We start from the raw sequence: 72,089 nt of genomic DNA, 5'->3' as shown, positions 1-72,089 counted from the left end.
AAGAGAAACTTAAGTAATGTTGTTGTTGTTGTTCAATTAATTAACATCATGCCTTTGGAGTTATACAAACGGAAGATTTTATGAAACAATTTCAGAACCAGGTTACAAAACAGCCATTTTTGTTTGTTTTAAACACGATTTTTATATTTCATGGCTGGGAGTTTCATAATAACTGTCCTTATTCTAAACAGCTGTAGTATCTGCCAACATCAGTATACAAATGATTTGAAGACATATTCACTTAGGGGAGAAAACAAATGTTCATTTAACATATAGTTTGCAAACGGAAGTCTATGTCCGCTTCATATATATTAAAACATATTTATTATCCTTGCCATTTTGTCACACACAAACACTCTGCCTTGACTTGATGTAATATTTTCAAAAAATATAAGAAATGTTCAGATTCTCTAAAACAGATATGTTTTCTTGTATAAACTTCTTGAGGTAACTATTTTTCGCTGCTTAAATTGTCTTACCGTATACGATTTGATACTAACTCTCAAATTGGATGGCTTGCATGAATAAAAATATGTTTGTTAATCTATTCAGTTTAAATACATATTAATATGAAATACACAAAGAAAAATGGTGAAGAATTATCAATGTTTAGTGTATATTGCTTTGTGTCTTTGCGTAAACTTGCAGTTGGGACGTCCATTTCCAAAACATATTTGAAATATCACTCAACAATGAGAGAAAAAATAAACATATATTTTATGTTAAACTAAGTTTGTTAATATGCTGACACATCCGCTGTGCATCACTGACAGTTCGAAGATAACTTTTCAATCATAAATCAAAATTTATCATGTGAATAAAATTGTATATGTTTTATCGCATTTCCTGATTATGATTCAATATTACAAAATATATATTTATTTCAATAAAGTAACACTTTTTGCTTTTTTAAATTGTATTTTGTTGAAGATGCGTTTTGGTGTACTTTCATAAATATACAATAAACAAGAAATATGGATATATAATCAGCATTCAGTTCAGATTTCAAACTTATAAATGGACAAGCTAATCTATTCCTTCTATGCTTTATGACACTATTTTTATCCTTACTTTCCGTTTTACAGAAAACGATTAATGTTGAAATTGATTGTATTCAACTATTTAGTCCCGATTTAGATTCTGGTCTTCCTAGACATTGGACATATCACAACATTATTTACATTATAACATAAAAGAGTTACTATGAGTTATATTTGCCTTCTTAGAAAGTGATTTCAAGTACATTTTTAGTGAATAATCCTAAAATTATTCCAAAAACCGTAAAAAACCAAAACTGAATTGAATATGAATTGACTTAATATATACCCCGTAATTTTGAAAAGTAATGGTGGTTCTTAGTTTTTAATCTTAAAATCTCTGGTAAAGCAATATTGCAATAGAAAAGATTTTTTTACAGCAACTGATATAAAATTGTATATATTTAAAAAGTAGTATACATATATATATTGCATAAAATTAAGTTTGAAGAAAAATATATTGTTCTTTAAAGTTACCGTTTTTAGTTTATTAATTATCATTTATATTCTTGTCTTGTGCTGTATCTGTCTTTGATACCTAAAACATTTATAACAAATGGATATATATTTTTTATGTTGCAAACTGCTGCCTTTAAAATATAGTTTTCCTCCTCTAAAGAAAGCAGTTTTATCATATAGATGTTAAAATTATTACATATAATTTTAAGATAAAACATAGCATTGACCGGTGCTGATTTCAGCATGTTTAGAATGTTTTAAAGGCGGTCAAATCGATTATCTCATAACATTTCACAATGCAAGACAATCTGATTGTTTCATTAATATTTTTTCATTAATCAGCATAAACATGTTCAAAGTGAAAATAATGTTGATTTTTAGTGACTTTAATATTTCCCTTTTCCTTCTAGTTCACAAGATTATAAGAAATTAGTCAACATTCATATACCATATGTATGCTAAACAGATGCCATTATCATAATTATTTTTTGTATATCTGTCAGATAAGTGTATCAATATTTGAAAATAATGGTTTTTAAATTCAATAAAGATCCTGGATTGCACGCCACAAATCTTGGATTTTTAATGCATTTTCTATTTTTCATTTTGTATTTATTGATAAACATAAAATGTCTATTTTAACATGTTACGTGTTATTACTTTAATGTCTGCCATTGAACTGTCTCTTTCTAAATTATCAGCTATTTAATTGTTGAAACGAAACTTAAGCTTGAATCATGACATGGAAAAGTAATAAATGCTTTTGTACAAGTAAATGAAGAAAATGTTCCTTTTTGGAAAATCTATTAAAAAGGAAATTGCACGAAATTGTAGACTTTGTTTTCTGAAATTGCAGATGCTCTAATTTTGAAATAAACTATTTCTGACTATGTATATGCACTACGGATCTATTGCAAACGGTACGAAAGAATGTAGCACTCTAAACGTACCGTCTATAATAATTGATACTTATATTTTGTAGCGTTGTGCTATGTATTGTGATACTTGGTTCTTACTATATCCTGACAATAAGTGTTTGTGATTCCTGTTATATACTGACACATACCTGCATTATTCCGTGTTTATAAATGTCAAGCGTCAACGAAGTGACTGAGTTAAGGTCAAGAAGGCGTAATGCAGCGTCATTTAGAGGAATGTCAAACATTACGCTTGACGACGCCACGTTTTTGCGTTCTAAACGTTGACAGTAAACAAGTTCTATGCTTAAGATTACATTTCGTTTACCGTCATAATTAAACAATAAAATATCTACTTATAAAAGGAGTGGATTTAACTACTGTCTACTATAAATATATTTTGCATGTATATTCTTTTCCATCAAAGCTAGAATGAACGCTTTCAAGCAAAAAAAAAATATTTATTTATGATTGGAGTAAAAATATGGCTGAAATTTTGTCAACATTTGACCTATTCATAAATAACCCTTCCATCTTTTTTATCAGTATGTTTTGATTTCATCAAATTTGAATAACGTGAATATTATAGCTACATACAGCCGCTAAATTACTGTCATTTTCAACTTTAGCTCAAAACAAAACCGGGTGATATGAATGAACTGAAGTATAAAATATAAAAATTCGGTGCAGTTTTCAAGATTTAACGCAAAAATTTAGAACCCAGCTGTCCTGAAACATGCCCGCCCTGTCTGTCTTATAACGGCACTATCAACAAAAAGAAAAAAAAGCGGTAAAAATCATATTTGATTGCTCCTTGTTTCATGCATAAAATAATACAAACATCTTTTTAAAACAGGACGAAAATATTGGGTCGCACTACAAGTTATTTCAACATTGGCATGTTCAGCCATTCCCACAACGTTATCTTTCATCTTGATAGATGAACATTTTAAACCATGATTAACACAAATATGCAATTCAAATTGTAAAATGATTTTACTTTTTAAACTTCAAATACAATTGACCCTGTGAATTACAATTATTTTGGCCATCTTCTCAGTTAAATTACAATTAATTACTTGGTTTCGGGGACAAATAATTAATTAATTACAATTATTCAGGACAAGTTGTCAGTTATAATTAATTTTCACCAAATCCTGCCTTAAAAATGTTCATTTGTGTCTTTTGGTAAAAAATAACGTTTCAATGCAGTACAGTTCATGGTGTTCCTAAACAAACCAGACTAATAGTGTATTTCCTACAAGCTGGCCTGTGTATATGAATTGGAATCATTCTTCAGTTACAACTCATATAAATCATTTAATAAAGTACTCACTAAATATTTTTGATAAGTCCGTGTTTTATCATTAATCGTACATAGTATATAGTATATAATACTGGACATATACTTGGACATATATCTTTTTCAATAGATTAAAAAAAGGTCAGTGCCAGTTACCATCAGATATATTTTTTCATCAATGCAATATTTTTAAAGAAAAATAATGCAAATGACAGCTTTTGTGTAGCAACTACAATTAAAGTTATTACACACCAGAAAATATATGCACCTGAAGATTGTAGAGATGAAAGAATACAAGAGATATTGACACCTAGTTATTAACATGTCAAAAGGTATAAACTATAAATACTTTACAGTGTGAAATTTCACCCCAGCGCTAACAACAGATCAGGCACAATAATTAGGAAAAATTATATTTAATTGACAATAATTGGTCAAATCTGAGTCTGTAATTAATTAATTACAATTGTTTTAAATGACTTTTGTCGCAATTAATAATAACTTTCAATTATTTCAAATTGTTAATTAATTATAATTGATTAAATATTGATTATAATTAGGCACAACCCTGGTGAAAACAGTCTCTTGTCTAATTCACCCAGTCAAAAATTACTCCTAACTCTCATGTTGACCGAATGACACACTGGATGGGGGTTTGTCGCAGTTGTAAGTTAATATGGAAAACGAGTATGTGCTTGTAAAAAATTGTTGAAAACCGGCGTAATATTAAAACAGAATATTCCTTGCTAATTCTGATTTTTAAGTTGGTCGAAATATGACCAGTCAAAACGACATGACGTTAACCTCAGACGTTAAAATGTAAGGACATGATTTAAATAAGAAATTGCACTTACCCATCTGATAACCATTGGGTTGGGTTTTACGCCGGTTCTCACTTGCCGGCGGTCTGTTTACATAGTCTAGAAAAATGACATCTTTCCAACTTCATGGAGCACTATAGCTAGTGTTGTGCAGCTGAAAATCAGTATAATTATTTGATAAAAAATATTCTGAATAAAAAAATATACGATGAAGATTCAATACAGAATTTGAGTATTTTTATTAGTTAAAAAAAAACAAATCTAGAATAGGAACTGTATTTTATTCATTTGGACATAATAATTAGTGCTGTAGCGCTTTAATACCTATAAAACTACCGTTATTTTCGACATTACACGAAAAGTGTATTTAACTATTTATGAAATAGTTGAAATGGGTTTAAACAAAATATAAAAAGAAATATTTAATAATGCTACAAGTTGTAAAATAAAGGCTGCAAATAAACCCTTCAAACATAACATGTGAACGTTTTAACTGTGTTCGAAGGCAGGGAATTTTATGATCTTATTTTATAAAAATATAAAACGAAGTCGGAGACCCTCGTATGTTTTTCGCTCATTTTATTGTAATATTTTTGTGATAATTTTATTTTTAAAATATATGGGACGGTTTTTACACAATACTAAGTCATTCCGCTCGAAAATAACAATTTCGTAGAAAGAGTTCGGCCTGATCTTCGCATAAAGTAAGCATTTCTTCGGCGAAAAGTCGGAAACATGATTGAAAATTACAACATCGTATAGGTTTCCACGGGCCTGTTATATTAAATTAAAAATAATTATTTTTTTAATTGACTGGACTAAATTAGTCGCCGTAAAAATGCAACGTCACAACTATTGATGGCTGGGCTAAAACGTGATTTGAGTAACAAGTGTGCATTTGATATTACTATCAACTGTATATCGGGTGAAGATCAACTTTTGCTCTTATCTAAACATGTTATCAAGCATGCAACTTGTTTTTGAAATCCCCGCGCATAACACCTTCCTTACATACAGAGTTACCACATAATATAGGTGATCACAATATCCCCTTGATTGATATTATTGTTATTATTATTATTATTATTATTATACCAGATTCATATAGCGCCCTTTTAATGACCAATTTCACGTTCAAAGGCGCTTTACATAGTTCAAATGCAGCCACACAGGGCGCATAATTCATCCTCTACTAGTACAGACACAGAGCGATCTGACCAGAGGGACAGAGTGAGACAAAGCCCCCACGACAGAGAGATCAGAAATCAGATACAGGCTTGTCCGGCTAACTTAACATAGCTCGTTGCGAATAGACAGCCTGGCTCTTTAACACTGAAAAGCGTTTCTGAAAATTCCCGAGTAGCTGCCGGGATCGAACTCCGACCTCAGGATTGGATGGCCAGTGTGAAAACCACTGAACTATCCGTCCACCTATTGAACCATCACATTTATTGACATATACTTTGAAACTTTTATAAGTGATGATGTACATTGTAATTGGAATATTAAAAAGCATTGTTTCACAACAGCAATGCACATTCATCACAATATGCTTCAAAAATGCTAACTTTAAACAGAAATATGCAGCTGTATTAAACGCCGTCGCTTGTTTAAACGTTTCTAATGATTTAAATATTACAAACGCTATCGTGTCTGTAATTAATGATAACAACCTTGTTAATAAACGGAAAGGAAACTAGAGGTTAATAAAAGAAAAATATATGAAAATCGGACTTCATACGAAATGAATGACAAATATGCGTACTTCATATATTTGCTTTTCATATTCTGTCGTTAATTTCGCTTTAACTCAAAGAAACAAGTCATGCCTTACGCATAAACATATATTCATTTCAGGCTGCGATTTTAGGAACCCAAATTACTTGTTAAGAGAAGCTGATTTTGCGATATAAAAATGTCAAATTTTAAAATCATGCATATTTTGCTGAATTTCCTAATTTGAATATGTGATCTTGGCAGCTTCATTTGTATTGCTGGTCATCACATAATTTTTGGTATACTTTCAATTTAGTTATGATCAGTCATAAAATAAAAAAGGTGTGTATCTTAAGCAATATTATTTCATTCTTTATTTTTCAATTAAGATTTTAATTGAAGACACAATCATAGTTTGCTTTAATATACGTAACACTGCGTGAGAGGCACCAAATTCGGAAAGTTGCGCAGATGCCAAAATAAAGTATAACAAGGTATGCGTTAGCGTCTATAATCATTAACCCTTCCAAGCAATATATCTAAACAAATTATTCTTATTCTTTTACTGTTTGTAATTAAAAAGCGCTGATTTTATCTATTTTCCTAATAATAATGTTTTACGTATTTATTCCAGTAGCAAATTACAATGACTTCCCGCCGTTACATGACTGAAATACTGTTGAAAAACGGCGTTAAACCCAAAACAAACAAATACAATGACTTAGCATAATCTCACATGTGTAAGAGCCGTAAATTCAAGGCGAAAGAGAGATAACTATTTCATTGTTTGAAACCCTAGATGCTATTTCGTTACCATGACCTTAAAAGAATAAAGCGTTTTATTCTTTCATAGGACACCTAGCTAAATACCATCATGTATTGACGACTGCCTCATTTAGTGATTATATAATATCATATATTTGATTGTTGGCAGACTGTTGGCAACTTTCATAGCTATACTTCGACTGTCTCTTAATCTGCTATTGTTTTTCTAGTATTTTGTGTACTTTCTAAAAATGATGAGTGATACAATATATTTAATCGCAGTAAATTGAATGACGTATAAGTGCATTCATCTACACAATGTATTCAAAAAGCCAGTTTGTAGGTGATTTTGTTGGTTTATCCGTAAAACTTAATCGCCATTTTTCAGGATTGTATAGTAAAGTGTGAAATCTTGGAAGATTAGGGAACATCTAAATACTCACCAGTCGTTATTATTCCATCATTGTGTATACTTCAAATTAAATTGAAAGTTAATTCCAATTTGAATCTTTTTTCTTACTCTCGTTACATGTAATTCCAAAAGCACAACCACGTCTTCGAAATTTTATATAAATTGCTATTAAAATCGAACAGAAAGTGGTATATTCTGACTAATAAGGGCAGTCTCCTGCCTTTGGAACTTTGGAGATTGAAAAGCACAAATTATGTTTGATAATAACCTCTTTTACATTTAACACCATGAATTTTAATACACGCATCACATTGAAATATTTTAAAATGGCATCTCCCATATAGACTCCATCAGCTCAATAACATCAGGTGGATAATTGCTTTTGTTCTGTGTGTCAATCAATATACACAATAGAATGTTTTGTCTTAACATTGATTTACTGTTTCTTAGAAATGAAAAGACAAAATCATGTTAAAGCTCACATGGGGTGAATAAAATATATTTACCCTTCGATTCAAACTTACAAATAAAAGTGACCACAACTGCATGTTTCCTAAGACATATAATATTCATATGTGCTACTAAAATCATTTAACTGTGACCTTATCTTGATACTGACAGGGGTAACTCTTATCAATGCTGTCGTGTTACTTTGAAAAATGGGGGGGGGATCAAAGTGAAGAATTATGCAAGTTTGACCGGTTTTGCACATTTTTACACTGTCCTGTACTCCTTGCTCCAGTCTTGTTCCAAAGTTACGAGACTATGTAAATAAATGTAAATCTGCTAGACTAAGTATGTATCTGAAAACTTAATAATGTGTCTATTGGAGTCGATCAACTGCCAGAGACAATCAACAGGATGTGTAAAACCAATACAAAACGACTGAACATCGGTTATGTCTCAAAATAGTCAGGCCATGGTGTTATTTCAGGAAATGTTTCATATTAGTGCTGAATACATCAGCAAAACTACCATTATACTGAACCATAACAGCTCTACATCATAAATGATATAAAAGTAGAAACCTTAAATACTTTTTTGCAAAATTTTCGTTAGATAATTATATATTTTTAAACAAATCAGAATGAATGATGGCCAGATGAACTTAAATACTTATTTAAACTATGAAAGGTATGACCCAGATGAAAAGTTTGGTGGTAATTTTTTGAGATTCCATATGAAATAGCGGAACAAAATAGGGTTGGTAGAACGCCTCGGATAGATCACTATTCTAATTATACATGCATATACAGCTCAAAACTGCAACTTGAATCTTATAATGTTTTTGATATTCTTAAAATTCCTCTCATGTTACATATCCACTTACATAAAATGCCCATAGATGTGGCACACTGTTTGTTGGGCAAAAGGAACGACCTAAGACCAGATGTCGTGAACACTATTACAAATTCGTAATAATAATAAATTTTGAAATTTTTTATACCATCATTTTGGTAAAACCGGGCATTCTTTTTAAGATGTTTCTGTTCAACTCGTTGAACAATTGAAATATGAAGTTAAAACAATTTCTGATTTCAAGGCTAACGTTAGACTTTATTCGATTCCTTAACTACACAAAGGGTGATATAAAGCTTGATTTATTGCAAATTCAACATTATGCACTGCACAAAATGACATTTTGTCTAACTGCTATAAAAGACCACGTGCTGAAGTATTGCTCTAAAGTATATGAGAACTCGGGGTTTAATCTGATATGGTCTCTCAAGAATTCTTGAGATGTTATCAAAAAAAAGCTATTAAACAAACAATATAAATATTCAGCTATAAGTTTTTATGATTTTACTACTTTTTACACTAACCACATAATCTCATAAAGGAACAAATGGTAACTTTAATTGAGAAAACATTTGCAAGAGAAAACGTTAATTAATTGGCGTGTAATGAAGCTAGAGCATTTTTTCTAACAGTACATCGACTAAATACACCCTATGGACTTGTGACCAGGTTTGTAAAACTCTAAAGCCTCTGTTAGATAATATATTTCAATTAGGCAAATAAACCTATAGAAAAATAATTGTTTATTTTCTATACTCTTATGAACGAGGTTTCATGCTTAGTTTGTCCACTAAGACAGATTTTGACATTACTGAAGCTTCTAAAGGCAAATAGAGGTAACTTGGTGATTTTTTTTAAATATCGACAACCTATATTTTTCAGGTATGGTGAAAAATATTTATCCAAAAGAAGTGCAGCTAAACAAGACTTCTATCTCAGATTAAGATGCGGCATTTTTGGTCTTGCGTTCAGCCTATTTGAATTGCAATTTTACATTTAAAAAGAAACTATTTCAATTATGAAATTGTCAACTTCCACTATCTTGATGGGGATGTCCCTAGAGCGACGTCATACAGTATCACTAAATTTTACTTCATATCCTCCAAACTTCTGAAGAAATATAATACAGTGTATGTGGTAACAATTTTAATGCTATAAAATGATAGGTTACATAATACTGAACTAATCAATTTCAATATGCAGGATTGTTCATCTGATATAAAGGATACCTAAAAAGCAAACGGAATAGCATCAAAATATTTATACGGTACATTTCGGATAATATTTTTTAGTTTTGTATTCATCCCTTTATTACACAGAAACAAAATAAAAACAGTAGTTTTGTACTGCGCAATCTAGATTGTGCTTTGCCAACATTTATGTTTTTCCTCATAATCCTGACGTAAAAGATTATCGATTAAAGTGAACTCAAGTCTTGATTACAAATTTCTTAGTTTCTGAGTCATTTTACAACGGAAAGCCCTTATACAGGACAAGCTTGAGATATACCTGACTTGTACTGTAATAGACGTTTATGTAGCTGCGAATATTTTCTGTTTTATCATACTCCCGTTGTTCTTTGGTACACTATGAATGACAGGGTTTGTTTTCCATTTATTTTTAGGGGAATTGTAATTTACCGTGTAATGACTTTCCTTCTTCTTTTCTTGTCATTTAACCTGTTTCATCGTGCCTTTCTTGGTCTTTTCTTCTACCAGACCTTTATTCTCTTGAACTAAACCGGGATTAAGAGTAAAGATTAATGCGCGGCCGTAAACCTGTTTGATTTAATTGTTGTATCTTGACACTGACCATTCCAATGCGACTACCATTCTTTATGTCTTGTTTCTAGGTGTTGTATAGCCGGTTGTTTTATTTTGTTATTTTTTGTTAATAACATTTTGTTCTAAATTTATTTTCAATAAGATACACATCCATACTACCAGCTACGCAGGATTTCGTTAAGGGTAGGTGGCGTTCTTGGAACTAGTCCGTTCTAACTGGATCTGTGTCCATGTGTTAAGAAAAAACACTAACTGCGCTAAGTTTTCTGACAGTTTACTGTAAGTGTAATCAAGCTTATTTTATACAGATGAAATTAAATATAAGTAACGAAAGTTTGAAAAAGGGTATATAGAAGGGAATATACCTGCAAAGTTATTGAAGAGCACAACAATAACATATTATTTCTTGGTTCAACTTCAAGTGAAAGAGAAATACGGGAGAGATACTAATTTCCGGCTTTGAAATGCCTAAGATATGTTTCTATACAATACTACAGGTCAGAAATTTTCGAACATTTTGTATCATCACATTGTGTGAAATATATCTCAAATTTACCTGATAACGTAACAGTGTTAAAAGTACTTTGGACTCACTGCGGCGACTAAAGAGCGTCGGATCCTGACAATTCAACCTCCTAGTTTTTTCAGATCTCTCTCTTCAGATATACTCTTATATTCTTAGGTACATTTTTGTGTTACTTACTCTCTTTTTAAGTAACTTCAGCTAAAGCAGAAATGTAATCAATTGAAAACAAAAGTGAAACATGTGTCGCTCCTGATAACATCAAGATTTAATGAATAAGCCTGTGTGTAAATCAATAGCAAGCTAAAAGTTAAACCAATCTTTACACATCAATTAACGACCTTAAGGTTATGTTGTATCTGAGGGAGACTGAGATTTCTCAAACTCTGTGTGTTGCTGTACTGCTATTTTACAACAACATTTTAAACGAACTACAGGGTGAAAGGGGGATTGTTTGGTTAGTCTTTAAGTAAGAAAATAAAACTTTGATGTTTTTTGTTTATTATAGACAAAACGACACAACTTTTGTCATATGACAAATTATCCAGCGTTTGATAGTGGAGAAAGACTCCATGCGCCTATTCAAGCATAGCTTCAAGCAAGGGCGGATAACGAGGTAGAACCACTAAACTTCCGTAAGCCATTTATATGACTTCCTTACATAAAAATGTATACATCCCAAGTGAGGTTTGAGCAAACCAGTAGTGAAGAGCAAAGGATTTGTAGTCGTCAGCAAACCTAACCATAAGTCAAGGCGACATTTGATTTGTCATTTATTTCTTTTTGATGTTCGTCAGGTTTTATGCTACTAGACACATTCGCTACAAATAGTACAGTAGAAAAGATACATGAATTTGTAACCGCTTAACTTGTCTTTAATTTGACAAAATCACTGTTTACAATGACGTCTAGCAATAAGACATTAATGTTTTTTTTCATGTTCTATAATGGCAATTAACCCTAAAAGAATGATTTTGTTCAAGTTCTTCACTCGGTATTAGGAATGAACTGGTGTCAAACTTTGAGATAAAGACACACAACTTAAGCTTTTATCAACTTTGCATGGATGTTAAATAAAATAAAATAAGACCTCAGGCAAGATTCTTGAAAGAATTGAATGAAACAAAGCAATATTACAGAAGTATCCTTGATTTAGTCGCTTAATGAGATGTGATGAAAAGCACAAAGGGCTTGAACGGAATTTTATCTTAAATAACATTGAATAGACCTCATGATTTCGAGCGGCAGTGTATACGCTATACTAAAAATACAAATAGTTTTATATGTGATATGTAATAACCATATAATTAAACCTTACATGGTAAAGTATTTTGGATCATTGCTTGAAATATCTTGCTAATTCTTTTCAGCCGAATGTTATTTCAGTATCACCTGCAATGACTTTTCTTGAAATACTATGTAAGACCACGTGTATGTCTTATATCAGCTTCTTACTATTATCGTGTTATCCTTCAAGATATATTTGTCTAATTTGCAAAATATGCCACAGACCTGTCGCACTATTCCGTAGTTATTCAAGTCATGTATTTCTATAACTATTATTCTTCTGAACCATTTTTTGTTCTTTGTTTTATCAATTTTATTTTTATTATCAATTTTGATGCGTTATTTTTGTGGCTTCTTTCTATTTTGTTTCATTTGTAGTACTAAGGTTCATTTTCTACCAAAGGTACATTCGTTGTATGCTTGTGTTTGTTTTGCTGTGATGATGCTTCACCATTTCTTTTGGTCTATTACATGCATCCACTGCATAGATCCATTCAAAACAAATTCAGGTTCTGCATAATAAAGATGACAGCATACCTTAGCGTTATTTTGAGCACTTTATATTTGTGGTCTGACTGGGATATTGCCCTATATAAAACAAATAATTATTTATTACATTAAACAATTTGTTGGTTATTTACTGTCAGTGCAATATCTATATTTCAATCCTACAATATTTTAATTGTATATGAAATATCATTTATGTTTCACTTAACATTTTGCCATATCAGAAAGAATGAACATGAAGTACTCGTTCATATATTTCTGTCAACAGATATGAAAGCATGCCACATCAATTTTCCAGTATATAATTCATATTGAATTGCTGCATTTTTTTCTTGTAAATAAAATATAAAAATGGCGGGATTTTTTCTAAAAATATGTCATATGTTTCTATATCAATAGACCGTAAATGATATTATATATATTTGCGAGGTGCTCTATGGGTTACACCTTTTTTAAATGAAACAAAATGAGCTTAATCTTTTTAATAAATCCGGTTAATGATATTTGCATCACAGTCGTCAATAGATTTGTTTTATCCAAATCTGTAAGTGTAGTCAGTCAAGTGCTGAATAGAAATAAATGCTGTTTGGATGCCTTCGATATGATACTTCGTAACAATGACACTACTGAAAACAGACACGACAGGACAGTCTCAATCAAAACCTGAAACTTGTTCATGTATATCGTGTTAAACGACATATTTCAACATTTACTATTTTGAAAATGCGGGACCTAGGCCGATGTAATGTTTGTGCATAAGATGCACGTACTTCTGTTTGTTCCAATACTCAGATCATTGGGACCTTGAAAGAATATATGACTGTACGTGTATGACACAGTTTGCAAGATTTGAAAGTAGCATTTGATAGCAGTGTAATCTTCCAGTGCAAGAACTAGCAGGTCATCCCAAGCAAATCATATCTTTAGTGTCGATATCATGTTTTGAAGAATCTACATCACTTAGCGAGAAATGAATTATTATAATGCATGAAACATTAGAATATAGTAGTCTCTAAGCAAATGTTTAGTAAATCAGTAAATCACATGCCCAGCCTTGTGGTGTTTGTGCCCTTGACCGTGCTAAATCGATGACTATTTTATATTTTGTCTTTGTTTCTTTTGTATCTACTTTATGCATTTGAGTCGTAATATCCTTTCATAAATACATATACATGCTACTTGAATGTCTTATTTGGCTTTTGTCCTCGCTTAATTACACCCTAACAGCAATTGACTGTTATATATTTAGGAAAGTGTAAGACCTGTATCTGTAAGAAGTATTTATGCTTAATTATTAATATAATGAGCCTTTTCAGTTAAAGGAAATAAAAATTGGGACAATAGGCCACCTTTTTGTTATATCGTCAGCTGTATTGCTACATTTTATCCCATTTGTAACACTGGGATCAGTATTTGACGTTGAAAACCTCTAAAAGATACCAGTTTTATTTTGGATTCATTAAGCTATGGTATCAATTTATTATTGAATAAAGTTCGAAATTAAATGGGCCAAAACAATATACAGCCCCATTTATAACACGAGGAACAGTAACGGACATTGAAGATACTAATTTTATTTTAGATTCATTAAGCTATGGTCTCAATTTATTATTGAGTAAAGTTAAAATTTAAGTAACAATTACAGTTTTAATTTAAAAAGCATTGCAGTAAATTTAGTGAAAGACATAGATTTTTTACACATAGATATCAGAACATCGTGTTTCTTCAAATTTCTCGCGCTGTAATATATTGAGACTAGCCAGTAGCAGATATAAATAATACGATTGGATATGCATGTAAATCAAAGTCTTGTGTTCAAACGCCAATAGTGTTTCATATGGCTATATTGTGGAGCTAAGTGGGCGGAGACTTATAGCAGTAAGGAAAGCTAGATTCAGTCTCTATTGTTCCACTGACGAGAACACTTCACACACAAAAGACAACCACGCTACATTATGTCCGTCTATTTTCAATTAATATATTAATAACCAAATCGGTATAACTTTATTTGGTACATTTGACATATTTCATGAAAGCCTAATGCGCATTATGTAGTTATTAATTTAAATATGTATCATTTTAGCTGCATGCACAAGATGATTTTAAAAGTGATATTGTTGTTTTTACGGGAGGTATGACAAATATAAGTATTTAATTAAAAGGAGATAAGTTAACGGTTAAAGTAAATTTACAATTACCAAGTTAATTTGTCTCCTCTTATGTGTATGTAATTTTTATTTAGATTTAAATATTTTAGTTTTATTGTATTTATCAAGCCTTTGGTAGAACAATTAGTACCACTTTGTAACAATATTTCACAGAAAAATAGTGACCAATGACAACAGTGAGGTAAAGCAATATATTTTAAGACGCATCGTTCTTTTTATGAAGGAAGACATTGATGTGATTCTAGTAACATAAACTTAACCTTCAAACATTTTAGTAACTTTTTGTTTTGGTGTTCTTTACATATTATTATAAATTAAACTCACAACTGTCAGGAAAAAGAAAAGTGATATATGTTTTTTGACTCTTTTTATTCATTTGCAAAGTTGATGTCTCCTTGTTTTTTTACATTTTTTTGCATTGTTTGTGATAAGTTTTCTGTTATTGTTTTCCTTTTTTAATATTCCAACAATTATAACCAGAAGAGAGACTATATGTATTCTTATTTTGCTGTGTTGATACTTACGCGGTGTTTCTTTGGTCTTAGAACATATGGTCTGACAGAAATTTTGTATTTTAGATAATGGCAAATTATATATCTTTTTTTTTCTGGAAAAACTATCAATACAAATATTTTTTTCATTTCATTCTTAAAATATCTCAGTTGTATGATTGATATCATTACATTTTGCCGTATCAGGAGGTACTCGAACTAAATATTGAAATCTTATTGTTAATCACTTTTTCATAACATACTTGTAATGAATATCGTCCGTTAAAAACCAGAGGGTGGTATCTAGCAAATTTTCTGAAATTTGGGTTTTCGTATTTTCTGTTTTTTACATCGAAAATACGTATTGTGTGAAAATTTGAGCTCTAGATCTTTATTCGTTTTCGAGTTATTGATCAGAGATCAAATGTCGTATCTCAAAATATCGATCTTTTCTTCAGCCAGAACCAAGCATACATAGATACTATGATTTTTTTCAACTTATGTGGCAAACTATCATGCCAGATTGTATCATTCACCCATACAAGGGTTTGGTTTTCATTAACATCTGAGTATATGAAACATACATTTAAACCAGAACATATCATTTGGTAGTAGTATCCTATGGCATTCATCAGAATGAATTATAATTATTTTCTCAATATGCCACAACCTAGCATCTGGAAATGCGAAATGTTTACTAGTCAAATATTGCCATATTTTATCTGCCAGACTGTGATACATACGGCTAATTGTTTTTGGTTTTGGGAGATTAAGGACAGTCTCTGCAATTTTCAAATGCCAGATTGTCTCAGTTATCAATGATACAATTTAACAGCTCTCTTTTGAACTCTAAAAGGGCTAACTGGTGTTGATAACATGGTATATCAGATTTCAGGAGTGTATGTTTTGTTTTCAAGAATGACATTTTTTAGTCATTTTGTGATTAATAAGGGAAGTTGTCAGATTCAAGCAAAAAACGTTACAAAAAGGAAAAACTGGTGAAGAAATCATGGAATGAAACTGTTCAGAAATTAACTTCAAAGAAAATGCCACATACAACCAGAAAACAGCGCAAAGCAGTATCAAGCATTCATGCTCATTCTGATAGAGAGGCAGATGTAGAGCGCTTGAAGACATTGAGCTATAATGAAGAAATAATGAGACAAACGTTAATAGCAGCAAACGAAGGGCGTTTAGACCGATTCTTAAATGATGAAGGACTTAAACGGGATAAGGTTCCTGCCGATGGGAACTGTTTTTTCCAAGCAGCATGCTATTCAGACCTTATATCAGAATCACATTCTCAACTAAGAAACTCAATGTGTACCCACTTAGAAGAAAATGCATTGGAATATATGGGGTTCTTAATAGACAAGTATGGTCCCGAAAAAGAGGAGGAATTTGTTGCTGAATATCTCTCTGAAATAGAAAATATTAAGAATGATGGATATTGGTCAAGCAAAGTAGCAGATCTCTTACCATTGGTACTGGCAAACTATGCTAACTTTTCAGTTACGATATACACTAGCAAACCAGATCAACAAAAGATTATTGTTGAACCAACTTTAAAGGCAAATGACGATCATAATGAAATAAAATTAGCATATATTTCAGTCCCAGACATTTCTAGAACATTATGATGCCTGCATAAGTCTTGCTCATGGTGACTCTGAACAGTTTGTAGCCACACCATTACCAAGTGTAAGTACTGACATACCTGATTCTAGCGTTAGCAGTGTGTCTGTGCATCAAACCCCGAAAAAGGCTGCAAAATTTGTATCCGAAATGAAAAAGAAACTGTTCAGAAAGAGAAAATCGACACCGGAGAACTGGAAGAAAAATGTCAGGAAAAGACTTAGACTCAGTGGTGAAGAATATATATCCAGTTCTGGTAAGAAAATATCAAGAAAGTTAGTTCAAGAATGTGACTGCACAAAATGCAAATACAAATGTAATGACAAAGTTTCATTTGAGAAAAGGTGTGCCATCAGGGACTTCTATTATGGGCTTGCTTCTTATGAAAGGCAAAAGGATTTTATCTGTTCAAATGTACATGAGAAAAACACAAAACCATATTTAGACGATGATGGGAACAAAGTTGAGAAGAAAAAGCAAGTAATGAGGATATATTCTATGGAAGTAAATAATCACAGAGTTCGTGGGTGCAAAAAGTTCTTTTTGAAAATATTAAGCATAAGTGAAGCAATTGTAGCACATGCTCTTACAAAAAAGATGTCTGGACATTTTCAAGGAAGGGACGAACGTGGAAGACATAGAGCTCCGAATAAAACTTGTGAATCAAAACTGCAAGAGATCAGAAATCACATAGAATCATTTCCAACCACGGAAAGTCATTATGTTAGAAAGTCTACCAACAGGCAGTTTCTTGCACCAAACTTAAATATCAAGAAAATGTATGAAGAATATGTTTCAAAATGTAAAGAAAATCGGTCAGAAGCCGCGAATGAGCCAATATATAGAAAAGTTTTTAATAACGAATACAACCTGTCATTTCATGTTCCAAAAAAAGACCAGTGTACTTTGTGTAACAAGTATGAAAATGCAAGAACAGATGGAACATTGGATGAAAAACAGAAGAAGAGTACAAACTGCATCAAGAAAGAAAGAAAGTGGCTAGAAAACAAAAACAGAAAGATAACCATATTGCAAGACAGGATAGCAAAGTTAAAACTTGCACATTTGATTTACAGTCAGTCTTGTATACGCCATGTTCCCTTGTCAGCTTGATGTACTATATGAGAAAACTTTGTTGTTATAATCTCTCCATCTATAGTGCAGGTGACAAAAAAGCAACATATTACCTATGGTCAGAAACAGATGGAAAACGAGGATCAAATGAGATATCAACATGTTTGAATCTGTACCTTTCGAGTTTGGAGTCACCAGTAGAGCATGTAAAACTATACTCAGATGCATGTGCTGGGCAAAATAAAAATCAGATAGTTGCAATCTGCCTCCTTAATTCTGTCACAAAAATACCAGGATTGAAAATCATTGACCACAAGTTTTTGGAGAGTGGACATACGCATATGGAATGCGACTCTATGCACTCGGCAATTGAATTTGCTAATAAGTCCAAGACAAAACTCTTTGTTCCAAGTCAATGGGAAACAGTTATATCAATGGCCAGGAGGAAAAGCCCTTACAATGTTGTAAGTTTAAAATTCTATGACTTCAAAGATTTCAAATCAGCAAGAACAAAAGCAAATTCTAAGGCTGAAAGTGGCAAAAAAGCCAAGATGGAAACAAATGGAATGGTTGCGTTTTATAAAGTCTGAGACAGAGATGTGCCATTTCAAGTACAATTTTGATGAAGCTGAAGAATTCGAGAAAGTAAAGCTTCTTGGAAGGAAGCATCCAAATGAGAACATTCAACCTTTATATAAAGGGAAGCTCCCAATATCAAGTGCAAAGAAAAAGGACTTAATGTCTTTGTGCAAGCAAAGTGTAATTCCTATGGAATTCCATGATTACTACAAAGGATTATCTGCTAGCCAGGGTGTTAAGGAACGTCTGCCTGAACCAGATAGACAGGAAACGGATGATGATACTGACATGGATTAAGAACAGTATATGCTTATACTATGACTGGAACCAAGTATAATATACTTTCACAAGTATCTTTATACACTAAGGTACTTCACAGTACTTCATGTCAGTGCAGTCTTAAAATATTTACAAAACAGCAATAGCTCTTGTGTTATAGATAATTCCCTTGTTCTATTAACGGCTACAATCTCTTTTTATAACAGAAATATTTTAAAGCAGAAGTATGGGTGCAGATCCATCCGTGTTTTAAGGAACTATGTAAAGGAAGCATGTATTACTTTTGAGGAGATGTATATGTTACAGTTTTTCTACATGGTTACATTTTAAATAACGGGCGATAGCAACAAGTATGATAAAAGATATTTTTGTGTAATGACTACGATTTGAAAGAAGTATGATATAATATAAATTTATAATGACTACTGACTGCATAATGTACGAATGCAATAGTGTCTTTTAAATGACTACTTACTGGGTGAATAATAAGGTATTCAATAGATGCCATTTATTATGTAAATCATATTACTTACCATTTATTATGTAACTCATATTACTTTTTGACGAGACCTATATGTTTATTGTTACTAGTAAAGGCATCAAGTATGATAAAAGATATTTCTGTGTAATGACTACAGAGTGCAAGAAGTATGATATAAATGAAATTTATAATGACTACTGACTGCATCATGTACTAATGCGATAATATCTTTTAAATTACTACTTACTGGGTGAATACCATAAGATTTTCAGTAAATACCATAGGCGTAAACTACTCGTGTATGTTACTTTATGTTAGATTTAAGTTCTGTGACACGTAATAAAATGTAAAAATGCATATTTACCTAATATGGAGATTTCAAGTATAATGGTCCGAAATCAATCGTGAAATATTTACAGATTTGTTTGAAGGATCAAAATAAAGTATCATCAAAGTCTTTTTTTTTTCAAGTTACTGTGTTTTAGATCAAACTTTTTTGAATCAAAATAAATATGTATTACAACCAAAACATCGCATGCCAAGTTACTCTGTTCTGTCCGATAATCTGTGATTTTTTGAAAACAAACTGCATTGCCATAGCATTGTATACATAAATACTATTATATAGCACAATGGAAATGCGTGTTATGTCATCTATTTATTAAAACCAAACTATGGCTTTGGTATATGCAATAGACTGGCCCGCAGTTTGCAAACAATATTCGCAAAAAAATGTAAAGCTATAGTATGTTATGACCATATACTAGGTTCTGGCATATTATTCTTTATCAGATTTTCAGAAATCATGAATGCCAAAAACACGCATCTTTAGCTGAAATGTTTTGGCTGGAGAGGCGCAGAAAGAAAGTTATATCTGCTTAAAGCCAAAACATATTATCTGAAAATGAGGTGTTTTGCCTGTAAGAAATTGCTGATAAAACTCCAAAGTTATAATGCCAAAACAAAATTGTCCAAATTTGTCCTAAGTTTAAGAGCAAATGAGTAGAAACATTTCCTAATTTCTAAAGAATGTGATTTGTCACCAAAGTACTAGAAAATAAACATTTTTATACGTTTGAGGAAGTTTTTTCAAGTTCCTGAAAAATTTCCAAAAAGTCAGATACCAGGGTCTGGTTTTCAACAGACGATATGCTATGACTGCAATACTTTTACTTGTGAAAATAAATAATTGCGCGTTCATATTAGATTTTTTGTTGTTTCTATCTTGACAGACTCTTAATATAAAAACTGTTTATTTCAATATAACGGTATTTTAGTTATCTGATATATATTTTTTCCGAGGTTTCCAAACGGAACGACTTGTATAAACAAAACTTACGTAAAAATTGAGTCATGTCAATTTTCCTGTTGTAATCCTGTAACTTTTTATTAAAAGATATTATATGTTAAAACACCAACTCCATAGCCTGATGATAAAACGTTCCCTTCGAATTCTCTTCAGAATTCGGGACAATTATTGTATTGGCTCTCAAAAGAATCATCTAAGCAAAATTTAAAACTAAATACACATACACGTTAAGCCTAAGACTAAGGCTCAAACCCTAACTAGGGGGAGTTAAATTTTCCAGTTTTTTTCTAGTTCATTCATTTCCACCATAGAAATCTGTGATCTGAGAAAAATATTGAAATAATTTACGTGGAATGGCTGAAATGTTTTCTTCCTTAATTGATCGTTAGGTTCTTTGGCAAACCCTTCACATAAAGAGTTTTAGTTTAAATATTGCAATGTTTTAGTTTTAAAATGAAAGTATATTATCATGTTATAAGGAGGTCCTCAAACAAAATGGCTTGTATTAATCATGTATTCTAAGTAAAATCCACGTTAAACCCTAACCCTAACTCTTACCCTAACCCTAAGCCTAAGCCTAAGGCCCAAACCATAACTAGAATGAGGGTAATATTTCACTTCCACCATAAAAATATATGATCTGACAGAAATATTGATATCAATTACGTGGAATGGGTGAAATGTGTTCTATTTTACTTGATCGTTAGGTTCTTTCGACAGACCTTTTACATAAAGAGTTTTAGTTTAAATATTGTAATGTTTTAGTTTTCAAATAAAATATATAATAATTATGTGAATATGAAGGAACCAAAACAAAATGGCTTGTATTAATAAGTGTGACTTTTGCGTTAGATTTGGGTCATGTCAATTTTCTTGTTGTATTTCTTAAAGCTTGAAACGCTTCATTAAAAGAGATTATCAGATAAGTAACCACCCTGATTGCATAGCGTTAGCACCTCCGTGTCAATAGTTCTGACCTCGGTCGTGACAAATTGTACCAGTATATCCCTTGCTTGGAGTTCTGCATTGAAAGGAAAACTGTTTTGCTGGACTTTTTAAACTGTTTCTCTATGTGTCTTTCTTCTGCAAAAGCTTTGAGTATATGTGTGTATGGTTCTTTAATCATCTTTCTATCAACGTAATTTTACAAGAACATATGTCTTGAACGTGAAGGTCATTCATCAAACTGGGATAACTTTTATTTTTCTAGTGGAAGTGATGAGTGAGTTAAAGTGCGCACCATAGACTGATTTAAAATCCCTAGTGGCGTTTTATGAACTGACCTTTCCAATATGGCGTAACCTTTCTGGTTAGTTTTGTCCAAGTTGTTTAAAAGTTTCACTTATTTATATATGCGTTTATCAAGTGTACGCACATGTATGCATTGCTTTGAGTTGTAGTTTTGTTTTGTAGGACTGATCTATTTCTGTTGCGTATCACGCAAACTCTGCAACTACAAACATACACATCAGATCATAACAATAACCCTAACCCTAACCTAGGGTTAGAATTTTTCTTACTGAGCACATATTTTAAGATAACATGTATTTCACACACATTATTCCTTTTATAGCAGTTTATTATTATTATTCTTATTTTCTGAAAGTCTATCTCAAAGTGAATTGTACCGCTATAATTCTAAAGCAAACCTGTTTAAGCTTCACATAGTTATCAAGTGGGTTGTTACACAATTTCACTGCTTTAAAAGATTCCTTATTTTATCATAGTTTCCGAAACTGTTGTAACGTTGGTCATGTTTTATGTCGAAAACTGAAAAGTCAACTGTAAACAATGCTTATGGTTATCCTCCAATATCACAAAGGAGTACAAATAGCATAGCCCTGTACTCATTTCTGGTAGGCAGAGGAAACAGACAGAATATTATAAAAAATAGGGTCAGATATAAACGTTTACTGTTTCGTTATTAAATAGTTTTATACAAGCCCTAATATCATTATCACAGAAAAATGGTATGATCTAGTAAATTTTCCATATATATTATCTTCACGTTTTCACATGTATTTGTTTGGAAATGGGAGGAACAATGTGATAAAAGCTAAAAGTTAGTTTACATGTATTCCGAGGGTGAAACTTAAAGGTTTGGCTACTTTGTTTTCTATAGGTGTGTGCAGGTCCAAATTCAACAGAAAAAATTTGTAAGAATGCAACCAAGCAAAGTAATTGCAGACTCGGTTTAATGAGTCTGTTAATGAAATTTGCAACACCACACACGCCCGTACTACCTGCCTTAGCTGCATTCTGTTACATAGATAGTGAACGGAAGAACCAAAAATATAACAACGCTGACTTTATTCAGCATTTTTATTTAGATAAATGAATACAGATATGTTTCAACATTTGTGTTGATTCCCAGCTAATACGTTAACATACAGCGGCTGTAATCAATGATTAATTTTAACTATGAGAACGTCATTGGACTTACAGTCTGTCAATTAACTAATCAGTGTAGACATTTGAAGGCAGCAATTAGATATGAAGAACTATAGGTATGCCAGATCACATCATAACATCGGATGAACAGTATAAGGAAACAAGCGGCGTTTAGCAATGTTTGTTTAAATATTTACAGTGTTATTTTTTTATATGTTTCGTGATTTCACAGGTATGGATATACTTCTAGAATGTGATATTTATTATCTTAATATTTTTTAAATGATGGAACTGATAGAAAATAACTAGGTATTGGGACAGCGTGGCTGCAAAATTGGATCAAATAAAGACTCAATTGTTAAGGTATTTCCTTCGTTTTCTCTTTCTTTTCATGTTATAACCTGCAAACTACTCTGTGACTTCAAAATTCGGGAGAACATTAAATATTACAAAATAAGAACAAACACAAATGCGATATCAATAATATTTGAAACAAACATTGTATTTTATAATTAATTTAAATATTAATTGAAAATTGGAAACAAAGTATAACTCAGAAAAAGATAGCTCTATGTGTATACTTTGAAGAACCAAACCGCGTATTTATAAACCTGTTGTAGATTTAGTAATGATATGAGCTGGTATTTGATACCATATCCAGGGTCGACGTTCAAGGGTGGTGTGATTTCAAACGTAAAAGAACTACTAGCTTCCAGTCCAATCCAAAATTTATGTATGTAACTAATTATTTAAAATTAAAAATAAACCAAATGTAAACAAAATGTTAAGATCAATCCACAATTCGCATTATTCATATATATAGCTAAAATAATTTTCAGAAATTGCGATATTACACTTTATAAATATAACCTGTAAAAGGTATAAACAACACACATATATTTACCCATTAAAATATACGTTTTGTTCTCTAATGCCATTGTGAGTAAAAATGAATACCGATTTAAACTGATATTGTCAAATTCAAGGAAGACAGGTGTAATAGATATAATTTGTGAAAATGAATGATATGATCAAGAATTCTATGCGCATTAATATTAACGACGCTTTTGGCATGTGTAGAGTTTATTTAATATGTTAAAAATTAGTAAAGAGTCCATACGAGCCAAGTTATATACGAACCAGGTTATATACGTTTTGAATTCAATGAAAATAACACGTTGTATCTCAAACACAATTTTAATTTGATGAAACATTTGAAGTTAATGATACATTTTTATTCATTTTCCTTTATAAAATGCAAATGTAAATTTTAGATGCTTTTAAATAAGTTATCATAGCATAAATGACTAATATTTGCTTCTTAGAAGCAGTGCTTTAATTTATATTATTTATGTATTCTTTAAAACTTCACGAGCATGGCGTCCGTATAGTCGTAAAACCATTCCGCCAGCTAAACCGCTCAGTCGAATTTAAACTATTAGCGCGTAAATTCTAGCTGAAGTCGAGTTTCTTACCTTGTCTGTTTTTGACATTTTGTTCCTTTCGAAAGTCTTAACAATATCATTTGCACATACTGTATATGCTGATGTGCTTTCCCTGAAGTTTTATCTATTTGCATTATCATTGTTAAGCGACTCATACATTTTTATTAGGATAAATTCTGTTTAAAAAAAGGTAACGCTTTCTCTTGTTTTAAATGATTTAAACAGTTGTATCTATTTGGTTCAGTGCCAGATATTATTCCCATTACAACATTTTGACATAATGCGTATTGGTACTTTTAAGATAATTTCAACTATAATTCAACTGCTTACCAATAAGCAGTGGCCGTTCATTTTGACACGCATTAGAATCACAACTTGTCAAACAATGGATTAAATAAAAACTGAAGATCGTGATAATTAGATAATAATCTTGAATTAATGAAATGATTAGCGAATTAATTTTTACTAAGTTAATTATTTATCTTCACTTTATGTGCATGCGAACTGTGCAATTTATTAACAGAACAGAACAGAACTTTAATCATAATGATATGACTTGAACATAAGAAGTTCCTATTTATCATAGCTATATACGGCATACAGTAATAAACTATTTACATATATAGGAACAGTGAGAATGAAAATATACAGATATCTATGATAAAAATAATAGCAAATATACCTGGAGTTGGCGAGTACAGTACAGTGTATTATTTTTAAATACAAATCGTTTCAACCATAAAAGTAATTTAAATTATCATTTCTCATTTTAAACAATTTATTACAATATATAGCTAACCTATTTAAAATGTTCAAGCTAGATGTGTTTAGAAGTTGTATGAATTTAAACATACTGGAATGGTTGTAATAGCAACGTGGTATATACCTTTTTCTTAACTCAAAATAAACTCATGATGAGACGACATTCTTACTTTGGCAATACCATTTCGTAGTTTAACACAATTCATTTTATTTAGGTACTCAGATCCCAGTTGTCAACTTAAGTTCTTTGAACAAACAAAGAGAAGATTTGTCATGCATATCCTGTCTCTAGTTGTTTATGTACAGGTCAAATAATCGTGTTCGTAATATTGGAATAAACATTTTGATATCAACTGATTCTGGATATAGCCCCACATCATTAAAACCAGAATCTTGTAATAAATGTTTTACTTTAGATGCCCAGTTGACCACATTCTTACCTTAATCAGTATCAAAATACAGTTGTTAACAAACAATTATTACTTTTCTCTAAATGTAATTTCAAATAATATTTAACTATTCTTATTTGTTTAATTACAATGGGAAGCTGCCGGTTTCACCATACAGTGGTGCATGTTCACATTTTTACATTGAGAAACCATTCTAAAAAAATCTGTGTACCCTTTCCGATTGTTCAGATGTTGTAAAATCCCAAATTTCACATGAATAGTTAAAGACAAAGAAAATCTCCTATATAAGTAACCCCCTCACCTTCCCCCCCCCCCCCCCCCCTTAAAGCCAGATATTTTAATCCCCAATAAACAGGATCCTGTCTGGTCCAGTCTGATAAGGGTCCATAAAACCCATGTAGACTTGACATGTAGTCCATGTCAGAGGGTCATAAATTTTATTGATATGTACAGATAATTGGTTATTTCCAGTGCTATACTCTTCACTGAATGAAATGTAGCTTTTTCCAGATTATACACAAATTTATTTTAATTGAAAATATGCTAATTGTAATTGCTCGTTCTTGTTGAGTAATGTCCTGACCAATTAAATCATAATTCTTACATAAAGACAATTCTCTCCATTTTAGAAAACTCTCACCTTTATTTAATGAAAAATCAAATAAGTATTTAAAACTCAGTAACAGAAATGACAAGCATTTTAGCATTTTTTTCAATTATTAATTAATTATGATCTTTTACAAAAGTAACAAAATAAAAACAGAAAAATTGAATATTGCTGGACTTTATAAGAAATTAAAGAAGCACTCAGTAGCATTTTACATAAACGAAAAAATATGGACCTTCATAATAAAATCCAGCAATAAACAGATATCATTGTTCAAAATACATTTTATTTATTTATACATAAATTATTCATTTTCTTTTTAAAAAAGGTGCCTGAATGCATTTTCTTTTATTTATTTATTTATTTTTAAATTAAGCAATGATGAGATATAACTGTTTTAAAGCTTGATTAATTGAAAAATAAATATGCTGTTGTAATTTATCACTTTTGTTTTGTTTATTCCCAAGGCTTTCTAAACTCGTTATAAAAGTGAGAACCGGTTTGCTATAAAGGTGAAAATATCACATGCAATCTATGTACTGCACAGTAGCTATACAGTAGCTTAATATGATAAACAGAAGCAATCTATCAATCGTCCAGTCTTGTATATTGGCTCTTACTGCCAATACGCAGACCATAGACCAAATACCTTGCATACCAGAATCAGTGTCTTTAAGAATGGATGCTATATAGGTATCAAAAAGATTAAACATTATTTTGGTAGGTATTTCTAATGATCTTGTGACTGAAAATAGTGAGCACATCGCTTTTAATGCTTTTCCAGACAATGTTTTTGTGGCATTCATAAACGACCCGTCACTAGAGAAAACAATACCTTACTAACAATTTCAATATCTTCCCCATCATATTTAAAACATTTCTAGTGCTACCATAAGCTCCGCCTTTTTTAAATATCATTATCTTCGTTTTTGTTATATTAACTCTAAGCTCCCATTATCACAAAATTTTAAAATTATTTAAAGATTTTTGTAAGCCTTCTGCTGTTTCTGAAAAAAATAACTGCATCATCAGCAAAAAGTAAATAAATTGAGAGTTGTTCTAAAGTGATACATGCGCTTTGATCTTGTTGTAAATATATTTCGACATCATTTATGAGCAAAGAAAATAACAAAGGGAACATTATCTCCCCCTGTAACAATCCTATATCACAATCGATTACATCAGATACGTCATTTAAATGTTTAACACAATGTTTAGCTTCATTATAAAGTGAACGTATAACATTTAAAAATCTACCATTAACTCCATTTCTGATGAGTTTGAACCAAAGGCCATTTCTATAAGTGATATCAAAACATTTTTTTGAGATCAATAAAACAACAGAAAAGCTTGGATCTATGTCTAAGTTACTTTTCTATTAAGGATTTAGTAGAAATATAGCACCAATGGTGCTGAAGTCTGCCTTATAACCAAACTGTGCGTCGGTAATAACATCATTTGCTATAGACTATTTCTTCAACCTTTCATTTATAACAATTGTAAATAATTTTGCAAAACAGCTACTCAGCGTAATATCTCTTTAATTGTTAACAATTGAATTATCTCCTTTTTTAATTATGGGAATAATAACACCTTTTGACCAAGACTTTGGAAAACACTGTTTATCAAGAATATAATTAAATAAAATTTCTTTTGGCTTTACAAGTACATCCACACCTCCTTTAACGTACTCGTTCAAAATAGTATCTAAAGAACATGCTTTATTCCTGCCTAATAATTTAATAGCTTACGAACTTCATCAACCGTAAAAGCTACTCTAATTCCTGAAACGCTGGGTTACTCGAATGTTGTGAATTAAAATTATTTAAAAAATCTTGGCACTCTATGTCATCTTCAATTTTAAATTCTGATGTTAACAAAGCTTTATACTGTTGTGGTATGTTTGGAAATATAAACGCATTTTGCATATGATTAAAATGTACTTGCTGGATTTTTAAGGAAACCATTTACAATATTTTCCGTTTCATCTTCTTTTATTGAGGGCCTACTTTGATACGCAAGGCTCTATGACTGTGTTGGAGTGCCCTGTGCTGAAACTTCAAGTGATGTTAATGATGATGATGATAATCGTAAAGGTAAGTATCACACTTAAGCAATGATTTGTCCGCAAAAGTTCCCTTGATAGTACCTTCCCTCAAGTCAGGCGTTGCACCATTTCTTTGTCTAATGGAAAGACACAACATAGTGTTTCATGTCAGATACAATCCTTTTCATATAAATAGCCAAAGTGGTGATAATTTGTTAATTTGATAATAGATTGTGAACGTGATGATGGAGTTGATGTTGACAGTTATTACAGTGTTTCTGGGGAATTTGGTGATGATTAGGATATTTTGTGGTGGTTATAATGTAAAATAGTGAATGTTATTATGGTAATGATGATGCTGATGCTGTTAAAGAGCGGTGATGATAAGTGAGTAATCAAGTAAATAAAGAGTTTATTTTGTCACGATGACGTGCATTGCGAGTCAGTTAAGTTTTAAGTATGTTTCACTGTCAACATACTAATGTAATATAGTGCTAATTTAATAGTTTCAACATTTCAGCATATTTATAAACATAAAACGAAAACAAATAAATGTTTTTAAACAATAAAATTGGTAAAATGACATGATGAAACAAACATTTCACTGTCTCAGTAGCTAAGACGTTTTGCATACGTATATCAAGTGATGATGGTGACGGCGTTAGGAAACGGTAATGGAAGTAAAGACAATTGTTTATAAGTGTTGAGATGACGATGATGATGTTGACAATTATAATGACAGCCATGATGATATTGATAGTAATTTTGATGATGGTTATGATGATAGTTGTCGTGCTGCTGATGGTGGTTGTGATTGTGATGATAATGTTACTGGTGATGAAAATGATGGTAATGATAATGATGGTAAGTAAGCACGTATTTACGTAAGCAAAGAATTGATTTTAAATAGATGACATACATGGTGGTCAAGTTAGGTCTACTATCAACATACATAAATGCATACATATGCAAAATGTTGTTTATACGATATTTACAATGTTTAAAGACATTAAACCATATAAAATAATGACATTTATGAAGAAACAGTTCATATTTTCAAGTACTTACATGCAATAAACGAGGCGTTCCCATTTAGAACTTGTTTAAGTAATTATTTGGCCTAGATTACCGTTTTAGTTAAGACGTCGATATCACTTAATTTAGACACTAACTATTTTGTTCAAGCCAGGTACCATAAATGTTATGTTGACGGTCAGAGTGCTGGTGATATTGATGATCATGTTTATTATGATAGCGATGTTGACGACGATGACGATACTGATAGCATCGATGGTGTTGATGTAATGATGGTGATGATGTTTCTCTTGGAGATGGTGATGACGATAATGACGGTAATCGTGGTGAAATTGGATATGGTGATGGTAGAAATGGTGATAGTAGAATTAATGATGGTAAATTAATGATGTTGATAAGGTTTGACACGACTAACTTTTTTATTTTATAGGGAACCACTTTATTTTTTTCTCAGGCCAGATACAATCAATTTTCCATTAGCTTTATTTATTCATCAAATCAGACACCACAGATTATCTCTTAAATCAGAGAAAACTTATAGCTGATCCCATTAATCCATTAATTGGTTCAAGTGGTTCAAAAGAAGTTTTTCTGTCTTAAGCTCTAATAAAAACTGAGGAGAGGTCAGAGAATGGATACTACATAATAAGTTTGGTGAAGATAAATTAAGCTGTACATGAGTAGAAGCTGTACATGAGTAGAAGCTGTTCAATGTATTTTTAAGCTCTGGCAACCCCTAGAAGAAGGCCTTTTTCTGTTTCTTTATTCTATTTTTACTTCTGGTGGCCTTTAAAATGGGGCTCTATGGCTGTGTTTAGGGTGTTCTGAGCTTCCTTGAAATCTGCTACTACTATTTATCTTTGTTTTTAGTGAAGAGACATAAAAGTATTTATAATAACTATGTATCACTGAATATGTATATCCATAGCTCTTGCAGACCATAAAAGAGGTCAGCTGGAATCAAGTTTTATGTGACTTCTGCCAGTATTTTCACGGCATTAAAATGTTGACGAGGGAATCTAATCCATCTGCGTATACCAATAGCCCGCCTTCAACATTTGGTTCAGGTTCGCTAAAAACTGTAAAATAATCATAATTCGATCAACAAAAAGTATGAAAGAGCTTTTACAAAACATGTTACCAGCCAATATAAAATCTTCGCCGGGCTAACTGGAGCAAAATACTAAAACAAATGTCTACCTTTCATAATATTCTTTATATTAATCTTTAGTGTATATCATATTATTTATGAATATGTATGTAGTTTGAAAATGTCTGGAATACCGTAATTGGTGAATGTAATCAAATAATCTATCATATTAAAGGGAAACCTATCAACACAACCATCTTGCTTTATAGGCTATATACCAATAAAAGAAATTGTTCTTTGTTTTATATAAAATTCAGCTACTTCAGGACAATTTTGTTACAGTTTCTAGATTTTCACTCCGTCGTAGACCTATTTTCCACAAAATATCCATACATTTGCTTCAAGAAAACGAAAAGAAAAAGGGGTGTTGAATAGTATGCAGTGAAATGCAAGTCAACTAAAGTCAGGTACCCACATATTGCCGCATTTCAGAAAGCGGTCCGCAGAATAAACACCCTACTTTCGTTTTCAAGTAAACAACTCGGAAACATGCGAATATTAGCATGAAAAGTGTCCTATTTTATGTAAAATTCATTCCACGAGTGAAATAATGCCCATTCGTTCCCCGATTTACGCGCAAATGCGCGAAAAATGGAAAAATTAGGATATATTTATTAGGGACTTCTTTCGACTACACCACGGAAGCATATTTTTGACCGAATTACTGCATTATAACCTTATACATATTAGTAATTCTTTTTCTAAATTAGATGGAAAACTGATAAAAATCGCAGTGTACATATCTTGTATGAGGGAAGTAATTTCATGTACCAATAAAGACAGAAAGTTACCTCGGATGACTGTAACATTGACCGTTTAGAGCAGGATCTGAGTATTACATGACATTGTTTTGTAATGATAAATATCTATGCCAAGTTATTTGAATATATATATATCCATGCAAACCAGCAACAAACCATACAAAACAAAAGACAAACATCTTTCATCTTCTGTGATCCTGGCTTTGAGCTAGAGGTCTAGGTCTTGCAATTCGACAAATACAATGCGACAGATCATTTTATATCAACATCTATCTACGCAAAATGAAGTTATTGACTAGACAAAAGAAATTACCAAATGTCTTTTATCTCTAAGTGTGATCTTGATCTTTGAGACAAGGGCCTGGGTCTAGCACATGACATGTCTCCTCACTATGGGGAACATCTGTGAAAAGATTCTGAAATCTCTTGATGAGTGGCAGACAAAAATACAGACCCTGTTAATATTTGACTTCCAAGTGTGACCCTGACCTTGGAGATAGGGGTATGGGTATTGCATGCGACATGTGGTCTCAATATCGCAAATATCTGTGCCAAGTAATTAAAATGAATGACAAAGTTATGGATTGGACACAAAACAGCTCCACTTTTAAAACCTTTGACTTCAAAGTGTGACCTTGACCTCAGCTAGGGTTTGCGCCAAATTATATTGAAAATCTCTTCATAGATGGCAGAGTTATGAATCAAAGGCCATAATTCTTCTGAAAATCACCAAACCGGAAAATGCTGACGATACACACAACTAGGCAAAGATCACTTTTGTGAAGTTTGGTGTAAATCCACCAAATGACATGTTACCTATTTGAAGAAAAAACGTCTAATTAGTGATTATCAAACCTTGTTGCTTCATATTGTGTAAAAGACGTTGCTCCGTAGTGTGTAAACAACCTTTGCATTGAAACCCAGAACTGTTTTGGAACATTTATTTCTTTTAATTACTTTTCTTTTTTGTTTATGCAATGTGTGATTGTCTGATTCTTGCATAAGTTTTTGTGATAAAATTTCAATATAACTATCTTGTAAAAATGTTTTATGTTCGGATATATGGTTTGTCTGAATTGTCTGTATTTTCCTCCTAAAGTGTAACACCATTTTATTACAGTTTTAAATTCTTTATAACAAGTGCAAGTCTCAAACAACAATAAATAATGCAGTATTCACTCTAAAACTGGAAGTAAAGTTAAGTGCTGTATTGGTTTAGTCTGGTTCTTCTGTATATAACAACACAAAACAAACATATATCCTCAATAAAATTCATCTGAAATCATCCCAATGTTTGTGTCATGCACATCCGATTTAAACATCAATTACACACTATCAAAGAATGTATTCCTCATCAAAGAAATAATATCTGTAAGATCTTTGGAGGAATAGAAGGCAACAAAGCAAAACATAAAAGTAGATTTGGTTTGACCGAGTCTGTTCACGACAGGACATCTGCAACAACCTTCAAGACCCGTAGCAGTGGCTTAAGTGGAACTGCTTTGTACATAAATATAAATGAACTCGGTCAGTGGACCAGAAAATATAACAAAACTATTCAGGGATTTATACCTTGTTTATTTCAATTTTGCACCAACGCTATTTCACATCTGTCTTGTAATAAGAACTGGAATTTAAAAACTGAAAATCTTGCCTCTATGACAAAGTCCTGCCTATTATACTGATTTCCTATCATACATGATAACAGAAAAATGTTCAGACATTTATAACAATGTAATATTTATTGGTACATCTCAGTATAACAACTTTCAATACAGCAACATCTGAACTAAAGACACATGTTTGCTTTATTTCTTCACTATCATGTAAACTACGCGAATAATGTGAATCATAAGCATAATTATTTTTGATATTAAGAAGTCGCTTATCTGACTTTGACTGTTTCACCTTGAATATATGTATGAAACGCTGGGTCGTGAATGGTTTCAACCGTCTTTAGTATAAACTACTATAAGGGACCAAAAGCCACCATTTGGACAAATTGAGGAGAGGATTCTACAATGATGCTACAGACCAACTTTACAATGATGCCACAGACCAAGTTTGAAGAAGTTTCGTCAATGGTTCACGAAAAGAATTTGTTTCAAGATATTTCTAATTTTAACTCTTGTGTCCGCTAAAATGGGCCAACATCTCTATTTTGAACATACTTTAGAGAAGACCTAGAAATGAGTGTACCAGGTAAGTTTGTCCATATATTTAGCTGTAACTGTCAAAAGCGGTAAAGTAGACCCATTTGAATTCTCTTGAGAAAGGAACTTGCGGGAGTGCTCAAGAACAAACTTTGTGTAATTATGATCTAGTCTCAAAGTTTATGAAACTGGTTAGTGATAGACTACAGACGATGAACGATGACCATCCACCTACACTAATAACTCCCCGACTATTAGGGTGAGCTAAGAAATGATTGTAATATCTTAAAGACACGGATCTCCAGATCGTACGAAAATTAAAATAGGAGGCAGGAAGTATGATTTTTGTTTTTCCTAAGAAGGCCTTTCAAGAAACTTGGTTATTGACAAATCATAACATGCTGCAACACATAAAAAATAAGTAATAATTTTGCCATTCAAAATTGAAAAGCATTTGAAACGGGCATCTGAGGTTGCCTGGATTATGAATTATAATACTTTATCTTTAATGACCGTTAAGTACTTATTCCTACGTGGTGTATTGGTCAACAGTGCAAAAAATGTTTATTGCCACCGCGACCCGGTTTCAATTCCGGACTCGGGCGTGCTTTTTTCTTTCTTTTATTTTTCTTGTTTTTGGCATGTTTAAGTTTGTTTAGAAAAAAAACTCATATTCTAATGTTTATAATATGACAAAACTGCAAATTGAAAGATTGGTCATTTTAGACTAAAGCTGAATTTCAGTGTTAATAGTTTTTTTAATAAATGAATAAATGTTTAACACTGATAAAATTAGATTGGCTTTTCCAAAGCTACTGGACTCCTTTAAAATTGTAGGTTTTGTCATATTATGAACATTACAACTCTTGTCTCAAAAATGCCACATGAAAGGAACAATGCATGTCTTTAGAACTATGCAGTTTAGTTAGAAACTAGAATAAAGAAATTCATGTAAATACGTAGTATTTTTTATATTTTCAGAGGATGTAGAACATCAAACAGTGCTTAATTAGAAAATGCATAAGACATATAATAATTTAACTTAAAGATTTCATTTGCCGAAATACCGAACTATAAACAACCACTCCTTTTTGCATAATGTTGAATCATACACAACTTCCAATACGTGTACAGATCCGGAATCAAATACAGCAAAATATCACCATTATGATGACCTGTGACTCCACAACTCTACAGGAGCTACAGGAGCCATGAATTTTAATGCAATTATGATATATGGTAATAAGGGTGGTTGCTAGACAAGTAAGCAGGAGCGAAGCTATAGTAGTTTCTACTAGGAAAACTGGGCAAAAGAAGGTATGTAGTGGGTCGTAAATGGACACTTGTCACTGACGAAGTAGCCAGAGCAATAGAGTAAGTATCCCTTAGGCTAGCAATCAAAGGTATGTAGTGGGTTACAAAGGGACACACTTGTGCAGGGGTGCACATTTTGGGTCATATGGGCAACATTAAGCATAATAACATTTACAAATGTTAATAATCCTCGTGTTTATCAAGTGGTACATGCGGAATACTTTAATTATCTTACAACCTTTTGTCACAAGATACAGACAATGTAACGGCGGACGTGTGGGTTTTAGTCACTTATGAGTTACATAATTATCTCCCCTTGTAAAAAACGCCATTTGTAATGGAAACGTTTTGCCAACGTTCTGGCACGTTTCTTTGTTGAAGAATTTTGTGCGTTGCGTCGACTATAAGGCCCAAATAGAGGTATAATGTTTGTAAATTAACTGTATTATTATTGTTTTATTGATATTGAAAGTGATTGTACGTTTTGGCGTGAATTTCTCTATTTTCTAGTGAAAAATCTATTGCAACATTTCGGATACACTTTTCGGATAGGATTATTTTTGAATGTATTTTTTGTTTGATTTCAGTTCGACGGATTAAATTCCTGTAAAAGAAACTATTTGGGTTTTGGTTATTATTCTTCTGGCGTGCGGTCAGCTTATGTTGTCACAGTCGAACTCTATGGAAAATTGGAGCAACCACAGCTGATGAGAAGAGTATTGACCAGTTGACCCCAAGATTCAGCTGCCAAGGTTCTTAAAGAAAATTGCGTCAAGTTCAGGCATTTTCCAAGAAAAGGAAATTGTAAATTCAGAGATTGTGTGTGACCCCAAGATCCAGCTGCCAAGATTCTTGAAGAAAATTGCGTCAAGTTCAGGAATTTTCCAAGAAAAGGAAATTGTAAATTCAGAGATTGTGTGTGACTGGTTACAATTATAGAGATTTCCTGGGTGCATGAATAAATACTCGGCCAGTTTTATAGCAGTTTATGCTCAACTCGTGTACTTTGTTTAAACTTTAAAGGTGTTTACCCGATTTGTGAGTTTGGAATGCTCAGCCATTTATACATGTACTTTGTAAAAAAAATGTTTAAAGGTGTTTTGTCAGACTTAGTGAGCTTAGAATGTTTGATCATTTTTATATGAAATTCGTTTAAATGTGTTTAACCAGACTTCAGGCTGAATATGCTAGGCAACTTATCCATGTATGTAATTTGCCTAAAGGTGGTGTACTAGACTTCATATACTTGGGAGGCTCAACCATTTCTTATATGTGTGTATTGTCTTTAAAGGTGGTGTATTAGACTTCGTAGCTCGGGAATGCTTGACCACCTATAACTGTATTAAAATTTGACTGAACGCTGGTGCAACCATCGGCGTTTAGTTTAAAGTGACCACTCTTTGCTGTCTATTTTTTTGTTGGTTGAATTAGCCATTTGTTAAAATGTCAGACCGGCCCGAGACATCATCTCATGATACCATTGTCCCTCAAGAGCCCGAGACCGATAATGTCTCTCTACGAAGGAGTGAAAGAGAACATAAACCCTCCGAACGGGGCTTACAATATGAAATCGGTATGCGCGAAAAGAAGTTCAAATCTGCCGTATCAGCGTGGCGTGCCAACATTAGCAAAATGTCAGTACTACTCTCTGATAGCGATAATCTTGATGAAATCCGCAGTGGTAGAGATAATCTTGAACAGTCACTCAATGATACTAGGGTTGCCTTCAGTAGCCTAAATCAGTTACTTGAGTCTGATGACACCGGGAGTCAGGTATGTACGGTCTTAGAAGACCTTGAAATGGAACATCAGCAGTTTATGTGTAAAATTGCCGATAGGATTTGCGAAATAAGGTCCGAAAATAACTCGGTGAATACTCGTGTTTCGTCACGCAGTAGTCGGTCAAAAAGAACAAAATATTCAGCTGCTTCAAAACGCTCAGACGCGGCAGTCGAAGCTGCAATATTAAAAACAAAATTAAGGTATATTGATGCCGAAGCCAAATCAAGGGCTGAATTTGAAAGGGTCATTACTCAAAAGGAATTAGAAATGGCTGAAGTCAAATTAGGGATATATAATGATGCATGCTCAGAAATATCAGATGCAAACGTGCTCAAGGTTATACCTGAATTGCTTGTCCCTACTTGCAGTAAAGAAGAAATTGTTAGTAATTATATAAACAGTTGTGACCCTCAAATGGATACTGTACAGGAAACTCCTATTGTAAACCAGTCCTATATGACACACAAGGTTTCCATTGCTACTGAAACATTTGTCTCTGACTCTCAGGTCAGTGTGAAGTCTCCTCTTATTCCTACTACTACAAACCTTTCTGTTGCTCCACAGACTTCAAATGAAAACACTGTAAGTTCAGCTGAGCCATTAGTGCACTTTCCACCTAGGACCAACTTATCTTTGGCTGATAACTCACCTTCACAAGAGATTGTTAATCTCACAAAATCTTTGACTGAACATCTTATGATTAACTGTCTCCCACCTCCAGAACCTGGCATCTTTGATGGTGACCCTCTGAAATACCCGGGCTGGAAGTCAGCCTTTTCGACCTTAATCGAACAAAAGCGTATCCCTGCTTCAGAAAAGATCCACTACCTAAGGAAATACCTTGGAGGTCCAGTAAGGGAAGTAGTGGCAAATTTCTTTTTACTTTCTTCAGAAGAAGCTTATGAAGAGGCTAAGTCGGTATTAGACCACCGTTATGGTAACCCTTTCAGAGTGGCTTGTGCATTCCGTGACAAACTCGAGTCTTGGCCTAAGATCTCATCCAGAGATTCTCAGTCTTTGTTAAAACTTGCTGATTTCCTCAAACAGTGCCTAACGGCAATGCAGTCTATTTCTAGCCTGTCTGTTTTGAATGACTGTCAGGAAAACAGAAAGATTCTTTCAAAATTGCCAGAATGGGTCGTTTCAAGGTGGAACAGGTCAGTCGCTGATTATAGGGAACGGCATGACAGCTTTCCCCCCTTTCGTGTCTTTGTAGAATTCATGACAAAGGAAGCGAAGATTGCTAGTGACCCTGTCACTTCGCTACAGTCGTTAAGAAGCCAAAATCTATTGGACAACCCTAAAGGTACCAAGTTTACAGGCCGATCAGACAAGAATCAGTTTGGTTCCCGTGCTTTCGCCTCATTCTCTAGTGATAGCTCTACTCAGACTTCCAACCCCAAGGTCAGTAGACCCAACTGCCCCCTGTGTAGTAAATCACATGCACTTGATTTATGTAATCAGTTCTTAGCGAAAACCCTAAATGACAGAAAGAGTTTTGCTCGTGAAAAGGAGTTATGCTTTGGCTGTCTTGGTACTGGCCATATTTCAAAGTTCTGTAAAGGTCGCTTGAAATGTAAGTTCTGTACGAAGTTGCACCCCTCATCTTTGCATGGAGATAAAAAAGCCCCGTGTAACTTAGGCGAAAATAGCGACAAAAATCAAATAGATGGTGAGAGGACTCATACAGGTGTAACATTTCTAAGTGACAGTAGCGCACCTAATAAGTGTTCTATGGTAGTTCCGGTGTATGTTTCACACATTGATAACCCAGGTGTGGAACGGTTGGTGTATGCCTTGCTTGACACCCAGAGTGATACTACATTCATACTTGATGACACTTGTGACGAGTTAGGTTTGTCTGGTGTGGAGGTCAATCTTTCTCTCTCTACGATGTATGCCGAGAATAGACTGGTTAAGAGTTTGAAGGTGAAAGGGTTAATGGTGCGTGCATTTGACAACCCTATAAAAATTTCACTCCCAGATGCCTTCACTAGGAGTATTATACCCGCAAATCGCTCTCATATACCTACTCCCGACACAGCTCTTTCATGGCCACATCTACAGGGTGTTGCAGAATATTTGTCTCCCTTGTTACCGTGCGAAATAGGGTTGCTTATTGGTTATAACTGCCCACAGGCTTTGGTACCTAGAGAAGTAATTCCTCCAGTTGGAGATGGACCATATGCCCAGAAAACTGACCTTGGTTGGGGCATAGTCGGTATTGTAGGCTCGTTTGCAGATCAGGATTGTATTGGATTTAGCCACAGAGTTGTTACTTGTGAGCTCCCTCATTCATTGAGAACGAGTGAAGAGTCACGCTCGAGTGTTCTGTTTTCACTTCGCACTTCGACTAAAGAAGTTGCACCCATTGATGTAATTAAGCTGATGGAGCATGACTTTAAAGATTCTGCCGATCATGGTAGTCCTGTATCACAAGACGATAGGCGGTTTCTTTCAGTTTTAGACAAACATATCTCTTTGAGAAATGGTCACTATGAAATGCCCCTCCCCTTTCGAGATCAGGAACTCTCTTTGCCTAACAACAAGTCTGTTGCCTTGCGTCTTTTAGGTTCTTTGATAAAGCGCTTTGACAAAGACAAAAAATTTCGGTCTCATTACTCTGATTTCATGCAGCGCCTTATTGATAATGATCATGCAGAAAAGATTCCTAGCAGTGAAACAGATGCTGACAGCGGTCGTGTATGGTATGTCCCACATCATGGGGTATACCACCCCAAGAAACCCGATAAAATTCGCGTTGTCTTTGACTGTAGTGTTTCTTACCAAGGCCATTGTCTTAATTCATACCTCCTTCAGGGTCCAGACTTAACCAACAAGCTTATTGGTGTTTTAACTCGGTTCAGGAAGGAAAGGGTCGCCATAATGTGCGACATCGAACAGATGTTTAACCAGTTCCGTGTCATCCCAGAACACAGAAACTTTCTAAGGTTTCTATGGTGGAGTGGTGAGGACTACCATAAACCCCCCGAAGATTTTCGCATGAAGGTACATTTGTTCGGGGCAACATCCCCCCCTGGCTGCGCCAACTTTGGCCTTAAACGACTGGCCTCTGAAAATGAAGAAGAATTTGGTAGTGATGTCACTTCCTTTATCCATAGGGACCTCTATGTCGATGACGGGTTGAAATCATTTCCCACTGCGAAGGAAGCAGTAAGTTTGATTGACAAGAGTAAAGAATTGTGCAGTAAAGGCGGGCTAAGGTTGCATAAGTTTGTGTCCAATGACAAGGATGTTATTGCACATTTTGACCCATCAGATAGGGCTAAGGATTTGAAGGATATCAATCTATTGAGTGACAAATTACCGATAGAAAGAGCTCTTGGCATTCAGTGGTGCACAGAGTCAGATACCTTTCAGTTCAAAATTGAGGCAAATGATCGACCACTAAACAGGCGTGGAATCTTATCTGCTGTAGGTTCATTATATGACCCACTAGGCTTTATCTCCCCTGTTGTTTTGATTGCTAAACAAATACTTCAGCAGCTTTGTTCAGACAATCTGGGCTGGGACGACCCTCTACCAGACTATCTAAGAGTGAAGTGGGAGAAATGGCGGGCTAGTCTTGCGCATTCAGATACCTTAAGAATAAAGAGGTGTTTGAAGCCTGAGGGGTTTGGTGAAGTGGTTTCAGCAGAGTTGCATCACTTCTCCGATGCAAGTTCCACAGGTTACGGTCAGTGCTCTTACATACGGCTAGTAAATGCAGAAGGGTCTGTGCACTGTTCATTTCTCTTTGGCAAATCCAGAGTGATTCCATTGAAGCCAATAACTATTCCACGTCTTGAGTTGTCTGCTGCTCTGTTGTCGATAAGAGTTGGTCTACTTCTTGATCAAGAGCTTGACCTTGAATCTGTTAAGCATTTCTACTGGACTGATAGTCGAGTTGTCCTAGGTTATATTGCAAATGAATCGAAAAGATTCCATGTTTTCGTTGCCAACAGAATTCAACAAATTCGTGACCATTCAGAAGTGTCTCAGTGGAAATACGTGGAGTCTGCACAAAACCCGGCAGATATTGCATCGCGTGGAGTCAATCCTGAGGAGTTGACAAGCAATTCTCTTTGGTTTGTTGGTCCAGATTTTCTTTGGTCAGGTACTTTACCAAATGCAGAAATTGAAGCTGAAGTACATGCAGCTGACCCAGAAGTAAAATGTGTTAAAACCCTCGCAACAGGTGTTAAGGAAATTCAGTATCCTAGCATGATCGATCGCTTGAGTTATTTCTCAGATTGGCATCGTGCAAAAAGGGCTTTCGCGTTGTGTCTCAGGTTTCGAGACAAACTGTTTCAGAAATATGTTCATACTAGGAATACACACAATGACGAGAGACAGAAACAACATTTTCAATCTCTATCTTTTTCCCATTATCAGTCTCCTTCTGTTTCGGAGTTGCAGGCTGCAGAACTACAAATACTCAAACTCTTACAATCTATGCACTTTCAGCATGAAATTGCTACCCTGAAAAGGAATAGTGTTCGAGGTTCTAGTGATAGGAATACTCTTAAAAATCACCGCAAGATTCTTAAGCGAGAGTCTCACTTGCTACGGCTAGATCCTTTCCTAGATCAAGACGGTATCATTAGGGTTGGTGGTCGAATCAGACAGCTTGATGTCCCTAGCAATGTTAAACACCCAATCATTGTGCCCAAAGGAGGTCACATTACAGACCTAATAATAAGACATTTTCATCAAAGGGTATACCACCAAGGGCGTGGCATCACTATTAATGAGATTCGAGATCATGGCCTTTGGATAATTGGTATCAGTTCAGGTGTTTCCTCAGTAATATATAAGTGTGTCACATGTCGTAGGCTTAGAGGCATGGTTCAAGATCAGAAAATGTCCGACCTCCCGACTGACCGTTTAGAACCTGCTCCCCCCTTTACCTACTGTGCAGTGGATTATTTTGGTCCAATTTTGATTAAAGAGGGGAGAAAGGAGTTGAAAAGGTATGGGGTACTGTTTACATGTCTCTTGTGTAGAGCAGTCCACGTTGAGACTGCAAATACGTTAGAAACCGATTCATTCATAAATTGCCTTCGACGTTTCATATCAATACGTGGACCTATTAGGCAGTTACGCAGCGACCGAGGTACAAATTTCGTGGGCGCTCAAAATGAGTTTCACGAAGCTGCATCAAAATTAGATTCGGAACGTATTCAGGAATATTTATTAAAGGAGAATTGCGACCTAATTGATTTTAAGATGAACGTACCTTCGGCAAGTCACATGGGTGGCGTTTGGGAACGCCAGATTAGGTCGGTTAGGAATGTTCTCGATTCGCTGTTGTTAGAGCACGGTTCAAATTTAGATGACGAGAGCTTAAGGACCTTCTTATGCGAAGCTTCCGCTATTGTTAATAGTAGGCCACTCACTGTAGAGGGTTTGAATGATCCACTTTCACCCACACCTTTGACCCCTAATCATCTGTTAACGCAGAAATCCAAGGTCATCTTACCCCCACCTGCGAACTTTCAACGTGTTGACCTTTACTCAAGGAAACGTTGGCGGCGGGTACAGTATTTAGTAGATCAGTTCTGGGTTAGATGGAAAAGTGAATTTCTGCAGAATCTGCAAACGTGGAATAAGTGGCATTTTCGTAAACGTAATGTTCAAATAGGAGATATAGTGTTACTGAAGGATGATAACCTTCCGCGAAATCAGTGGCGTTTGGGTCGAGTCGTAGAAACAACAACAGATACTGATGGTCTTGTTCGAAAGGTTAAACTTGCTTTACCATCTGTAGGCTCGGGGAAACAAACGAGTTTAGTGTACTATGAGAGACCAATTCACAAACTGATCATTTTGTTGGAGACCGAAGAAGTCCCCGTCGGGAAGCCATAGATTGTGTAGACACGAGGCTTTCTGATAGTTTATTCAGTGTATGGACAATTACAAGTGAAAATCAGTATTTTCCCTCTTTGGGTAACTGTACTGTAAGCAGACAACACTGTTATGTTATTTTGCATCATGTTTATTTTGTATTATGTTTGGGACATGTAAAATTAGTAATGTTATTACTAATTTGGGGAGCCATGTAACGGCGGACGTGTGGGTTTTAGTCACTTATGAGTTACATAATTATCTCCCCTTGTAAAAAACGCCATTTGTAATGGAAACGTTTTGCCAACGTTCTGGCACGTTTCTTTGTTGAAGAATTTTGTGCGTTGCGTCGACTATAAGGCCCAAATAGAGGTATAATGTTTGTAAATTAACTGTATTATTATTGTTTTATTGATATTGAAAGTGATTGTACGTTTTGGCGTGAATTTCTCTATTTTCTAGTGAAAAATCTATTGCAACATTTCGGATACACTTTTCGGATAGGATTATTTTTGAATGTATTTTTTGTTTGATTTCAGTTCGACGGATTAAATTCCTGTAAAAGAAACTATTTGGGTTTTGGTTATTATTCTTCTGGCGTGCGGTCAGCTTATGTTGTCACAGACAATTAACCATCGATTTTAGACTGATGCAATACTGATAGCATCAAAGTCGCTCAAAACAACATGTAAACCAGGATCCATTATCACAAACGCACTTTAAGTCCTGTGATGTTCGTAAAGTGTACGTAAGGTATTCGTAGCGGATTTCTCGAAAGCATTGTTATTTACGATGCTTTGTGAATGTCCTCGTAAGTTGAGGCTGAAGAACCCACCCCTTGACGTTCTCGTAGCGTATAAAAACTTATGTATTTCTACCTATCTGAAGCTGAATCTGTTTGTCTCTCATTGTGCCACGCTGAAACTGGCGGGAATATATTCATTGAAGTTGTCATTCCGTCCGTTCGTGTCAACGAACCTGAATTTATTTCATATGGATGGGTTTTAATGTTTTTAGTTACTGTGTTGTTTTTAGATAAAAAAGCGCCGATTTTAATACTCTTTAAAATCCCTTAACACCTGTTCGTTTGCATCCGGGCCATACGTTCAACGGTTTGTCAGAATTGCAAGGCATTTGAATCGTAAGGACTATGCTTTTGCCCCTTCATAATAAACCTACATGTTTATACTTTTTGGTAATTGGCACCGACGGTATTTTGATATGATAATCAATTAAAAAATTACAAATAAATGTTGGCTTTTACCATAGTTATTGCTGTATATATTTACTGGCGGATGCTATTCATCAAAAGGTGTTGGAAATAAATGAAAACATAACAGTCAATTCTCTGAAAATCGCACTGAAAGTTTTAGCGCAGTATGATACACATTGTCTTTATAGAAATACATAATGTGTATCCTTTAAGGTATGTATATCACAATTATGGTTGAAATTTCCCATCACGGTATGAAGGCGTGAAACTCTTACTTTCTTATCACAAGTGTGACCTTGTTTCTTGCAAACTCTAACAGTGTTGTTGCACAGAGGTTATGTATTTTAATTAAAGATTGATACAGTTGAAAAGTTGATTAGTGGAAAGATTCTTTGAATATAAGTGTTATATATATTTAATTTGCTCTTTGAATATACATTAGAAAAACACTGTACACTCCTTATTATACAAAAGATGGTAGATCTATATGTGGCCAAAAGTTTATTAGAGTTTAAGTTTAACATAAAGCTATTGAGCATCTCTAAAATAATTATATGGGCTATTCATCGCTGAAATATCAAACAATTGTTTTTACTTTATAACGAAATAAAGTCTGATAAAAATGAGACATTGTACGGTTGGCAAGGGATAAAAGGTATATATTTCCCTTGTTGTTTAGCAATAGACAACTTTTGGGCTATCAGGTACACGTGCAGTTGGTCGAAAATGACGTCATTAAATGGATTATCAATAATGATACAATAATTTAAGTTACGCGCGCTTTACGAGGTCGTTAAGAAGTGTTTGGAGATAGCCGAATAACATACACAAGCTTACTGTCGCTGAGTGACTGCTTTTTAATTTCTGACATTTGCAGCCGATACGATAAAGTTTTCGAAATATCGGTCCCTGTCAGTCTTAAAATTACGTCATTTTTCAGGCCAGGATCCCCATGCCATGAACATCCTACCACTTTAGATTTCATACAGTTTGCCGGGTTGTAGTGATGAATATAGCCAGTCTATCCCTCTGATCCGTAACATTCCGTGTAAAGGATGGTTGTAAATTACCTAAATACATGTACACTGCTGTAGCGTACAAATTAAACCAACTAGAGCTATTCTCAATCAAATGTTGTTATTAAATGATTAAGTATATATCTTTTTCAAGAATTTTACAAAAGCAGTTGATTTTAGGTTTTTTATTTGATAATAACATTCTTACATTCTTTAAACATGTTTCAGCAAAAAAAAACCTTTTTATTTACACTACAGTAAATAAGTACTACTACTACTTTGATTTTAATGCCCCAGAAGGTGGCCATATTAAAATCGAAATGTCCGTCCGTCAGACCGACCCTTTGTAAAATTCATTCTGTCAACCATGAAGGAATTTTGAAATAGTTTGGCATAAATATTAACTTAATGAGACGACGTTTCATGTGAAACACTCGGACCCCTATCTACAAGGTCAAGGTCACACTTAGAAGTTAAACATAAATAGGGTCTGTTTCGCGTCCGGATCGTAACTTTGCCATTCATCAAGAGGTTTTAAAGGTACTAAGCATAAATAATTATCAAAATGAGAACCCTAGCTCCTAGGTCAAGGTCTGACTTAGTGCTCAAATGCCATCCATGGAGGGATTTTGAAATATTTTGGCATAAATGGTAACCATAATCAGACAATGCCTCACGCGCAAGACCCATATCCCTTACTCTAAGGTCAAGGTCATATTTATAAGTCATATCTTAATAGATAACTCTGTTATCGCTGAGGGGATTTTGAAACAACTTGGCATAAATGTTTGCAATAAGGAGACAATGTGTTACGCGCAAGACCCAGACCCCTGGCTCCAAGATTAAGTTTACACTTGGAAGTCAAGTGAAAGGTTAAAAGGTTCTGTTTCATATCCGGTTCGTAACTCTGTCATTAATCAAGAAATTTCGAAATTAATTAGCAGAAATATTCCCCGATAACGAGAAAACGTGTCATGTATAACAACCAGACAACTAGCTCCACGGTCGATGTCATATTTAGAGGTTAACGGTTTACATGGTGTGTTTCTTGTCCGTTCCATAACTATTCCATCGATGAAGACATTTTAAAATTACATGGCATAAACGTTCCCTATATTGAAATGACGTGTCAGACGCAAGTCCAAGATCTCTAGCTTCAAAGTCAAAGTCAAACTTAGATTCAAAAGTTAACATTTATGTTTCTTGTCCAGTCAATAACTCTGCCGTCATCAAACATTACTTGTCACATTTTCCCTATGATGAGTTAGTGTGTCATGCTCAAGACCCAGACTCTAGCTCTTAGGTCAAGGTTACCTTAGGAGAAATTGATTTTCTGGTCGAAAAGTGAGTTATACCTAAACTATTCTGGCATATTTTGCGCATCGAACTGTAGCATTCTAGGGCAAACCTCAGGGGCGTTTGTCACTGATAGTGCCAGCTCTTGTTTGAGCTTCAATTCTAACTTTGAGAGTTATATATATTTGTAATTTTCCCTATAAAATGTCAAGGTCAGTAGAGGCTATTGTCAAGTTACCTTAAAGACACACCACAAACTAACTGTAACCTTTTGTATTTCCATGATGCTATCTTACTAAAGTACATCTCCTGTTACGCTATGCTTAGGATCTGATGACATGCTATTGACAGCCTCGTTCTGACGACCATTCCGCTAGCCAATCAGAAGGCTTACTTACAACATTTTGTAAGAATAAAAAATATATATTTAGACTGGGTTTTTTATATTTACATTTTTAAGACGTAAAGTGTCAGATAGCCGGTTAGCTTTGTCGGTAAAGCGTTAGCTCTGTCGGTAGAGCACTTGCTCTGTAAGCGACGGGTCCCGGGTTCGAGTCGCTGATTGCCTGCACATTTTTCTTAATCTTTGACATTCGAACATGTTGTCTGATTGGTTAAAATAAAAAATAGATTTATGAAAATAAAAATAGCAATTCTGGAAATCAAAAATATACAAAAGATGAATGAGAATAGGTCATTCGTGGATCTTCGTTTAGAAGATCAAGTACTTCAGTCAGATTGTTCCATGATTGTAATTATATATTTTTTTGTATGGAGAAATGAGAAATAACAAGTATGTAATTACAGTTTGACAGTAACAGATATAAGGCTAAGGCAATATATTACTAAATTTATTATTCAATTAATGTAGTAGCATGCACGGTACTTCCATGTATTAAGGTGAGTTTAGACTACACTTTGTTTCTATATACAGTGTAAGATAGTTACTATTCTATTTTTATAAAACTATACTGAGAAGAGAATGACTGAGTAAGTTTGCAGATGAAGTTATGAAAACAGGGCTTAGCTTGTCCGCCTGTCATTTTGTAGAATAGTTGTATGATACCAGTATTACCAGAATTTTTTGCACAAAGTTCATGTTGGAAGAAAAAGTAGACCATTTGGTATTGGTGGGTCTTTAACTCTTCTAATTTGTTGAATACCGATGGATAAAAATAAATGCTATAGCCTATAATTAACGGTCAATGCGAATACGATAATGTTATTACACACCGATAGCCACACGAAAACTACATGCAGATATAGACCTGCCACAGTTCGCTACTGCGAAAATCTAAAGTGGTAATATTGGACTGGGAATTCACGGCATGGGAAATTTTGACTGGGTGTGGGGGTGGGAGGCACCAATCTAGAATAAGGACGTCAACGCCGAGGTGCACAGCAAGCGCTGAATGCGGATAGGTGTTCGAGGGGTGTCTTCGTCTATGTTACGGAAATCATGGGGTTCTCCCCCCTGGAATTTTTTTTAAATACAGGTATGAAATGGTGGCCTCTGGTGCATCTACTGGTGGCTGTACAACCTCATTTTAGGGGGTGGGTTCAGGGGGCGCTCCCCTTGATTTTTTTTTAATACAGGCATGAAATGGTGGCCTCTGGTGCATTTTGAGGTCTAAATTTTGAGGCAATGGATGTGTTACTCCCTTTTCGATTGGGAGGTCAGTTTTGAAATATACATGTATGTAATAGTGGCCTCTAGTGCGTTTCTGGGTTTTGGGCTAATTTTGAGAAAAAAAATAGGGTAAGTAGGTTTGATTTTTTTTATCAAGGGAGACTTTTCGGAAATTATTTTATTATTTTTGTGTCAAAAATAAATACTAATAAGGGGTTACATAAGGCGGTTATTCTTTAAAACATCAGTAAGTTGATTTCTAACATCACTGGCCATGATTTAAGCATAAAAAGTGCATTTTTGCAACTTTTGTTAAAAAAAAGTATTCTCCAAGGCCATAAAAACATTTAGGGTCTGGCCAAAAATTAAGGGTACGTCGAAAACAACCATTTTTACGCCTTATCAACGATAACATACTGGTCATAATGCAGTAATTCGGTCGAAAGAAGTTCCTAATAAATAGATCCTAATTTTTCCATTTGAGGGTACCTGACTTCAGTTGACTTGCATTTTACTGCATACTATTCAACACCCCTTTTTCTTTTCGTTTTCTTGAAGCAAATGTATGGATATCTTGTGGAAAATAAGTCTACGACGGAGTGAAAATCTAGAAACTGTAATAAAATTGTTCTGAAGTAGCTGAATTTTATATGAAACAAAGAACAATTTCTTTTATTGGTATATAGCCTACTGATTTATTTTCGGTAGTGCACAGTTACTTCCCTTTAACCAAAATACGCCATTTGCACCGGCTGTCCCAGAAGAAAAGAACATTTTTGTGCAGATGTTTTTGTACTAGTATGCACGTATTCGCTCCTGTTAGGCGTGATAACTTATTTGCAGGTCGCTGAACTTCATCAAGTCACATGCCAGAATGTACAAACGTAAGGGAGTGAGCAGTCATAATAGAATTAGAACGTACAGTCGATATCGACACTATACTGTACAGGTAGGCAGACCAATGCTCGGCGTAAAAACTATATGTTTTAAATCTAGAAACTGATTTTACATTAACCTACTGTACTTTTTTATCGTCAGTTTGTAAAACAATCTGTGAGCATTCAACCATATTGTTTACATATTTCTAGTCACACCGTGACGTAATAGGCAAACCTAAAAATAGTACCAGTAAAACCTTTGCGGTTCATGGGGAAGTATACCAACGCTTGGCATACGGCATATTAACCTGCAGTTTGTAATTTTGAACTATTTATGTATTAAAGTGAAGTATAAGACACAGGGCTTGCATTAAGCAGCGTCCCGGTGTAAAACACGCCAGAAATTATGGTCCGTACGCCAATACACAATGTTAGAGGCATACAAAGGACTTCCAATATTTTCAAAGGACGACAAAATCAATACACAGTGACGTAACTTTACTAGAATGACGTGATTAGCTCCGCCCCATAACTAATCAAAGCGGTTTAACTCTTGATGATTGACAGCCTCGTAAAAACTGCCAGCAGTGTTTGAAGTGTGTGACCATGTGAAAGCATCGTGTTTGATAGAGAACGTCTGTAAATGTAAACCGTTATCCAGATCAGCTGATATGTTTAGAAGGCGTTAATTGCCGACAATAAAAGGCTTGGATTAAATTGGTGAAACAAGCTCTTAAGTAGGAAGACAAAGTAACTAATTGTGAAAAATATCGATAATTTCAGCACAAAAAACTCAGCAAGTAACTAATAATAATAAAAAATAAGTATATTCTTTTAGCAAATGACATTTCACATCCAGTTTAAATTAATACATTTTTTCCGATCGGTAATAAATTTGCTACTTACTTCGGATTTTCATAAATGATAAATCCTTCTTTTACAGTATTTTTAGAAGAGAAAAAACACATTCAGTTTGTCTCCTATTAAAAACTGTTACCTCTGACACATTTCGACCAGCACATGGCAGCTAGACATCAAAATTTTTCTTTATTGATTTTCTTTTATGTTGGGTATCGCAAGATGAATGACGTAATTTGACATAATTCTACTCCAAGTAAAATGTACTTTAGATATTTTTAAGTTGATTTTTGTTTTGTACCTGAACAACAGTATTAAAGTATGGTGATTTTAATAAAATGCTGACTGTTGCTCTACATATAAAAGAAAAACAATAAAATATTTTTTGTTAAATAAGATGTTTTCTAATCAGTCTAGAGGTCCTTTTCTCTAAATTCTATTACTTTACACATTGTTCTGAACCGATTAGATATGATGATGATAGTAATGATTATGATGATGATAGTGATGATGATGCTGATGGTATTGAAGGTCATTCTACAAAGTGATACTATGTAGGACTCCAAGAAAATTTAAGAGGGGCTCCAAAATCTGAATGTTAGGCAGTCCTGACTCCATGAAATTTAATCCTAATGGAAGCCCTGATAAGACATATTTAACACAAGACATAATATTATGTTGTATTGATTAACTGATTTTTTTAAGTACATAAACATGTATGTAAATTACCCCTCTCTCTATTCTGCATAATTATATAAATTGAATAAACACGTATTTTATACAACAATTACCTTAAGCAATTCATTTGAAGATAATTTATCACAATGCTATGAGTCTAACTTCAGGAAATCAATAACTTATGATATTTGATGATTTATTTCCATTATTTTTGGAAATCTTTTCAAAAGTATCATTAGTCCACATATATCAATTACTTAAACAGCATAAGCTACAGAAAAGTGCAGTACAATGGGTCCGTATTAAATGCTATGATAAGGGTTCATAGTTTATTTAAGTATAAAGAAATAAAATTATTAAAAAGAAAAATGCTTTTTTTCTCTATAAATGTTTTACCAGAAAATCTGTTTTAATGAGAGTAGAACACAAAACTGAATGGCTTTTAGCCTTGCATCGTCTGCTCTACTGTGAACATGTGACCATACCGGAAATGAACCGCACTTGGATAAAATTATGTGTGATGTAAACAAACGAAAAGAGACTCACAAGAGCTGATATTTTAAATATATATTAAGAAATTCCCAGAGAAACATGATATATGTCGAGAGTTAGTATGCGCCGAGCATTAGTCTGCCCACTCTAGGATAAATCCCGTTTTCCGGTATGAGCCACCTATAAACGCCAGTCCCCGGTTTTACGGTAAGGGGGGTATCGGCCATTATGCTAAATCTATCTAGCTATCTTCCATTTAGTCAAACCTGCTGAGGACCTGAAAAAACTGAAAAAAAAAAAAAACTGAAAACTGTTTTATTTGATTAAACACCTATTTTTACGGAAAACATATTCAATGGCGTTTTACAAATACATAAAAATACGACAAAAAAATAAGATATTTAATGACATATAACATAAATGAGCATAAATATCATTGTGAATAAACTATTTAGTAAGCATTAAAAAAAAAAAGATCAGACATCAGATAAGATTAATAAGATATTAGAACATTAAGATACGGTAAGACAGTGTTTGTTATCAAGTAAGAATTCGAATGTATTTACACAATAAAATCATCCAGTTCACGTTACTTCAATCTCTTAAAAAAATACAGTCACAGTTTCTAAAAGAGTGCATAGTAATTTCCAAAATAATGAGTTTTCAACTTCTTTTTGAAAACATCTATTGTGTCTGAGTTCCTTATTTCGAGCGGCAATTCATTCCAGAGTTTAGGTCCAACAGTACCAAAACTTCTGTCGCTGAACGTTTTGCGCTTGTTGAAAGGAACAACGAAACACCCAGTAAAGGAATTTGAAGAACGCAAGTTCCTTGTCTGTGTTTGTTTTACGAGAAGTTCAGAAAGATATTCTGGAGAGTTTCCAACTGAACAATGGTACATGTAGGTGAGCATTTTGAATGAGATTCTGGCTTTGATTGGTAGCCAGTGAAGGTAATACAGCGCTTGCTTGGAACTGTCATATTTTCTTTGATTTAGGACAAATTTTGCACACATGTTCTGAATTCGTTGCATTTTGTTTACTTCGCTTTGAGCAATACCATATAGAATGACATTACAGTAATCTAAATGGGATATCACCAATGACAGTACAAGGGTTTCGGTAGCCTCTTTGGTAAGATATTTCCGGATACATTTTATTCTGAAGTAGTTGAGCATTGCTGTTCTACACTTTCGTTTTACATGCTCTTTTAGATTCAAGTTTTCATCCAGGAATGCACCTAGATATCGAATAAAGCTCACTGATTTCACTTCATCACCTACAATACATACTTTGTCAGTTGAACACTTAGAGAGCTGTTGCCTACTACCAAACATGATGAACTCGGTTTTGGAAGTGTTCATTTTCAGCTTATTTTCATTCATCCAGTTGTTGATTGTTTTAGCACATTGTTCAAGTTCTCGTATTGCCTGGGATTCTACTGTTGGAGATGATGGTTTAAAGCGTTTATTAGCAGTGTGGTCATACGCAAAGCCGTAAACTGAAATCGACAGCGGAATAACATCAAACATTGTCCCCGCATTTGTCAAATATAGCCACGGTCCTAAGCAGCTCCCTTGTGGAACGCTACAATTTAATTGGCGTGGAGATGACATGGTTGAATTGACACTTACACGACAACTTCTGGGGCGCAGATAGGAATCAACCCAGCTCAGTGCTGTTCCACGAACTGGACAGCTGTTATACAGCACGCAAAGTATGGACAAATTTATCTTTTTTAAAATAATTTTATGTTATTTATTTATTATTTCATTGCAAACATGGCACTAAATGGCATTTAAACTTGCCTGCTTAGTTGTTAGTATAGTTTTTCAGGTAAGACCATCTACACCAGACCAATGTTTATGTAACTGAACAAGTTATTTTTCTTCTCTTCTTTTGCTTTTCAAGTCTGAGTATTTGAGGCCCAAATGAAAGTTGCCTCAATAATATTGTCAAGAGAATCACTCCTGAGTTGGGACTGGTATGAGTTAGATCCCAATGGGGAGATAACTCTTTGATTCCTGTTCATATCAAGAAATGGATCAGCAGCTATTTGTCCTCAGGAGAGTAAATGCAAAAGTTGTCAGGGGTCACTGATGTCCAAAGTGTTCTGGACAGGCGGCACGTGACATCGGTTGTAACAAGAACTAAGTCAAATTCAGAGACAGAAACACTTGGCAGTATGGGTCAAAGTTGTTCTGAACTACTGGCGACAATTCTAAACTGCTGGTTTCCTAATTGGACATGTTTCATTTGGTTTATCAGTATTATCTGGATTCCTAGGCAGAGCTCCAGATAAGCTTTTGGTGCAATTGGGTATTTACCCATCACTTTTTGTCTGAATTGGGTATTGGAAATTTGAATTGGGTAAAAATAATATCATTACCCAGCCTTTTCAGAAGTAATTGGGTATTTGCTAAAACCAGTTGGGTATTTTACCAATCTCGCACTAACAATTGAGTATTTTTTTGCTTACAATATACATGGTATATATCATTAAACAGGACTAAGTATTTTAATGGCACCCTTCAATGTTTAATACAAAAATGCATTTAGAATTGTAATGAATGTTTCATACTGTTGTTTTCTTTTTCACTTTTAATGCAGTCGGAGATCAGTTCATCCACAATATCCCGAACGATGTGGTCACCGCAATATGCATTCTCCCAAAAGATGTCATCCAGTATTGGTGACACTACATCGTCACAAACAGATAACTGTCATTGTTGAACAGCAAAATATCCCACTAATTTGTTTGTTTGTGCTGCAACAATGTTTTTTCCTGCAACCTCTACATTTTATCGGCGTAAAATTGTTTACAAAGCGTCCAAATAACACAGCCGACTGAATGGTCCTGTGATTTTTCCTATAAATTGCAACCTGTTCTGCGGTAACGTATAACCAGTCAGTCAAATCTAGCGTTAAAGTCTCGTACCCGTTCTAGTTATAAGGAAAATGCGATGCGCAAGCTATTTTTTACGAATTGGGTATTAGGAATTTTACTTGCGTTTCAGTACGCACACTGTATGAATTCAATTGGGTTTTCTGCAATTTTAATTGCGTAAATACGCAAATACGCAGCTTATCTGGAGCTCTGCTAGGAACATCATTGGGCTCACTTGGTCCAAAGTCATTGTCTGGAATAATGTTGGGATTGAAAGGTCATGAGTTTAATCCAAGCTTTGCACTCCGCTTAAAAGGGAAGTGTCAGAAAAAAATGATGAGCATCTTGGAATATAAGTATTTATCACACTTTCAAGGTGCAGATAGGAAAATCTAGCCCAAGGGGAACTGTTTTCAATGGTAACAAGGCTCTGCAGAATGACTGAAGGAAAACAGTTTCTAGAAGGCTGGATGTTTCTTTATTACGAGATGCCATTTCCCTGTGTGTTACTTTTATATAACAATAATTGACTACGAACAGAAAAATAAGTCATAACTTGCATGCGACATGTCATCACAAAAGCTTTATCATACACGGATTAAGGAAGTAAGGTTTGTTTATTTAAATATCCACAAAAGGGGTGTAGGATATAGAATACCTATATGATTATGAGATAGCACTTTCTACTTATCTAGTACAGTATGCAAGAAATGGTAAGAAACAACACAAACTTACCGAGGTCTTTGAAGTATTGACTTATTACTTCCCTATTCATCATATTGGCTCTTGTTGAGGTAAGTTTCTATGGTTTTTTAATGACTACATCAGGATGGCAGCGTTTACCTCAGGACTTCCCACCAGTCTTTGCCTGCTCAAAATGTAGTATAACCTGACCCTATACATTTGTATTTGACTCTGCACAAGACCTGTGTTCGTAACAGAATTTGTTTCCTAGTCAGCCCTGTTCCACGCCTCGCAGCTATCTTCACACACTCAACATCCACCCCTCGCAGCCATCTTCACACACTCAGAATCCACGCCTCGCAGCCATCTTCACACACTCAGAATCCATGCCTCGCAGCCATCTTCACACACTCAGAATCCATGCCTCGCAGCCATCTTCACACACTCAGAATCCACGCCTCGCAGCCATCTTCACACACTCAGAATCCACGCCTCGCAGCCATCTTCACACACTCAGAATCCACGCCTCGCAGCCATCTTCACACACTCAGAATCCACGCCTCGCAGCCATCTTCACACACTCGGAATCCACGCCTCGCAGCCATCTTCACACACTCGGAATCCATGCCTCGCAGCCATCTTCACACACTCAGAATCCACGCCTCGCAGCCATCTTCACACACTCAGAATCCATGCCTCGCAGCCATCTTCACACACTCAGAATCCATGCCTCGCAGCCATCTTCTCACACTCAGAATCCACGCCTCGCAGCCATCTTCACACACTCAGAATCCACGCCTCGCAGCCATCTTCACACACTCAACAACTTTGTTTTTGATATCACTTAAGGGCCCTTTGGAATATGCGGAGGCCTGCCATTAAGTACATGATGTTCATGTTTTTCCTAATCCTGTCACCTATGGTTGACTTAGGCACGTGGAAGGTTTCTGTTTACCTTCCGTATAGACAAAGGCCCATCTTGAAATACTTTAACAGCAGACTGTAGAGCCGAGGAACTATACAACTGTGTTTTACCCCATTTAGTGTAGACCCACATTTTAGGCATATTGAAAAAATAGGACGAAGACCCTTATTTTAGGCACACTGATATGCTTATGATTATATAAGAATATAGTTGAATAAATTATCACCTGTCTGTTTTTGTTTAACTGTTGACAGGATCAAAGCTATGTATGCGACCTGATACAAGTAAACAAGAAATAATCACATTTACTAAAATCTGTTGGTTTATTTTCATAATGTTTGTAGTTGTATTTAATGGAGCAAATTGCATCAAAACTTAAAGTATCACTACAAATTATGTCTAGTAAACATATAAGCTCACTATCCTTGCATTTCCAGCCAAATTTATTAGCCACCCATACAATACTTGTTTCATCTTCTTGTGTAACAGTGTCATAAACACTTAACAAAATTCCTAATCGGTCAGTTTATATTGTATTACTATTTTGTTAATAATGCATGTATTCACAAGAAATTTCACATACCGACATTTGAATAGGTACTACAGCTAATTATTGATTTACTTTTGGCGACTCATGGCCAGCGTAAGCGCATTAGGTGTTTTGACCAATATTGCATATTTTATATGTGCAGGGCATGCGCACCAATATGCACTTGTTAGTGAACATTTTTGGCATTACTGACGAAAATCCTACTAGAAAAACACGTATCATTGTGAAATTGACACAAGAGCAACGCGCCCGGGCTGTCGGAATTTTACAACAATACTCAAAATCGGTCAATTCAATGAATTGTCCTTGGGTCAAATTTTGCCAAAAGCGCGCGGATGGTAGATAACCAACAATTGAAGGTTCTTGTAAACAGAAATAAGATTAAGAATGGAAATAACCATCAAAGTAACAGTTACGAACAAATTATATAAAAATTCTTTTGAAATTGCAAAATAATTACACACGTGTCGTAAATGTGTCCCGGCTAGCAACATTCCGACAGCTTCATCGCGTTGCTTTAGTGTCAATTTCACCATGATATGTGTTTTTCTAGTAGGACTTTCGTCAGTAATGCCAAAAGTGTAAACCAACACGTGCATGTTGGTGCACATGCCCTGCACGTGCAAAATATGTAATGTTAGTCAAAATGCCTAATGCGGTTACTTTGGCTGTGAGTCACCAAAAGTAAATCAATAATTAGCTGCAGTACCTATTCAAATGTCAGTATGTGAAATTTCGTGTGAATACATGCATTATTAACAAAATAGTAATACAATATAAACTGATCAATTAGGAATTTTGTTGAGTGTATATGCACTCTCTCAGAACCATATTTAAGTACTGACTATCAATCATACTTTTCACAAGTAAACTAAACACAATCATGTTCACTCAGAAGGTGGTCGAACACGTATTCATGCTCATATATGTGTTGTAATTGTTTACTAAGTTTAATTTTATCAGCATGTATGTCTTTAACTGTCCAACAGTCATTAAGCTCCATCTCAGAAGGGAATCCTTACTTTTCCACATTTTCACTGGCAAAATGCTATAATTGGAAAAGAACAGAAAAGCAATTATCAGAAATTCAAACAATCAACTCATTTGTCCGTACTTTTTCGACACATAACAACAATATGGAAAGTATGTACATTAAGCATTTTCGCACGTATTCCGTTTTTCTTGTTGCTTTTCTTTAAAAAAAATGTCAAACTTATATATATCAGGCATCATATGTCCGATTGTGTGAAAAAATATATTCAGAAAATGCTGTTTATACCTTTACAAATCCGTTACGGATTTGTTTGAAACTTTAGCATCTGATCATTTACACTCATTTATGTTCACTTAACACTTAATACAAATTAGATTTTCACTGGAGGTATTTTTAAAATTTCATTTTCCTATCCTGGTTGCCTAACCAAGATAGAGTTATTTTATCATAAGTATAAATTTGATAAACATACTTTGCCTAAGGAAATGTATAAATATTAGACATATTGTAATATATTTGTAAAATATTTGCATTAAAAATTATGTATTTAGATGGAATTCATTACAAACGCAAGTTTGAAAAATTATTATTACCTCCCTTTGCCTATCTTGGTTGCGCAACCAAGATAGATTGGAAATAAATGAATTCAGAAGCTACACACAGCTTTTAAACTTGCATTTTGGTTCAGATTGTTCAATAGTTGATATGTCTACCAAATGCAAATGTAAAACTAGACATTGTAACGAAATAAAAAGAAATACCCAGCTTTTTATATACTTTCATATTAAAGGGGAGTAATTACAAAATTTTATGAAAATAATAAAATATACATTTCAAATAGGAATCTAACTCTGTGTAATCGGTCTTTTTGTTCCTTAAATAATTCTCTACCAGAATATACAAAAAGTAAAAAATGTCATTAAATGTTGTTTAAATGTGATTGACCACCTTAAAGTGGACAGAGCACAGTGCATGTTTAAATGTTACCGCATTTGATTTTGACAACATCAGAAAGAATTTGACGTGATTGACTGGTTTCTTCTACCTTAAAAAATGAAAACTCAGGCAAAGGTCTTTTTAATCAAAAATGGTCTGGATTAACCCATGTGACATATGACCGTTGACAGTGAATTAATCCATACTTACCCAGATGTCTGTACGTACCCTGATCAGCCCTAACATTTTTAACATTTTGATGTCTTCCGCTAGTACTGGTTATGTCAGAGTTACAATGCAAGTTGAAAATAAAATGTAAAATAATAAAATAATGAATGTTGAAGGTACAGTGAGCATGTACACATCCAATATTTTGGACTAACCCAGTTGGGGCGTAATAAGTCCAACTGGTTGCATAATTATCACTTTCAGTTCATTTTATTTCAGTTTGATGTACTGTAGTGGATGGATTGTCAGGGGAAGTAACTAGAGTTGCGGATTTGGACTAGGGCGTAACTTGCCAACAACAAAAAAAAGAGAAAATTTTAGGTATCAGGAAATTAATGCTATGTTTCTTATGAAAGCTTTGAAACTTAATTACTCACAGACTATATGTTGTGGAAACACATGAGAACTAGTTGTTTTTACTAATTTTTACACTGAAAATTGAATAGTGCTTGTAACTCTCCACTCAATGTAAATTGGCCTAGTTATAAATATCAATATCTAATGGCCATTAAATGCATATTCCTCCATGGTGTATACTGGTAAAGACATTGAAAGTTTTTATTGCCTTTGCGGCCCAGGTTTGATTCCTGACTCTGTCATTTTTCTTTCTTGATTTGGCATTTATAAGATTGTTTAGAAATGAAAATTCATATTCTGATGTTCATAATTTAGCCAAACTTCACTTTTAAAGAAAGGTTGTTTTCAGCAGAAATCTGGAGGTCAATGCCTTTAGCTGTCATACAAATTCACCCATGGTGATACTTATCAAGAAGGTAGGAAAGTTTTTATTGCTGAGGCAGTCCAGGTTCGATTCCTTTCTCAGACATTTTTTTTCTTGATTTTGCATTTTTAAGATAGTTTAGAAACAAAAACTCATGTCATTGTGTTCATAATGTGACCAAACTGCAGTTTTAAAGAACTTTGAAGATAAAGCAAATTTTACAATTGAAGGGAGGTAACTCAATTTTTAAAAAAGACACTAATATCTCTGCTTCTTTCTATTGCGGTATATGTGTATCTAATATGGTATTTTGTATCATGTATCTTTCTAAACATTTTGAAAAATGTCTCTTTTGTAGTGTGATGTACAAGGAAAGCAGAATGCCTAGAGACCAGTTACTTCAGAATTGAAGAGATGCAGGTCTTTATTCTACATGTGAAAGAGGGAATTACAGTGGATATTTGGATTTATCAGGTAGATTATTGACACAATTCATGTCATGATGTGCCCATGTTTAACAGGTTTAAATCCATTGGAATGCAGCATGTATCAAAACAGCATTGGATCAAGAACACTTCCTTTATGAGCACCTCTTTATGTAGTTAATTTTCAGGATCCTTATCACATACATGTACCACAACCCTTTGTGTTCTCTACTGCAATTAAGAAGTTTTTATAGCTACATGTACTTGAATGATTTTACCATTGTCATATAACCCCAGACATATTGAAGGTATTTTTAGCTCAACTATACGAAGTATAAGGAGAGCTATCCTACTCGCCCCGGTGTCGGCATCTTTCTGCGTCCCCACCTTGGTTAAAGTTTTTTTACACTTTCTTTTTCAACTTATCTCTGTAATTACTTGATGGATTTGATTCAAACTTGAAATACTTATTCCTCATCATCATCCACATCATCTGACATAAGGGCCATAACTCTGGCACCAATATTGCATGAATTATCCCCCCTTTTCACTTAGATTTTCAGGTTAAAGTTTCGATGCACTTAACTCTATCTCTGTTATTACTGAATGGATTTAATTCAAACTTAAAATATTTGTTCAGCATCATCACCCACATCATATGACACAAGATGCATAACTCTGGCACATTTTTTCATGAATTATTCCCCCTTTTTACTTAGAATTTCAGGTTAAAGTTTTGGTGCACTTTCACTCTACCTCTGTTATTACTGAATGGATTTGATTCAAACTTAAAATAGTTGTTCAGCATCATCACCCACATCATATGACACAAGATGCATAACTCTGGCACAATTCTTCATGAATTATTCCCCTTTTTACTTAATATTTCAGGTTAAAGTTTTATGCACTTTCACTCTATCTCTGTTATTACTGAATGGATCTGCTTCAAACTTAAACAATTGTTCAGCATCATTACCCTTATCATATGACACAAGGTGCATAACTCTGGGATCAATTTTTCATGAATTATTTCCCTTTTTTACTTAGAATTTTAGGTTAAAGTTTTGATGCACTTTCACTCTGTCTCTGTTATTACCGAACAGATTTGATTCAAACTTCAAATAGTTGTTCAACATCATCACCCACACCATATGATGCAAGATACATAACTCTGGCACCAATTTTTCATTAATTATTCCCCCTTTTTACTTAGAATTTTAGGTTAAAGTTTTGATGCACTTTCACTCTGTTTCTGTTACTACTGAATGGATTGGATTCAAACTTAAAATAGTTTTTCAACATCATCACCCACACCATATGACACAAGGTGTATAACTCATGCACCAATATTTAATGAATTATGCCCCTTTTTTGCTTAGGATATACATAAATAGTGTTTTGATACATTTTATCTTTACCTCTCTTATTACTTTAAGTTGATATTTTTGACATAGACTCAGGCTATTGTGCAATATCTTCATCCACAATTGAAGTCATTAAACACTCCAGTGACAGCTCTAGTTTCCTCAGATGTGCCCAGTTTAACTATCCAGCATCGAAATAGTCAAACGCGCTGCCTCCTGTGACAGCTCTTGTTTAAATTAAGAATATATAATGTATTATCACACAGTGCTTATTATCAGTATTATACACTCAAGTGTTGTCCAACTGAAATATTAGAAGATTTTTAATAATATGTCAGGGCTCCAGATAAGATGCATATTAGCACATTGAAATAATGCATATACAATACGCATATCTGATAATTTTCAAGCGTTTAAAAATGTATATGAAATAACAGAAACACAATGACTTTTTACTAACTTAAACAATGACTTCATCTGAATGCTTTAATGTGTCATTCTAACGTAACTTGCCAACAACAAAAAAAAAGAGAAAAGAGAAAATACATTGTATCAGGAAATTAATGCTATGTTTTTTAAGAAAGCTTTGAAACTTAATTACTCACAGACTATATGTTGTGGAAACACATGAGAACTAGTTGTTTTTACTAATTTTTACACTGAAAATTGAATAGTGCTTGTAACTCTCCACTCAATATAAATTGTCTTAGTTATAAACATCAATGTTTAATGGCCATTAAATGCATATTCCTCAATGGTGTATACTGGTAAAGACATATTGGAAGTTTTTATTGCCTTTGCGGCCCAGGTTCGATTCCTGACTCTGGCATTTTTCTTTCTTGATTTGGCATTTATAAGATGGTTTAGAAATGAAAATTCATATTCTGATGTTCATAATTTAGCCAAACTTCACTTTGAAAGAAAAATCGTTTTCAGCGAAAATCTGGAGGTCAGTGCCTTTAGCTGTCGTACGAATTCACCTATGGTGATACTTATCAAGAAGTATCAAGAAGGTAGGAAAGTTTTTATTGCTGAGGCAGTCCAGGTTTGATTCCTTTCTCAAACATGTTTTTTCTTGATTTTGTATTTTTAAGATAGTTTAGAAACAAAAACTCATGTCATTATGTTCATAATGTTTCTTTTTTAAAATTTTACAATTGAAGGGAGGTAACTCAATTTTTAAAAAAGACACTAAAAGCTCTGCTTCATTCTATTGTGGTATATGTGTATCTGATATGGTATTTTGTATCATGTATCTTTCTAAACATTTTGAAAAATGTCTCTTTTGTAGTGTGATGTACAAGGAAAGCAGAATGCCTAGAGACCAGTTACTTCAGAATTGAAGAGATGCAGGTCTTTATTCTACATGTGAAAGAGGGAATTACAGTGGATATTTAGATTTATCAGGTAGATCATTGATGCATGTCATGATTTGCCCATGTTTAAGAGGTTTAAATCCATTAGAATGCAGCATGTGTCAAAACAGCATTGGATCAAGAACACTTCCTTTTTGAGCACCTCTTGATGTAGTTAATTTTCAGGCTCCTTTCCACATACATGTACTACAACCCTTTGTGTTCTCTACTGCAATTAAGAAGTTTTTATAGCTACATGTACTTGTCAGTGAATGATTTTACCATTGTCATATGACCCCAGACTTATTGAAAGCATTTTTTAAATGTATATGAAATAACAGAAACACAATGACTAATTCATCTGAATGCTTTAATGTGTCAGTCTAGCTAATATTCCCATCATCCTGGTGTTTGCATTAACTTAGAAGTATGGTACTGCTTTGGTACGGTAGTATATTTTAAAGTGGGGTTGGTTAAAATTATCAACTTCTGGTCTGGTGAAAACAGCAAAATATCATCTTTAAAGAAATTAAAAAGTGAACAAGCACTACTCATATTTTAAACCAACAGAAAGTGATTTCTAAAACATCATTGAAATTATTGGATTGAGTAATTAGTGTATCACCAAAGCATGTGTCTGTTTCTGAGAAAACCCTGGCAGTTTGGAATAAGCTCTACAAATTAAATTAAAGTGTGCATTATGCATTTAGTACAAAATGAACGAGCTGTCTGGTGACAGCACACTCAACTTTTCAAAGGATTGTCAATAAAATGGATTATATAATAGTACTGCTAGAACTGTGTCACAGTAAGGGTCTAAATGATAAAAACCTGCTGTAATTTGAAAGTATTCCAATAGCAGTATGCAGTATTAACACATTAAGTGCAAAAAGAGGCATAGTTCTGTTGAAATACAAGTCCAAGATATGCGACCTTATACACTGACCCTTGACATAGCTTTGTTGTCTCAATCCAATAGTCCCTAATACTTAGAAAGATTTTAAGTTGCATACAAAACCTCAGTATGAACTAAGTAGACAAAGGTGTATAATTCTGTTAAAATAAAATTCAGCGTTATTGGCCCAGTGACTGTATGCAATGACCACAAGGCATGTGTGAAGTTTTGGTACAATAGCCCCCAAGTACTTACAAAGGCAGAGAATGTTACTCTATTAACACAATAATTTTCTGAGTATAAAAAGGCACATAATTTAGTTAAAATATCAGTTAGACTTCTAGGACCTGGACTTGTGACTGTTTACTGACGCTAAAGACGTGTGAAATTTGAATCCAATATATCATTGCATTGCAGAGATAGTTATCATTATGAATAATTTTATTCTTGCCTACCTAGCGGGGAAAATATACATTTATCCGAGCACGTGCTGGGGATAGATATTCCTGTCTTTCCCTAGGGAAAAACCTTGTCTAAAATAGCGTGCACAAAGGTGACGTCACGTAGTACTGGTACCATTGTGACGTCATAAACTTTATATATAATGTTAGGAAATACCTAAACCTATTTGTCTCCACGATCTATTTTGAACATGATAGGCAAGAAAAGTGATCTAACATGTCTGCCTGTGTAAGACAGCTGTTTTCCCTGCGCTCAGTTTTCCATTCCACACTGTCCCTCGGATAGGGAAAACCCGTCTTACACAGGCAGGCATGTAAGATTCTTATAATCCAATTTCTAAGTTAAAAAGGGGCACAACTCTGAAAATATTGCTGACATAGTAATGTCCCTTGTCATACATGTGCACACTGTCACTGTATGCAAGTAGTCCATGTCTTTAATGAATATCTTCGATAGTGTTCAAGATATTTGACTTTATCAAAAACTTTAACCAAATTTTTTAAGTTAAAAAGGGCACAACTCTAAAGAAGTTGCTGACAGAGTAATGTCCCTTGTCTTACATGTGCACACTTACATATGCACACTGTCACTATATGCATATATTCCAAGTTTCAGTTGAAATATCTTTGATAGTGTTCAAGATATTTGACATTAAAGAAAAATTTGACCGATGCCAGGGTGAGTAGTATAGCTCTCCTTATTCTCCGAATAGTCAAGCAAAAAATGGGTTTCCGTCGTCTGGCTCTAGTAACATTCAACTGTCCACTATAAATAGGCAAAATCTTGATTTACTGCAAACAAACATAAACATTATATACACAATACATATGTTACTCCTAGTCAATTTCAGATTGTACTGTTTTACTCATTCACAAGAATTATGATGAGTAAATACTAATTGGCTAGCACTGATCTTTATAACATTTTAAATGTATATCTATAGAACTTTTCTGGATTTACTTGATATTTAAAAAAAAAAGTGTTTCTACTTTTGTAGTGAAAACCTGTGAAGTGTTAGTGAAGCAGAATAGTTACAGATCATAAGAGATGCGGGTCTTTGTTCAGCATGGTGTATATGGAAAACATAGTGGATGGCCAGCATAGAAAACATTTAACAAGTAAACAGATTATTCATATTTAGTACCATTTACATCTAAGGCAGCTGCAGAGTTATAGAAGAACTGAATACATAGTTACATAAAGGTGTTGGACCTGTAATTGTAATGTTTGAAAAATTGCATTAACTTTATACAGTCTTAAAGTCAATATTGTTTCGCACTGTGTTGCATTTCTTAAACTACTTTTACTGTGTCATCTTTTTTTAAATTTGCATAATTTAAGATATTTACTCAAGCTCAAATAGGGACAGATTTCAAAGTGATAACCACTGTTCAAAATATTCGCAGAGAATTCATTACACCAATAATTTTGATAAAAAAAACCTACTAGAAGTATTGATAAGCAATTATAAAATGCAACATAAAACTTTTGAGAACACTTTTTTTAGGCAGCCTTAAGTAAAAGGTTTGAATCTGACAGAATTCTAACTCCAACATTGAAAACTTACAACCAAGTCCTGTGAGACTGTTTTAAATTTTGCTCATTTCATTCAAAAATAACCATAGGGTAGAAGTAAAACCTACCTACATTTCTTCCACAATATGTAAACTAAAGAGTAAAAGCAAAATAAAGAACTTGTTACTGCATGTAATTCAGTATTTTCAAAGATGTCTTACCCTGAACCCTTCCTCATGCGAAGTAAGACTCACTTTAAACAGCAAGAAATTGCTTTTCAAATTAAAAATTTCCGCTTTTGTACAATCAGTCAGTTGTAAGTCTTGAAAAACAGTTTAAATTACTATAAAAAGATATAATAAGAAAAAACGTTTGGTCCTAGTGCGGCGTGAACTTGAACCTTCCTGAAAAATTAGTCAAAGTAGTTTATTGTAGGAATTATTAATAAATACTCTTCAAAAGGAGGTGCACTATAATGGGTCCATTACCTGAAGTTTTTTTAAAACACAAAACAAATTTTACAATTGAAGGGAGGTAACTCAATTTTTAAAAAGAACACTTTAAAGCCCTTAGTGAATGGAATTCGAAATTAAGGCATTAAACCATTTTTCAGGAAGATTCAGGTTTAAGCTGCACTATTCTGCACTTGTTACTGATTTATTATACAGAAGTGGAAAATATTCATTTGATAAGCGATTTCTTGCTGTTCAAAGTGAATATATCTCTGAAATAGAAGGGGTAGAGTTAGACATCTTTAAAAATACTGAATAACATGCAGTAAAAGTTCTCTATTTTGCATTCATTCTTTAGATTACATATTGTGGAAGAAATGTAGGTAGATCTAGGTTTTACTTCAGCCCCACAGTTTTTTTTTATGCCCCAAAGGGAGGCATATAGTTTTTGAACCGTCTGTCGGTCTGTCTGCATTTTTCGTGTCCGGTCCATATCTTTGTCATCGATGGATGGATTTTCAAATAACTTGGCATGAATGTGTACCACAGTAAGACGATATGTCGCGTGCAAGACCCAGGTCCGTAGCTCAAAGGTCAAGGTCACACTTAGACATTAAAGGATAGTGCATTGATAGGCGTGTCCGGTCCATATCTTTGTCATCGATGGATGGATTTTCAAATAACTTGGCATGAATGTGTACCACAGTAAGACGACATGTCACGCGCAAGACCCAGGTTCGTAGCTCAAAGGTCAAGGTCACACTTAGACATTAAGGGATAGTGCATTGTTGGGCGTGTCCGGTCCATATCTTTGTCATCGATGGATGGATTTTCAAATAACTTGGCATGAATGTGTACCACAGTAAGACGACGTGTCGCGCACAAGACCCAGGTCCATAGCTCAAAGGTCAAGGTCACACTTAGACGTTAAAGGTCATTTTTCATGATAGTGCATTGATAGGCGTGTCCGGTCCATATCTTTGTCATTCATGCATGGATTTTAAAATAACTATGCATGAATGTGTGACACAGTAAGACGACGTGTCGCGCGCAAGACCCAGCTCCGTAGGTCAAAGGTCCTAAACTCTAACATCGGCCATAACTATTCATTATACCCCCACCAAACATGTTTGAGGGGGGTATATAGGAGTCAGTTTTGTCGCGTCCCGTCCCGTCCCGTCCCGATATCTATTATCTCAGTTATTACCAAATGGATTTGATTCAAACTTAAAATACATGTTCCACCTTATCACCCACATCATGTGACACAAGGTGCATAACTCTTGACACCAAGTTTTCATGAATTATGTCCCCTTTTACTTAGAATTTAAGGTTAATTTTGTTGTATTTTCACTATATCTCAGTTATTACTAAATGGATTTGATTCAAACTTAAAATAGATGTTCCACCTCATCACCCACATCATGTGACATAAGGTGCATAACTCTGACACCATTTTTTTTTATGAATTATGCCCCTTTTTACTTAGAATTTAAGGTTGATTTTTATGTATTTTCACTTTATCTCAGTTACTACTGAATGGATTTGATTCAAACTTAAAATAGATGTTCCACCTCATCACCCACATCATGTGACACAAGGTGCATAACTCTGACACCAAGTTTTCATGAATTATGTCCCCTTTTACTTAGAATTTAAGGTTAATTTTGTTGTATTTTCACTATATCTCAGTTATTACTTAATGGATTTGATTCAAACTTAAAATAGTTGTTCCACCTCATCACCCAGATGATGTGACATAAGGTGCTTAACTCTGACATAAATTTTTTATGAATTATGTCCCTTTTACTTTAAATTTAAGGTTGATTTTGATGTATTTTCACTATATCTCAATTATTACAAAATGGATTTGATTCAAACTTAAAATAGATGTTCCACCTCATCACCCACATCATGTGACACAAGGTGCATAACTCTGACACCAATTTTTCATGAATTATGCCCCTTTTTACTTAGAATTTAAGGTTAATTTTGATGTATTTTCACTATATCTCAATTACTACTGAATGGATTGATTCAGACTTAAAATAGATGTTCCCCCTCATCACCTACATCATGTGACACAAGGTGCATAACTCTGACACTATTTTTCTTGAATTGTGTCCCCTTTTACCTAGAATTTAAGGTTAATTTTGATGTATTTTCACTATATCTCATTCTGATTGGCTTAGAGCCAAAGGGAAGTTACCTTTTTTTAACCTTTGTACTGAGTTTCTTCCCCTTAAATTCCAGGAATTAGTCTATTTTTAGAAATCCTATTTTTAGATTTTCAATATTTTAGGTATTTTTCTAACTTTTTTATTATAAGTCCTATGTAAAAAGTAAAAACATTTTAAGATTCCTTATGGTTGCCATTCTTCTGTGACAAGACCGTATGGTGGGGGTATGAGTCACTCCTGTGACAGTTCTAGTTTAAAGTGCCATCAGGGGCATGTGTCATCCTATGGAGACAGCTCTTGTTTTTAATGAAGTGAGCAAAATTCAAAACAGACCCGCAGGATTCGACCTAAATTTTTCAATGTTGGAGATAGAATTCTGTCTCATTAAATCTGTTTTCTTGAGACACCCTAGAAAAAATGATACTGACACTTTTATTTTTTAGTTTTATAATTGTTTACAAATAGTTTGATGACTCTTTCATAAAAAATAATGGTATAATGAATTCTCTGCAAACGTTCTAGATAAAGGCCGCCACTTTGAAATTTGTCTCTATTTGAGCTTGAGAAAATACCATAAATTACACAAAATTTATAAAAAACGGCACGGTAAAAGTTTTAAAAAATTTGCAGTAAAGTGCGAAGCACGGTCAGCTGTAAGAATATACCAAGCAAATGCCATTTTTAGCTCATCTGATTTTTTGAAAAAAAATGATGAGTTATTGTCATCACTTGAGCGGTTGTCGGCATCGGCGTCGGCGTCGGCGTTGCCTGGTTAAGCTTTATGTTTAGGTCAGCTTTTCTCCTAAACTATCAAAGCTATTGCTTTGAAACTTGGAACACTTGTTCACCATCATAAGCTGACCCTGTATAGCAAGAAACATAACTCCATCTTGCTTTTTGCAAGATTTATGGCCCCTTTTGTACTTAGAAAATATCAGATTTCTTGGTTAAGTTTTATGTTTAGGTCAACTTTTCTCCTAAACTATCAAAGCTATTGCTTTGAAACTTGGAATACTTGTTCACCATCATAAGCGGGACCCTGTACATCAAGAAACATAACTCCATCTTGCTTTTTGCAAGATTTATTGCCCCTTTTGGACTTAGAAAATCAGTTTTCTTGGTTAAGTTTTATGTTTAGGTCAGCTTTTATCCTAAACTATCAAAGCTATTGCTTTAAAACTTGCAACACTTGTTCACCATCATAAGTTGACCCTGTACAGCAAGAAACATAACTCCATCCTGCTTTTTGCAAGATTTATGGCCCCTTTTGGACTTAGAAAATCATTTTCTTGGTTGAGTATTATGTTTAAGTCAACTTTTCTCATAAACTATCAAAGCTATTGCTTTAAAACTTGCAACAGTTTTTCACCATCATAAGTGGACACTGAACATCAAGAAACATAACTCTATCCTGCTTTTTGCAAGAATGATGGCCCTTTTTAGACTTAGAAAATCATGGGTAGGACAATATTTCTATTACACAAAAAAAAATCAGATGAGCGTCAGCACCCGCAAGGCGGTGCTCTTGTTTAAACATTACTATTAGAGGCCTAATACCTTAAAGGCCTAGATTCACTACTATATAAGTGTCCCCCCCCAAATCCAATATACAACTCCCATCTTATCTGCAGCTTATCAGCGATTATGTAACCGTAACTGATTAGAGGGCAATTAGCACAGCAGGGACCCCAACTGGACCATGAAGATGTGTGCAGTGGAGTTGAAAGAAATTAAATTTTCTTCAGTGAATGTGGAATGATAATAATATCAATTATTATTTTTATATAGATGATATTAACTATTACTTTAATGTTATAATAATGATAATAATAATAATAATAATAAAAATAATCATAATTATTATTATTATTATTATATTACATAAAGGATGATTAAAGATACAGTAATAATACTGAAAATAATAATGATAATAAAACACAAGTATAGTGAAAACTTCATGAGTTCTTTATGCTCACAAACAATATTTTTCTAATTTGAAATTGGGTTTCTTGTATTCATGTTATCAACATTATTTGAACATAAAAGTATTGTGTTCCATCTATACTGAATTTTCACTTTCAGTATGTTGCCAAGTGACTTTTTTTCATGCTTTGCTTTGTAACTTTGAAATGCACATACTGTTTTCAATTTTCAACAAATGTTATTTACAGTACTCTGCAAGCTTTAGATGAGTGAAAGTCGCATTTTTCTGAAATATCACAATTCTCAGACAGATTTTGAAAAAATAAAAACTTGCATATTTCTTTAAGTAAATTTATCATTATTTCATTATTGTGAAAATAAGTTTCTGATTATCTTATTACTGTGTTTGATCAAAAAATATTTTTCTTTACATAGAAATGCCAAAAAAAAACAAAACTAGTATAACTTTAAAAGTTATCAATTATATATTAATTTAAAATAAATTACATTGTTTCCCCTTCTCACTAATTGATACACTTGTAAGGTAGACTGACTCTCCAATAAACACTGACCCTTGTTTATTGGAACCATACTGTGATGGTCATTAGCCCCCAACTGTGCTGGTGAAGACAGAAATCCCTTGGCCCACTGCCAAAATCTAGGCCTTTAAGGTAATATTTCTTGTTTGTCTAAATATTTTATTTACATGCATGGATTCACTTCCAACAAACTTTGCATAAAATTTTAACTATAATAAAAAAATATTTTGACCTTAATTCTAAGGTACATGTAGGAGATTTAAGGTAATTATTAAATTGTTCAGTGGCTCCTTATAATTATGTACATCTAGTATTTCTATGTTGTTTTTTTTTCACAGAGTGACAAGATTAGCTATTGTGACCACTTGATGTCTGTCGTGCATCGTCAGTCGTGCGTCGTCCATCAACAATTTCCAAAAAAATCTTCTTGAAAACGACTGGGCAGAATTACACCAAACTTCACAGGAATGATCCGTGGGTGCCCCTTTTCAAAATTGTTCAAAGAATTGAATTCCATGCAGAACTCTGGTTGCCACGGCAACCGAAAGGAAAAACTTTTAAAATCTTCTTCTCGAAAATCAGAAGCCCTAGAGCTTAGATATTTGGTGTGAAGCATTGCCTAGTGGACCTCTACCAAATTTGTTCAAATCATGACCCCAGGGTCAAAATTGACCCCACCCCCAGGGGTCGCTTGATTTTACATAGGAAAATCTTAAAAAATCTTCTTCTCAAAAACCAGAAGCCCTAGAGCTTAGATATTTGACATGTAGCATTGCCTAGAGGACCTCTACTAAAGTTGTTCAAATCATGACCCCGGGGTCAAAATTGACCCCGCCCTAGGGGTCACTTGATTTTACATAGATTTCTATAGGAAAATCTTTAAAAAAAATTAAAAATAAACCAGAAGGCCTAGAGCTTAGATATTTGACATGTAGCATTGCCCAGTGGACCTCTACAAAATTTTTTCAAATCATAACCACCGGGTCAAAATTGACCTGGCCCCAGGGGTCACTTGATTGATAGGAAAATCTTCAAAAATTTTCTAAAAATAAACCAGAAGGCTTAGAGCTTAGATATTTCACATGTAGCATTGCCTAGTGGACTCTACAAAATTTATTCAAATCATGACCCCGGGGTCAATTTTGACCCCGCCCCAAGGGTCACTTGATTTTACATAGGAAAATCTTTATAAATTTGCTAAAAATAAACCAGAAGGCCTAGATCTTAGATATTTGACATGTAAATTGCCTAGTAGACTTCTACCAACTTTGTTTAAATCATGACCCCCGGGGTAAAATTGGCCCGTCAGAAAATCTTCCAAAAATATTTTAAAAATCATCAGTTTGACATTTGAAACATGTAGCTCATATTACTCAGGTGAGCGATCCAGGGTCAGCATGACCCTCTTGTTATAAATTTTGAAAAATCTCTCTTTTTGTAGTGTGAAGCAACAGTCGAGCAGAATGGTTACAGACTATTAATTCAGAACTGAAGAGATGCAGGTATTGTTCTACAAGCTGTATGAGGGAACTATTGTGGAATTTTGGATTTCTTGGCAGTCATATAGAAATATTAATAAACAACCAGATAATTTATATTAAGAATCATTTACCACTTACAAGCTGCATTTAGAGTTACAGAATAGCTGAACAAAAACAAACAAACTGATCTTTCGTTTTACAGTTCAAGGGAGCCAACTCAAATTTTAAAAAACAACACTAAAATGCCCTTGCTTTCACAAAAATTTGGGTCACCTTTCAGAATGTAATCAGTTTTACAGTTTTGATAAAGTATGAAGTAACTTTGGGCATTTTAGAATAGATAGATGTTTCAGTAATTACTATAAAATTTTATGCAACTTTGTATTTTCATAACCAGTTAACTTCTACCATATCATAATTTATACAGGTCTATAGGACGTGATGTGTGTACCAGTATCGGGCTATCCCATTCTGTCCAGTCAACAAAATTTGGCAAGGGCTACATGGATTCTCAAGTAACTTGGCATTACTTATCACAGTAACAAAGATAGATTGCAAAAGTTTTTGGGTTGATTATACCCCACAAACGAAGTTTTGCGGGTATATAGGGTGAGCTTTTTGGGTCGGTCAGCAAGTCGTTGGTTTTCATGGTTTACGGAATAAAACGCAATAACCTATGAAAGGCCTCACAGATTTAAATAATTTTGGTACACAGGTTTAACATCATAAAATGCAGGCCCAATTTTTTGACTTGGGGTTTAGTGGGTCAAAAGTCAAGGTCACAATGATCCGGAACAGTTAAATGGTATCTGGATAATAACTTTAGAACACTTGGCCTAGGTCAAAAATTTTGGACACGGATGTAACATCATAAAAACAAGGTCGTTTGACTCTAAGGTCATTGGGTCAAAGGTCAAGGTTACAATGACCTAGAACAGTTTTAAACGGTTTCGGATGATAATT

At 34.0% G+C, this 72,089-nt stretch overlaps 2 protein-coding genes and 1 long non-coding RNA gene across 6 annotated transcripts in view; 2 read left to right on the top strand and 1 right to left on the bottom strand.

The window, feature by feature from the left end:
• LOC123533782 (uncharacterized) overlaps positions 1-7,762 on the bottom strand; it is a 13,310-nt gene extending 5,548 nt beyond the window's left edge. For both annotated transcript variants that reach the window (XR_006682893.2, XM_053537748.1), the window contains exons 1-2: positions 7,462-7,762; positions 4,571-4,691 (exon numbers count right to left, since the gene is read on the bottom strand). Coding sequence is in view for 1 of the 2 variants with exons in the window: in XM_053537748.1 (XP_053393723.1) it covers positions 4,571-4,574 (4 nt within the window). In the remaining variant the exon portion in view is untranslated. The remainder of the gene's footprint in view (positions 1-4,570; positions 4,692-7,461) is intronic.
• A 26,831-nt stretch (positions 7,763-34,593) lies between these two features.
• LOC123533867 (uncharacterized) lies at positions 34,594-45,946 on the top strand. Of its 2 annotated transcripts, none has more exons than XM_045315851.2 (2): positions 34,594-35,341; positions 35,509-45,946. In XM_045315851.2, the coding sequence occupies exon 2, from the start codon at positions 36,365-36,367 to the stop codon at positions 42,569-42,571; it is 6,207 nt and encodes a 2,068-aa protein (XP_045171786.2). In that variant the 5' UTR covers positions 34,594-35,341; positions 35,509-36,364; the 3' UTR covers positions 42,572-45,946. The 2 variants fall into 2 exon arrangements, with proteins under 2 accessions (XP_045171786.2, XP_053393722.1); XM_053537747.1 differs by having other exon boundaries at positions 34,594-35,673; positions 35,770-45,946.
• Positions 45,947-47,036: 1,090 nt separating this feature from the next.
• On the top strand, positions 47,037-71,296 carry LOC128555458 (uncharacterized). Of its 2 annotated transcripts, none has more exons than XR_008370066.1 (7): positions 47,037-48,654; positions 58,034-58,135; positions 58,524-58,587; positions 58,894-59,009; positions 61,616-61,731; positions 64,034-64,154; positions 71,087-71,296. It is a non-coding gene; the product is annotated as an uncharacterized LOC128555458 (long non-coding RNA). The 2 variants fall into 2 exon arrangements; XR_008370067.1 differs by lacking the exon at positions 71,087-71,296 and adding an exon at positions 69,651-69,759.
• Positions 71,297-72,089: the final 793 nt, after the last annotated feature.

This window comes from Mercenaria mercenaria, chromosome 3, assembly GCF_021730395.1.
Source record: "Mercenaria mercenaria strain notata chromosome 3, MADL_Memer_1, whole genome shotgun sequence".
NCBI classification, from domain to species: domain Eukaryota; kingdom Metazoa; phylum Mollusca; class Bivalvia; order Venerida; family Veneridae; genus Mercenaria; species Mercenaria mercenaria.
The sequence above is the reverse complement of the archived record's forward strand: the minus strand, read 5'-3'. Positions and strand labels throughout refer to the sequence as shown.

Bases quoted from the DNA above. Each gene is read 5' to 3' on its own strand.
- LOC123533867 (XM_045315851.2), top strand. From the start codon at position 36,365: ATGTCAGACCGGCCCGAGACATCATCTCATGATACCATTGTCCCTCAA.